Source organism: Spermophilus citellus (assembly GCF_964194105.1).
Source record: "Spermophilus citellus genome assembly, chromosome: 2".
NCBI classification, from domain to species: Eukaryota; Metazoa; Chordata; class Mammalia; order Rodentia; family Sciuridae; genus Spermophilus; species Spermophilus citellus.
In genome coordinates this window covers 133658233-133730321 of record NC_138183.1, presented here as the reverse complement: position 1 = coordinate 133730321, position 72089 = coordinate 133658233, and the positions used below count along the sequence as shown (strand labels likewise).

The following is a 72089-nucleotide window of genomic DNA, read 5'->3' as shown; positions in this document are numbered from 1 at the left end:
ATCTCTCTTTAGGGTTCTGTAGTTTTCATTGTATAAGTCTTTCACCTCTTTTGTTAGGTTGATTCCCAATATTTTATTTTTGGGGGGGATATTGTGAATGGAGTAGTTGTCCTCATTTCCGTTTCAGAGGATTTGTCGCTGATATACAGGAATGCATTTGATTTATGTGTGTTGGTCTTATATCCTGCCACTTTGCTGAATTCATTTATTAGCTCTAATAGTTTCTTTGTAGACCCTTTTGGGTCTGCTAGGTATAGAATCATGTCATCTGCAAATAGTGATAATTTAAGTTCTTCTTTTCCTATTTTTATGCCTTTAATTTCTTTCGTCTGTCTAATTGCTCTGGCCAGTGTTTCGAGGACTATGTTGAACAGAAGTGGTGAGAGAGGTCATCCCTGTCTTGTTCCAGATTTTAGAGGGAATGCCTTCAATTTTTCTCCATTCAGAATGATGCTGGCCTGTGGCTTATCATAGATTGCTTTTACAATGTTGAGGTATGATCCAGTTATCCCTAATTTTTCTAGAGTTTTGAACATAAAGGGATGCTGTACTTTGTCAAATGCTTTTTCTGCATCTATCGAGATGATCATATGGTTCTTATTTTAAAGTCTATTGATGTGGTGAATAACATTTATTGATTTCCGTATATTGAACCAGACTTGCATCCCAGGGATGAATCCTACTTGATCATTGTGTATAATTTTTTTGATATGTTTTTGAATCCGATTCACCAGAATTTTATTGAGGATTTTTGCACCTAGGTTCATTAGAGATATTGGTCTGTAGTTTTCTTTCTTTGAAGTGTCTTTGTCTGGTTTAGGCATCAGGGTGATGTTGGCCTCATAGAATGAATTTGGAAGTTCTCCCTCTTTTTCTATTTCCTGAAATAGCTTGGAAAGTATTGGTGTTAGTTCCTCTTTAAAGGTTTTGTAAAACTCTGCTGTATACCCATCTGGTCCTGGGCTTTTCTTAGTTGGTAGTCTTTTGATGGTTTCTTCTATTTCCTCTATTGTTATTGGTCTTTTTACGTTGTCTATATCCTCCTGACTCAATCTGGGCAGATCATATGACTTAAGAAATTTATCTATGCCTTCACTATCTTCTATTTTATTGGAGTGTAAGGATTCAAAATAATTTCTGATTATCTTCTGTATTTCTGAAGTGTCTATTGTGATGTTGCCTTTTTCATCCCGTATGCTAGTAATTTGAGTTCTCTCTCTTCTTCTCTTTGTTAGCATGGCTAAGGGTCTGTCAATTTTATTTATTTTTTCAAAGAACCAACTTTTAGTTTTGTCAATTTTTTCAATTGTTTCTTTTGTTTCAATTTCATTAATTTCAGCTCTGATTTTAATTATTTCTTGCCTTCTACTTCTTTTGCTGTTGTTTTGCTCTTCTTTTTCTAGGATTTTGAGATGAAGTATGAGATCATTTATTTGTTGGTTTTTTTCTTTTTTTAAGGAATGAACTCCAAGCAATGAATTTTCCTCTTAGAACTGCTTTCAATGTGTCCCATAGATTCCGATATGTTGTGTCTGTGTTTTCATTTAACTCTAAGAAGTTTTTAATTTCCTCCTTGATGTCTTCTAAAACCCATTGATCATTCAGTAACCTATTGTTCATTCTCCAAGTGATGCATGATTTTTCCTTCCTTCTTTTATCGTTGATTTTCAGTTTCATTCCATTATGATCAGATAAGATGCATGGTATTATCTCTACTCCTTTATATTGTCTAAGAGTTGCCCTGTGACATAATATATGATCTATTTTTGAGAAGGATCCATGTGCTGCTGAGAAAAAAGTGTAACTGCTTGATGTTGGGTGGTATATTCTATATATGTCAATTAAGTCTAGGTTATTAATTGTGTTATTGAGTTCTATAGTTTCCTTATTTAACTTTTGTTTGGAAGATCTGTCCAGTGGTGAGAGAGGTGTGTTGAAGTCTCCCATGATTATTGTATGGTGGTCTATTAGACTCTTGAACTTGAGAAGAGTTTGCTTGATGAACATAGCTGCACCGTTGTTTGGGGCATATATATTTATGATTGTTATGTCTTCTTGGTGTATGGTTCCCTTGAGCAGTATGTAGTGTCCCTCTTTATCCCTTTTGATTAACTTTGGCTTGAAATCTATTTTATTAGATATGAGTATGGACACTCCTGCTTGTTTCCGCAGTCCATATGAGTGATATGATTTTTCCCAACCTTTCACCTTCAGTCTATGTATATCTTTTCCTATCAAATGCGTCTCCTGTAGGCAGCATATTGTTGGGTCTTGTTTTGTGATCCATTCAACTAGCCTGTGTCTCTTAATTGGTGAGTTTAAGCCATTAACATTTAGGGTTATTATTGAGATATGGGTTGTTCTTCCAGCCATATTTGTTTATTAATGTTACTAAACCTGATTTGTTTTCCTCTTTGATTACTTTCCCCCCTTTACTGTCCTACCTCCCACTATTGGTTTTCATTGTTATTTTCCATTTCCTCTTCCTGTAATGTTTTGCCAAGGATGTTTTGAAGAGATGGTTTTCTAGCTGCAAATTCTTTTAACTTTCGTTTATCATGGAAGGTTTTAATTTCATCTTCCATCCTGAAGCTTAATTTCGCCAGATACACGATTCTTGGTTGGAACCCATTTTCTTTCAGTGTTTGAAATATGTTATTCCAGGATCTTCTAGCTTTCAGAGTCTGTGTTGAGAGATCAGCTGTTATCCTGATTGGTTTACCCCTAAATGTAATCTGCTTCCTGTCTCTTGTAGCTTTTAAAATTCTCTCCTTATTCTGTATGTTGGGCATCTTCATTATAATGTGTCTAGGTGTGGATCTCTTATGATTTTGCACATTCGACATCCTGTAGGCTTCTAGGATTTGGGATTCTGTCTCATTCTTCAAGTCTGGGAAGTTTTCTCGTATTATTTCATTGAATAGATTGTTTATTCCTTTGGTTTGGAGCTCTGTGCCTTCCTGTATCCAATGACTCTTAAGTTTGGTCTTTTAATGTTATCCCATATTTCTTGGATGTTCTGGTCATTGTTTCTTAGCAGTCTTGCTGAGCTGTCTATGTTCTTTTCAAGTTGAAATACTTTGTCTTCATTGTCTGATGTTCTATCTTCTACGTGATCTACTCTGCTGATAGTATTCTCAATTGAGTTTTTAAGTTGGTTTATTGCTTCCTGCATTTCTAGGATTTCTATTTGTTTGTTTTTTATTACCTCTATCTCCCTGTGTAATTGATCTTTTGCTTCCTGGATTTGTTTATGTAGTTCCTTGTCAAAGTGATCTTTCATTGTCTCATTTTGCTGTCTTATGTCTTCCTTGAGACTCCAGATCATCTGAAGCATGTATATCCTGAACTCTTTATCTGACATTCCATCTGTTGCAGCTATTACCTCTTCTAAAGTTGAGTTGACCTGCATTGCTTGTGGTCCTTTCTTTCGTTGTCTTTTCATACTGCTCGCGTTTCTTTCTGCTTGGTGCAACTGTTGTGTTTTTGAAATTTTCCCTCTATTTATTTATATTGCTTTTGTATAGTTGAAAAATCTCCCTTGCAGGGCAGGTAGTGGCTGTGATCCTCCTCCAATTGGGGTGATCTGTCTACCACATTGGCGGGCCGCTAGGTCGGTCACAGGTCCGCCTACCCTGCAGGCGGTGGGGCAGCTCTGTCACTCTGCAGGTTGCTGGGGCTGACCTGCCGGTGGGTCGCAGGTCCACCTACCTTGCAGGTGTGGGGGGAGGGGGCGGCTCTGCCCCTCAGCAGGCCGCTGGGCCTGGTCTGCCAGTGGTCACAGTTCCGCCTACCTTGCAGGCACTGGGGGAGGTGGCGGGCCTGCCCCTCAGCAGGCCGCTGGACCTGTTCTGTTGGTGGGTCACAGGTCCGCCTACCCTGCAGGAGCTTGGGGCAGCTCTGCCACTCCGCAGGTTGCTGGGCCTGACCTGCTGGTGCGTGGCAGGTCCGCCTACCTTGTAGGTGCAGCATAAGGGGGGCGGCTCTGCCCCTCAGCAGGCCGCTGGGCCTGATCTGCTGGTGGTCACAGTTCTGCCTACCTTGCAGGCACTGGGGGAGGGGGTGGGCCTGCCCCTCAGCAGGCCGCTGGACCTGTTCTGCTGGTGGGTCACAGGTCCACCTACCCTGCAGGCACGTGGGGCAGCTCTGTCATTCTGCAGGTTGCTGGGCCTGACCTGCTGGTGGGTGGCATGTCTGCCTACCTTGCAGGTGCAGGGGGAGGGGGAGGCTCCGCCCCTCAGCAGGCCGCTGGGCCTGATCTGCCGTTGGTCACAGTTCTGCCTACCTTGCAGGCACTGGGGGAGGGGGCGGGCCTGCCCCTCAGCAGGCCGCTGGACCTGTTCTGCTGGTGGGTCACAGATCCGCCTACCCTGCAGGCGCGTGGGGCAGCTCTGTCACTCGGCAGGTTGCTGGGTGTGACCTGCTGGTGGGTCTCAGGTCCGTCTACCTTGCAGGTGCAGGGGGAGGGGGAGGCTCCGCCCCTCAGCAGGCCGCTGGGCCTGATCTGCCGGTGGTCACAGTTTTGCCTACCTTGCAGGCACTGGGGGAGGGGGCGGGCCTGCCCCTCAGCAGGCCGCTGGACCTGTTCTGCTGGTGGGTCACAGGTCCGCCTACCCTGAAGGCGCGTGGGGCAGCTCTGTCACTCCGCAGGTTGCTGGGCCTGACCTCTCTCTTTTCTTTTGTATTATTCTCAGTGTGGACAAGAATAACCTCTATGTGTTCAGAACTATTGGGAGCTCTCAGACTTTATTTTCTTTGGTCTTCATTAGTAGAATTTGACACTGAATTTATTTAAATGAATTTTTAAAATTTTCATTTTTGCCATGCATTAATGCTTTTTTCAATCACTTCTTAAGCACCATGAGTATTACTGGTTCAAAGTCTGTGTCCTCTGGATTCAGTCAGAAGAGGGAAACTTGATCCTGTGCCCTCAGGAAGACTGATCTTGGAGGAGGGTGGAGCTTGGGATTATAAGAGATGACATGAAGCACTTAGGAGGTGTGCAGGAATGCTGTGGCTTGAGGAAACACAAGGGCCAGAGCAGACAACTTTTCTTTCTTCTCAATAGTAATGCACAAATGTACACATTTGTTCTCCAGCCTTACTAGCTCAAACAATCATATCAATTCAACTTAAAAAATGTATTGATAGTATATAGTTCTATGCAAGCCTGTTGATAACATTATTAATGTTTAATAATGTTTTTATTTCACTTTAACCCCTAAGAAAAATTTCTCTGAATTCAGAGAAAATGTTGGTGGTTATCTTCCCTTGGCATATTGAAAATATCATCACAGTAACATAGTTTCCTCCTAATTGATTATTCAGCTGTCTAAATATTCCTTCTGAAATGTCATTCTCATGCTTAGGATTTGGGGGCTTCTTGAATGTCTGGCTGGTGTTTTCCATGAGCACTAGAAAATTTTTAGCCATAATATTCATGTAATGTAACACTATATTGTAGACAATTAAAGCTTTATATAAATACATGAGTAATCCCTAGTACATAATTTGTACATAATTTCACTTATATCAATATTCAAAGCAGGCAAAATATAGAATAAAATAAATTATAAAATAAAATGATGGCTAGATTCCATAAATTCAAGGATAATGCTAAAAAAGGAAAAACAGAATGTGATTAGTAAGGAGCCCTTGGTGTGGGGTTTTCTGTGGCATGGACAAAATTTAATATTTTGAAATGGCTTAGGTAAGATTGTCAGGATAACTTCTCTGAACACAGATTATTTTTATAGTCTGGAGGGAAATATTATACAACTATGAAGTAAGAATAGCCATATGGGCAATTATGTGCCACCTGAGCAGACTGGAAGGTTACAAAGAGGCCTCGGGGCATGGACTCCATATTTTGGTGAATTTACCATTGTACATAACAGAGGAATCCCTAATTTCTCCCCAGCTGAGGTTACCTTTAGAAAGAGTTCTCAGGTGTAGCTAGGTTTGCTGATGCAGCATTAAAAATACGGGAAATTTTTTTTAATTTATGCTACTGTTGGAATAATGGATAAATTATTGACTATCTCTTCATTTTTGAATCCTAAATCTACCTCCCTAGTAACTCAATGTCTGTGAGATCTTCTTCAACTCTTGGAACAATAGGAAAAAACTCTCTATGAAATTGAAACATATTAGATTCCCAGAAAATCCTAGGGGATGGCAAATCTCATGGTAGAAAATAATACACACAAAGCTCCCCAGAGACAGTTTTTATATAGTCTTTCTCAGATTCACACATACTGTCTAGATATTTCCTCTGTCCTTCATGTCCCTCAAGAGGGGGTAGAACTCTGATTTCCTCTAATTCTAGTCACCCAGAGCTGTGCTGTTCACTTGCCTGAGGGGAAAGGGACAGGATGTTCTGATTTGACCATTGCCTGAACTTCTGAGAAAGACTAGGTAGTTAATTATGACCCTATATGTTGATCAGAAGATGTTCAGATTATAGGCAAAGATCTTTAGTTTGTATCTCCAGTGTTATCATGCCTGTCAATAAAAAGGGTATTTTGGGGATGGAAATTTACTTTATTTTAATAATAGATCTACTCTTCACAGGTAATACAGGAAAATACATGCTAAATTTCATTGGTATTTGAGATGTTTGTACATAATAACCTCTGTGAATAGGTTATGAAGCTGGTAATGAGCAGCAGGATTTGAGGAAGAAGGCCTCAGGAAAAAAAAAATTGTTCTTCTGACCAAGAAATTGTTCTTCCCTCACCCCCAGGATCATTAGTACAAGTCTTATGGGCCCCGGGGAAACTCCAGGAATATAAAGTCATCTATGCTGCATTGGAATAGCAACTGTGGTTCTTCCTCTAGTTTCTCTCCTTATCACATGGGGGATCTTTACTGAGGCCTCCTTCCTCAAATCCTGCTGCTCATTACCAGCTTCATCACCTATTCACGGAGGTAATTATGTAAAGACATCTCAAGGACCAATGAATTCCAGCATGTATTTTCCTATATTACCTGCAAACAGTAGATCTATTTTTTAAATAAGGTAAATTTCCATCCAAAAAAATATCCTTTTTATTGACATGCATAACACTGGAGATACAAACTAAAGATCTTTGCCCATAATTTGAACATCTTCTGATCAACACATAGGGTTAGGGTATAAATAAAATAAAGGTATTTAAAAAAATGGTGACACTTCAAAGCTTCACTAAGATACTAGGAGCCTCCAGGTAAGCAGTTACCTAGTGTGTACCTGTCTTCCTCTTTGTTTAGAAATGCCAGCTTACTCCTTTCACACATGGTAGCTTCCAAAACAACATGGATCCAAAAATCTCTTCTGCACATCCATTTTGTCATCCCCTTTCACTCCATCCAACATCTGGCATAGATCACTGTTCCACTTTTCTAAACACCATGTTATGCCCTATTTCTACCTGCTTTCCTCCCCTGTGTTGCTTTATTGCCCTAGGTATGGGCATGAACCCTTCCCTCAGTTTTCCACAATAATCACACAAACTAAACAAAGTTCATTACAATTTACTGTGGTAATTGAAGAAAACTAACAGAGAACTTAGAATGAGATATAGTTACATTTCTTTAAATATGCAATTTCTATCCCCTCCAGACTCCAGTAACTCCAGGTTACTTCAGCAAGCCCTCTGCTTAGTAACCTGGCCTGACACAATGTGAGAGGGACATGCTTATCTCCCTCCAGGAAAAAATTGATAAACCTCTCTCCTGACTAAAATCTAAGTCCTGACCACCATGAAACACCAAGAAAAGGAAGCATTTCCCTTCTCCTTATCTTTTACACTAGGATCTGCTTCCTTCTGAGTTGGTTGACAGTGGGAAAGCTTAGTCCCCTCATGAAAGTGCCCTGTCATGACCCATGAGCCTAACCTTTCCATCTCTTCTCTTCTCCGTTCCCTAGATATAATTTTTGAGTGTCTGTGCTCAGCCTCCTTTTTGCCTTTCCACATTCTAATTATTTATACTTATTTATTTCCTCAGGTTTAGTGGGTACTTGGTGTAAACCACTCTGAATCTCACACATCCAGCTCTGATTTATCCTGTGCCCTTTCACAATGCCAGAGACTGAAAAGAACATAAAACTTGGCATCAAAAATCCCGAGTGGTAAGACTGGAACAAATAGGATCCAGGACTTTTTTAGCCAGGTCTTCTTCCTTCAAGTTACCAAGAAGAGAAACTGCAGAGCTACTAGTTTCCTCAGGAGCAGAACATGCCCTCCAAGGACTTCCACAGTGTCCCCTCCCCCAATCCTTCCTGGGGAAGCTCAACTTGCAAGTGTATAAATAGGTCCTCACAAAAGCTTTAGGTCCTAACCTGGGCCTCTCTCCCTCAAAATGGACAAGCACCCCCTTCTGGGATTCCTCATCTTGCTCTGCTGGCTTAGGGGTGAGTCTCTAAGGCCAACTGCTGGTGAGAAGTGGGGATCAGGAGTGACCTCCCATGACAGAGATTCTCTAGGGTGACAAGCATGATGAGCTTCACTCTATGCCATGCCTATACCTACAGTGTGTTAATTCTCTGGGACGTTAACCAAAACCATAGCCTTCCATTTATAGAAGGAAATAGATGGATTACAGAGCAATAGAGAGGATTATCACAGGGCTAGGGATGTAGATTGCTTGCCTCACTTGCACAAGGCCCTGGGTTTAATTCCCAGCACCACAAAGAGAGAGAGAGAGAGAGAGAGAGAGAGAGAGAGAGAGAGAGAGAGAGAGAGAGGATTATCACAGAAACTGTGAGATGGGGTTTGGAAAATGAGATCTGCAGAGAATGCTTCTCTCTTTTTTATTTTCTTCAACAGTACTATCTGGGTCATTGTCATTTGGTAAAACCCCAGGTGAGTAGAAATGGATGAAAGGAGGAAGGCAGGAAGAGAGGGATGAGTGGGGCTGGGTGGGCACTGAAGGTTGAAAGGAAGCCACGAAAGACCTTGAGTTTCAATACCCAATCCCTTCTTTCAACAGGACAGAACTAGGATGGGAGATCATTTTAGAGTTGGAAAAACAACATTAGTAACCACCAACAAGGCTAAATGAAAGAGACAGGAGGGAGGGGAAGGTAGACTTTACAGACTTAGCTGTCCAAAGATAAAGTATAGCAACTTCATGAATTCAGATGCTTGTCCCCATTGTCACATTTGAGGCATGCATCTGTAAGAATGCCACACCGAGTTAATTGGAAAGAAGACAATGAAGTTTAAAAAAAAATGTGCATTTATCCTCACCTTTCTGGTCTGCATGTACCCTATAGGGATGAGTAGGAGAATCTGAGAAGCCCTAATGTGGTGAAGAGAACTGAAAGGACAGAAGAGGTGCAAGGTGCAAAGTGCTATGAGTAGGTGACTAAGCTTTGGAGGGACAGAGAGAGCCTAGCATGGCTCCAGGCTAAGAGTACAAAATGGGCCCCGAGGAGAGAGACTGCTAGGGCTATACTCAGGGGTAAATCTTAGACAAAAATCACAGATTTCTTTTATTTTTCTTTGCCAACACAGATGAAATAATTGTTAATGAAGATTATTCCAGTGAGTATGAAGAGGACCTAATCTGGTCATCTCAGTCTTGATGAGTTTCTCTTTTCCTTACCTTTCTCTCTTTGTTTCTGCATGTTTTTCAAGTCAAACTCCCAAGTCCATAAACTTCACTTACTCTCTTGTCTTAAACTATTTTAATAGAGGTAAGGGTTCATGCTTCACGGGGCTCTGGCAAAGCCCTCTGGCTCCAAGCAGACTTCAAACTTAAAAAGGGAGGTGGGTCCTTCCATGACAGCACCATCATCTCTCACTTCTGTTTCCCTATTCTCTTATGAAGCTATAGAAGTTATTCAATGTAGGATGTGTCACCTCCAGTTCCCTGGAGAAAACTGCTCTAGAGGAAGAGGAATATGTACGGCAACCACAGATGAGGCCTGCACAGTTGGGAGGATGTTCAAAAGTAAGTTGTGGATTGAGGAAAGAGAGATGTGATAGAGGAAATAGGACATGATGGCAACGAGGCAGTCTCCCGCTTGGAATAACTAAAACTTTACCTTTGTCATATCCTAATGAGAAACAGACGGAGGAGGCCACTGGGGGTGGCATGTGCAGATAATGAAAGAGTACTTATAGAAATCTGAAGATTATTGAGAATACTGAATGGAGACAAAAGGAAACACACAATATATATCCACTGGAGAATATCTAATTGTTATTGAAGAGGGAGGCTTTTTGACTTTATGCCTGAATGGAAACAACCTTCGAAAATAGAGAGTACAGTGTTAGCAATAGGCATTGGCTAACTGGCCCTTGATGGGTAAGTCTAGAGTCAGGATTTATTTAGTTTCCCACCTTCTGTGCTATGCAATCCCTTTGCTTTGGTAACTTGTTTCTACTGAGATTTTCAATAGAAACCTTCAGCTTTGGAAATCCCTGAATTGCTGTGCTATCTCCCCACCTCCAATACATTCTAAAAATTGCTCCATCATTGCTTTTCTTTTGGGGAAGCTCTCAACTTGCAACATCTTCTAATCCTTTGAATAAAACAGCCATGAATTCCACAAGCTTATTTTTAGATGCTGGTTATAAGGAAAATAACAGAGACAAGATGCAGAGGCAGGAAAGATGGCAGAATGGCAGAGAGGCCAAGCTGCCAAACTTTATTTATATCAATAGGTTACTTTAGGTCACTGGCAGCATAGTACATAGTGTTCATTGTATTACTAGGCAAGTTATAGACTCAGTAACATTATGCAGCTTATTCCTCAGTTACATACTAAATTGCAATGTTAGGAGTTTTGTGTAGCTCTCAAGAAAGTCCATTGTATAAAGTTACTGTTATGTGGACAGGTTTAGGCTCGGTGAAACTGTGGTTGTCTAACAAGAGAGTTATATTATTCCCAGGAGCTGTGTGTCTTAGATCAAGGTTGAGGCTTATCAGACTCTACCACAGAGCCTTTTCAAGCAGGGCATTGCCATAGCAGCTAGACATTGCACATGTATTTAGTTATTTTTACTAGTTCCTAGGAGAAACCGCAGGGTACCCTGAGGGTGGGAAACAGAGTGCATGTTCCCCCCCCACACCAGGAGTTTGCTCACCCAAGGGACACTTCTCTGTATATTTCCATGGTCAGAATCCCTACAGCTGGTATAGGGCTGGAGAGAAATATTTTTGAAGAAGCCTTAGAGTCAAACTTGCTGATCTGGTCCTCATCCCTTTTTCAGAGAATGGCAAACCCTGGTTAACGTTCATGGGCTGCCTAAAGAACTGTGCTAACGTGGAAAACATAAAGTGGAGCACCTATCTGGTGAACTTCAGGTGCTGCCGAAGCTACGACCTGTGCAATGAAAACATTTAGAAGGTGCAGGTCCTTCTGTGGCTCCAACAACTGGGTGTTATTGTTGTCTCAGCCTCTCCACAATGACTTCCTAAAAAGCCACGCTGCAGAGGAGGATTGCAAACACATGGCTTTGCCTTCTGCCTGTGAAAGAATAAACTCTCCTTTTCTCTAGAGTCTCTGCTCTGCTACCAGAAATTTTAAAAAATAAATGAATGAAAAAAAAACTTGAGAGTAAGATCAATATATCTTTCATGTTGCTACAAAACCTAGTACTTCCACTATATTACCAAGTGCTAGGAATAGTTAAATTTTAAAAGGCAATCTCTTATTCTTTTCTGTGCTTCTCTTCTTCCTTCTTTGGCAGGATATTTTAATTTTTTTTCCATTTTTCCCCTTGTATCATCTTTCTTTTTTTTGAAATGATCAATCATATAATCTCACTGACAGATTAATAAGATTATTTCAACATCTCAATTTCAGGCTGGATACATTGGTGCACACCTGTAATACCAGTGATTTGAGAGGCTGAGGCAGGAGGATTGCAAGTTCAAGGTCATCCTCAGCAATTTATTTTTTTTATTATTGGTTGTTCAAAACATTACATAGTTCTTGACATATCATATTTCATACATTTGATTCAAGTGGGTTATGAACTCCCATTTTTACCCCGTATACAGATTGCAGAATCACATCGGTTACACATCCACTGTTTTACATATTGCCATACTAGTGTCTGATGTGTTCTGCTGCCTTTCCTATCCTCTACTCTCCCCCCTTCCCTCCCCTCCCCTCTTCTCTCTCTACCCCATCTACTGTAATTCATTTCTCCCCCTTGTTTTTTTCCCTTTCCCCTCACAAACTCTTATATGTAATTTTGTATAACAATGAGGGTCTCCTTCCATTTCCATGCAATTTCCCTTCTCTCTCCCTTTCCCTCCCACCTCTCGTCCCTGTGTATCATCTTTCTTATCCCACCAAATTAAAGCATATAAAACTGGCTTCATCAGGAAGAATGTGGCAAAGTGAAGAGTTTGAGTGTTATTAGATTTTGTATATAAATGCTATTCCTACATCAAGAAGGTTAGACATAGAGAGGAACTTGTACAAGAGACACAAAGAGAAAAAAATCCTGCCTTCTAGAGTGATTGGGGAATGACTGGGCCATTCTTTCTGACTGGGGGCTGAAGATGCAAAAGAGAAAAGAAATCTGTGGCATTCTAGACAAAGTGCCTATACCAGCTTCCTTGGCAAACTCATGAAGAGCATCAAGCCCTAGACAGAGAAGAGCTACAGGAGGCTTCCAAGGAGATGAGACCACAAGCAGCAATGCAAATATTCACCTGCCTGAAGCATGGCACAGAAGAAGCTGAGAGCTGTGAAGTCAAGGATGCCATTTAGATCTGGCCATCAGACATTTCATCATAACGTTTATAGACAGATACACCATGAGTACATGCCTCTCCCACCCCACCTCCATCTCTCACACACTCCACAATGTGTAATTCTAGCACCCTGCTAGAAAAGAGGAGTTGGAGCATTGATATGATGAGTCTGGCTCCTAACCAACTGGTATAATGAAGTCTGCAAAAAATGATTAATTCCCATTGGGGTAAAAAAATCACATTTCTGCATACCCACATTGTTTACCTTCTTTCTCTCCTAAGCGAACTATTTTTCAATCACTTTAACAATATTTATTCAAAACATACCATGTTCCAGGCAATGCCAGGCTCTAGGATACCATAGCTATATCCCTATCCTCATGGAGCAGAGTCTAACAGGAGACTCAGACCTTGAATGAATAATAATAGCTAAGACTGTACATGGTAATTACTATGTGAGAGGCATGTCTATAAATCCTTTATTCCTTTTGGTTCATTTTCTCTTCCTACCAACCTGAAAGTCATACTACTGGTATCCTTATTTGGTTCACCCTCTATTTTCATTGAGACTTTAAAACAAAAAAAAATTGTTAACCAGGTATTTGAGGTTAGAAAAAGCCAAAGGGGGACATTTAGTCAACAGAGATAGAAATCTCAGGAAGCAGCTAAAATCCATAGGCTGAGGGTGTGATAGTCAAACAAAAGTGACTCCATTTTGTTTAGTAACTCCATTTTGTAAAACAACCATGCCAAGTAGAAGGGTCGTGACCAGGGCAAGTTGCTCTCTTCCTTTTGCTATAGAAACCTTTAAGAACATGTAACTACCTAATGGGGCATTGTTTCTGTAACTAAGGTAATGAGGCTCTGTTTTTGTAACTGGGGTGACTGGGCTAATTATGATTGGCTAAGCATCCCTCCACCTGACTGAACTCTCCCGCTTCTGTAAGTTGGCTTGCTTGCATTGGCTAGACCCCCAAACATCCCTTTTGCGATTTTCAAGCTTATAAGGAGTACCCTTGCAATTGTTCAGGGCTGATCAGGGGAACAGCTTTATGTTCTGGACAGTCACCACTGGTGTGCTTCAATAAAGGCTTAATTCGATTATACGTGAGTGGTCTGGAAGTCAGTTTATGAAACCCTGGGAAGATGCTTTAACTATAACAAGGGAACACAAGGAAAAGGTCAGGTTACTAGAAGGCTGGATGAGGGATTCCTTGGAACTGAGACCCAGATATCTGAGGAGGGATTGCTTAGTTATTGTTGGCCCTACAAGAGCTCCAAGGAGGGGTTCCAAGAAATTTAAGTTCATCCCTGGAGGGAAGGGACACTGTTCAGGTGATGTTGGTATCTCCATGGGAGCATCATGAGGCTGGTTCTGGAAGTGGGATTGGGGACCATAAAATGGAACCCACTGTAGCACTGAAATCTAATGAAGAACTGCAAGAGGCACAGGAGTTAGGAAGAAATGCGTTTCTTTCTCTTCCTCCAATCTTCCAGTGTCCCTGCTGTATTCCTTGTTGGCAGCTTAACAGGCAGCTACTTTGCAAAGGCAGAATCATAAAGCAGAGCAGATAACTGTGCATTTAAAGATGAGTGACAATCATTTAATAACCAGTGCAGCCTTGGCTTTGGCTGCTTGGCATCTGTGCACTAATTAATTAAACTATGATTTCAGCATACGCATCCTAAAAAGGTTAGGTTATCTTATAAGACACAACATATATATTTGGACTCTATTTAACAAGAAAGATAATTTTATGCTTTTGCTTAATAAGATGCATTTATCCTTAATACAAATAAAGACACCCTTACCCTTTCTCTGAGTAAGGAGGAGACAAATTCTTAAAACTTATCTCTATTTCTCTAATAGCCTATATACTCATTCCTGTCCAATGGTGAATATTTTTCAAATCCAATAAATTCCACCTGTCAATTGCCACCAATTATTATATAAAAAATAGAGGGAAGACTAAAGTTATGACAAGAAAGGAAAAGAGGCATAGTTGCCCAGTCTTTGCCTTTGTGACCAATAATGAAACTGTAAAAACTTCCTTTTTCTACTTACCAATTCTGTTTTTCTTTTCTCTCAATCAGAACCTCACCAGGTAAGGTTTATTGACCTGTTGGGATAATGCCAACTTTATTCTTGTGGGATTCAAATATTCAGCCATCCTCCTTCTGTTAGTTCCAGAGTTTTATATTTACTTTATTATTGCACAGAAAGAATTCAGTAGCCCTTCAGAGAATCTCATGTATTTCAGACATAGTCATTTCTACCTTATTGTGCAACCTCACCCCAATTCCCCTTCAGCAATCAGGATCAGTTTTCTCAGAGAGTAGAAAGACCTCCCTTCCTACCTATGGTTTCAGTGGCACAGGATCCTAAAATAGTCATACTGTATGAGCTTTGGAATCAACTGAATCAGTGTTATGTTTCTTAATGGAAACATTTCTTCCTCCACAACTAAGTCTTCCAATAAGCAAAAATGAAAATTTTAGGGGTGGAAAAATGTGTCCCCATTTCCACATTTTGATTCTTGGACCTATGTATTTGGACTATAGGAAAAAGCAAAACCATATATTAGTTACTTATGCCCACAATGCACCTCATAAGATGCACTCTAATCTATTTAAAGCATTTACACTGAAATCATAGTTTAGTTGAGGTTTCACTGGATATTTTCACTATTCCATCAGGCTAGTTGCTTCAGGTAATAAGGTACATGGTAAGATAAGCAATTTCCATGGATGTGAGGACATTCCTGTTCTTCCTTTAACTTGGCTTGCTTGCATTGGCTAGACCCCCAAAAGTCCCTTTTGCAGTTTTTAGGCTTATAAGGAGCACCCTTACAATTGTTCAGGGCTGATCAAGGGAACAGTGAATGAGTTAATTGCTTGGAAAAACAAATGCTATGTGAAATATCTTGATGGAGAGTAATTAATTCTGTAAGTTCACAATTAATGGTGATGGCAGAAACACTATTAGTAGAATTACATATTCAATTACATATTAGTAGAATATACATATCCAAAGTAGATGCTTATTCCACAATCTTTTCATGCTGGAATGGACTTAACACAGCCAAGCTGTTAGCAAATAGTCATGAATTAATATAAATCTGTCCAGATGAAATGGATAATCAAATGTTCTTACCATTGGAGAATTTTTCATTATTTTCTTTCAGGAACACCCTTGATTGAAGTTTAAGGATTAAGCTGTCAACTTTTTGTTGTTGACAGAATCTCCATTTAAAAATCTAGTCTCTCCCTTCTACAATTGTTAGTCATAAAAAGCAACAGAGAAACTATAGATGTGCAACAGAGGAAAGGTGGTAACCTAGCAGAACTACATGCTTCTGCATCTAAATCTGCCATCCTGATCTGCTTGAGTTTGTTCTCTTTTTGGCCATTTTTCCTTAAGCCAGATTGCTATTGTACATGCCCAATTTTGTGTCTCAATAACCCAGAAAATCCAGTAATGAGAATTTCAGGTGTCAGGATTGCTTGATGATCCATAGTTCAAGGAATTGAGACCTGAGGCAATTAAATTAGTTGTCAAAGTCATAGAAGTAGGAAACAACAGATATAAAAATTCAAACTTAGCAGTCTTCTAGAATATTTACTGATAATATTTGTTACAAACAACTAAGAAGATACATTGATAATAAAAGTAAGAAAAATACAGAAAATTACAAAAACCAGAAGACAATTCAAACTTTCCATTTAGAAAAGATCTTCATGATAAATACTTCCCAAGTACCCTTCATTTTGCAAAACTGAAACTCTGTATTCACAAAAACAGTATTCCCCATTCTTTCTACCTGATTTCTTGGCAACTACATTCTACTTTTTGTTTTCTGTGAATTCAATCATTCTGGGTACCTCAAATAAGTAGAATCATGCATGCATTATTTGATCTTTGGTGTCTGGATTATTTCACTTGGGCATTTATTTTCATGATTCATCCATGTTGTAACATGTGCCAGAATTTTCATCTTTTTAAAAGCTAAATAATATTCCATTGTAGGAGATACCACTTTTTGTTTATTCATTCATCTGTCAGTACACACTTCAGTTGCTTCCATCTTTTGCTTATGTGAATAATGCAACATAAATATGGATGTACAGATATCTGTTCAAGTCCTTGCTTTCAATTTTTCTTTTTTTTTACTTTAGTACTGAAAAACTTAAGTCTTTTTACTTATAAATAATAATTGTATATCTTTAAGGGGGTACAGAACAATGCTTTGGCACACTTATACTTTGTTAATTGATCAAGCCACGATATTTAGGTTATCCATCATCTCAAACATCTTTTGTTTATGATGATAACACTCAAATATCCACTCATCTAGGTATGGGGAAGTCAGAATGCATTGGGTAGGGGTTTTAAATTGTTCTTAAGAGGAACATCTCTGAAGAGAAAATGAGAAAATGAGTTTAGCTTTGTGAAGTAAATTTGTAGTTGACAAAACAAAGAGAACAAAAAGAAGAGAATTTTCTGAGGAAAAGAAGTGAGAAATTAAACATGTTTTTGAGCTGTGTAATACAAAGATGAAGCAATAGATTGTCATGAATTAAAAGTGGCTATGACAGCCTTGAAATTTTTTTAATTTTTTTTAAAGAGAGAGAGAGAGAGAATTTTAATATTTATTTTTTAGTTTTCGGCGGACACAACATCTTTGTTTGTATGTAGTGCTGAGGATCGAACCCAGGCCGCACGCATGCTAGGTGAGCCTGCTACTGCTTGAGCCACATCTCCAGGCCCGAGCCTTGAGATTTGATGTAAAAAAAACTGATATTGAAGATTCTTAAAGATTATGACAGAGAAGTCACAGGGAAAATCACTTTTGAAGATTTTAATGAAGTTGTAACAGACTGTATATTGGAAAGAGATCCACATGAAGAAAATACAGACAGCATTTAAACTGTTTGATGATAATGCTTCAGGTAAAATAAGCTTGAGGAATTTGCAACATGTTGTAAGAGAATTGGGTGAAAATTTGAGTGATAAAAAACTTCAGACTATGATAGAAATGTGATAAAGATTGTGGTGGAGAAATAAATCAAGAGGAGTTCATTGCTCTTATGACTGGTGACATTTAAAGAATTACAAGGATAAACACTAAGATTGTTGCAGTTACTACCTTCCATTCTATTTTTGCACCGAGAGCAATGTTAAAAAAGAAATCTATTCCATTTTTTCCCCAAAAGGGCCAAAATTAAGCATCTTCTATATTTATGTTTTACTATTAAATTTCTTTGTATAAGTAGTGCTGTTAGTACAGAAATAGTTTAGCATTGTATTCATAATATATATTTCTATAAAAAATTTTAAAAATTGTACAAGTGTACCCTTTTCTCCACATCCTCGCCAGCACTCATTGTTGTTTGACTTCATAGTGGCTGCCAATCTTACTGGAGTGAGATGGTATCTTAGGGTGGTTTTGATTTGCATTTCTCTGACTGCTAGCGATGGTGAGCATTTTTTCATGTACTTGTTGGTTGATTGTATATCCTCCTCTGAGAAGTGTCTGTTCAGGTTCTTGGCCCATTTGTTGATTGGGTTATTTGTTATCTTATTGTCTAATTTTTTGAGTTCTTTGTATACTCTGGATATTAGGGCTCTATCTGAAGTGTGAGGAGTAAAGATTTGTTCCCAGGATGTAGGCTCCCTATTTACCTCTCTTATTGTTTCTCTTGCTGAGAAAAAAATTTTTAGTTTAAGTAAGTCCCATTTGTTGATTCTTGTTATTAACTCTTGTGTTATGGGTGTCCTAGTAAGGAATTTGGAGCCTGGCCCCACAATATGTAGATCGGAGCCAACTTTTTCTTCTATCAGACGCAGAGTCTCTGATTTGATATCAAGCTCCTTGATCCATTTTGAGTTAACTTTTGTGCATGGCGAGAGAAAGGGATTCAGTTTCATTTTGTTGCATATGGATTTCCAGTTTTCCCAACACCATTTGTTGAAGATGCTATCCTTCCTCCATTGCATGCTTTTAGCCCCTTTATCATGATATATATTCTTTCAGGATTTTTATTTAACATTCATTATTACTTTTGGTGCATACTCTTTTAGACTTTCACTAATAAGTGTTTATTAGTATCTTAAAGTTGGGCATATTTTTTATTTTACTTTGCTTTCTAAAAACTGTTAACCTTTTTAATAGAATATTCTAAAATATTTTTACATTCTTACTAGTTTCTGAAGCAAAGATCAAAATATAAATAGTAATAGAATAATACATTTTTTTCCAATACTAAAATCTCATCAAATTTGACATTGTTTCAATATTACATGACTCAGCATAGGCCTCATTTCTTCTTAAAGAGTCATTTCTTTCAATTTGGAGGGCATAAGTATTGTGCACATGGGTCTGACCCACTTATCCTTCTGTTCTTGAACTCTTGGCATGTTAACATTAAGAATGAAAGTTAAATCTGAATATTTCTTCCTTAAATTAATTGAATGAATATAGTTTGAATTATCTGACTTCATGAAAAAAATAAAAGATTTAAATTTTGATCTTTTAGAATATATGAAAATATAAAATGGTAAGCCACAGAAATAAATATGGTTATGTTTTACCAATACTCTGGATCCAAGATGGCAGGCTAGAGTGAAGCTGCATTCTGTGTCACTCCAGGACATAGGATTTAAATAGTGGGAATACTGTTTCTCTGAAAGTGTTTAGAGGACCCCTCACAGCTGCTCCCACACAGGAATCATGGCTTTAATAAGACTCCTATAGCACAATAAATAAAATCAAGAATCAATAAATGGGATGCATTCAAACCAAAAAGCTTCTCAGCAAAAGAAGCAATCAGTGAGGTGAATTCAGAGCCTACATCTTGGAAGCAAATTTTTACCACATGCACATCAGATAGAGCACTAATCTCTAGAATATATAAAGAACTCAAAAATCTTAACACCAAAAAAATGAAATAAAAATAAACCAATGAATAAATGGGCCAAGGAACTGTACAGACACTTCTCAGAAGTGTTGGGCATATTTTCTACCAACAAACATGAAAAAGTGTTCAACATCTCTAGCAATTAGAGAAATGCAAATCAAAATTACTCTAACATTTCATCTCACTCCAGTCAGTATGGCAGCTATCAAGAATACAAACAATAAGTGTTGGCGAGGATCTGGGGGAAAAGGTACACTCATACATTGCTGGTGGGACTGCAAATTGGGGCAACCAATATGGAAAGCAGTATGGAGGTTCCTTAGAATGGAATGGAACTACCATTTGACCCAGCTATCCCCACTCCTCAGTCTATACCCAAAGGACTTAAAAGCAGCATACTATAGTGACACAGCCACATCAATGTTTATTGCAGCACAATTCACAATTTCTAAATTGTGGAAACAATCTAGATGCCCTTCAGTAGATGAACTGATAGAGAAACAGTGATATATATATATACACAATGGAATATTACTTATCATTAAGAGAGAATAAAATCATGGCATTTGCAGGCAAATAGATGGAGTTGGAGAATATTATGCTAAGTGAAGTAAGCCAATCCCAAAAAACCCAAATACTGAATACTTTCTCTGATATGAGGATGCTGATCCATAATGTGGATGCAGGAAAGAGCATGGGATGAATGGAGGAACTATAGATAGGGCAAAGGGGAGGGAAGGGTGGGGGCAGGGGGGTTGGGAATGAGATGGACATCATTACCCTAAGTACATGTATGAAGACATGAATGGTGTGACTCTACTTTGTGTACAACCATAGATATGAAAAATTGTGCTCTATTTGTGTACTATGAATTGAAATGCATTCTGCTGTCATATATAACAAACTAGAGTAAATAAATAAAGTTTTTAAAAAATTTTAAAAGTTCTTGTCATCCAAAAAAAAACAAACAACCATTCTGTGATTCTGTGATTCAACAGGAAACAGCAGATAGACTTTCCAGGTATTGGAGGGCTCTTCTGCCTTGTAAAATTTTGTTAAGGAGAAACAAATGATATGGTAGATAGGTCATAGAAAAGTAATGTCTATTCTAGGCCTTTACTAATATGGTTCCTGATTATATGAGTTCTCTTGGGAAGAAAGTTGGGTTGTCTATTTCAGTGACTTTTTAAAAAAAATTTTGTCTTAAATTTAATATAATTTGAGGCACTTTAAATGCTGTGAGCTTCCTAGAGGATTATATTAAGATTTATCCACTAGAAATTTAATAGAAAACTAGTAGGGATTACTAAACAGTTGTGATATTTCAAAGAATTCTCTGGAAAATAAGGTAATTTTTCACATTGAGTAGAACTTAATTTGAATGTGAAATCAATGTTACAATAGTAATCATATTCAAAGCAACACACAGAAATCAAAATTTAAAAATTTTATTACTTATACTGATGATTGCCTTCTGTGTCTTGATCATAAAATATATTGATTTCCAGGAAATTGAAGAATAAAACATTAAAGCAAATCTAGAAAAAAAATCCACCTTCTAGCTATTTGTATCATACAATGTTGTTAATTATTATCACCCCTGTATAATAGAACACCAACACTTATTCCTCCTACCTAGCCATGACTTTGTACCCTTTAAGCAATCTCTCCCCATCCTTTCTCTACCATTCTCTCCCTGGCCTCTAGTAACTAACCACTATAATTCTCACATTCTTTTACATATATTTCCAAAAATTGAATTGTGAGTCATCTTCTAATTCTATTTAATTTTTTGAGAATTTGCTACACTGTGTTTTACATAGGCTACTACAAAATTTTACATTCCAACAAAAAATGCATGAGTTTCAACTTTTCTACATACTTCTTAAGAGTTGCTATTTTCCATTTTGTGGGTTTTGTTTTGTTTTGTTTTTACAATAGCCATCCTAATGGATATGAAATGATAGCTCACTGTGGGTTTTTTGTTTGTTTTTAACTGAGGAGTCAAATTGTCCCTGGTGTTCCCAATAAAACCACAGATCTAGAGTATGAGCCACACAAAGGCCCACATTCTTGCTGTGTTTTTGATTTGCATTTTTCTAATGATTAGTGATATTAAGCATCTTTTCCTATGTTTATTCACCACACATATTTTCTTGAGAAGTATCTACTCAAGACCTTTGTACATTTTTGGTGGGGGCATGTTACTGGGAATTGAACTCAGGGGCACTTGACCACTGAGCCACATCCCCAGCCCTATTTTGTATTTTATTTAAAGACAGGGTCTCACTGAGTTGTTTTGTACCTCACTTTTGCTGAGACTGGCCTTCCAAGCCACTGGGATTATAGGCATATGCCACCCTACCCTGCTCCTTTATCCATTTTTAATCAGATTGTTTATTTTATTGTTGCTAAATTGTAGAAATTCTTTATATATTCAGGATATCACTCACATCACATACATGAGTTTCCATTCCATGAGTTGTCTTTTCTATTGATTCTGTTAAATTTGTCCTTTAAATGCAGTTTTTAATATTGATACAGTCCAATTTATCTACTATCCTATACTTTTGGCATCTTATTCAAATAAATCATTGACAAATACAATGTCATGAAGATTTTCTCTCATGTTTTCTTCTATGAGTTTTATATTTGATGTCTCTTATTTGAACCTTTAATCCATCTTGAGTTAGTTTTCACATATGGTATGAAATAAGAATTTAACTTCACTCTTGTGCATATGGATATCCAGTTTTCCCAACATTTATTGAAAAGATGACAATCATTTGAACATATATGCAAAGGCTTATTTATTGACTTCTATTCTATTACAGTGTTCTATATATTTATCTTATGCCAATACCATATTGTTTCAATTACTAGAGCTTTGTAATGAGTTTTAAAATCAGGAGCCATGAGATCCCAATTTTGTTCTACCTTTTCAAGGAAGTTTTGACTATTTGTGATCTCTTAAGAGTTCATATAAATTTTAATATTCTATTGATTCTACTAAAAAAAACTTGTATGTTTGAAGTTGGAGCCCTGGGATTACTGAAACCAAAGTTCAGCCATTCTTTAAAGATTTTTAACTTCTTGTTGATTCCATATATTAGAACTATTCCATATATTAGAACTGTTTTAAATTCAAATAAATTGTGAAGATAGTACAGGCAGTTCTGTTATACCTACACCAAGGTACCCATTGTTGTTAACATCCTGACTCACTGTGGTATGTTTGTTATGATTAATGAACCAATATTGATACATGATTTTAAACTTAGAAAATATTTTACTCATATTTTCTTAGTGTCACCTCATGTTCTTTTTCTGTCCAGAACACTGCATTACATTTAGTTGTTTTGTCTCCTTAGGCTCCTTGAGACATCATGTATTTTTAGATCATTTTTGTCTTTCATGACCTAAACAGTTTTGAAAAAAAATTGATCAGATATTGATCATGTTGTATTGGCGGTAAGTATTCTTGAGAAGAAGACTAAATGAACAAAACCATTTTCTTCCAACCATATGAAGGGAACTATTGACATAGCTTATTATATAATCTATCACTCAGTCTTGGTCATCTGGCTGAGAGAATTTGTCAGGTTTTTCTACTACGGTAGAGACCCCCTCCACACTTTTCACACTATGCTTTTTGGATGTCACTGTGCACAGCCCATGTTTAAGGGCTCAAGTTACATTTGGTTAAATATGGGTGTGTATCTACATAAATTATTTGAAATTTTTCTACATACAGATTTGTCCACTCTCCCCTAATTTCTTTCTTTTTGTTGTTTCTCAGTTACTTATTTTTATCATTTAAACTCACGGGTATTTATTGAATTCATATATTTAGGTTGTTGTTCAACTTATTTTACTTTTAGGCCATTGGGAGATCTCTCCATTTGTTCCCCTGTCCGTTTGATATATCTCCATCGTGTTTTCAGACTCATCATTTTAATTTGCTGCTCCATTCCTAGCAGCAACTATTTCTCCAAGAACCTCTGATTTTTTCTTTTGGAGAATGATATTAGAAACCAAGGTGTGAAGAAAACAAAACAAAAAAAGAAACCAAGATCTGAGGGTTAAGGGTGCTCATTACTCTTGATAGCACTATACCTAGACCCTTATTTGACATGCAAGGAGATAAACATTTGTATAACATATAAATGTACATATTTATAAATTTTTCTATATACATCCATCTGCGTCTATACTAAACTGATATAAGTTCATACTGATGTCTCCAATAGAAGTGATTTGTTCATTCCATCTACATTATTAAATTTGTGAGCATGGAGTCACTTGTGGTACTCCTTTATTACCCTCTTAAGGAAATTGGAATCAGCAATCAACCATCTTTTTATTTCTCATACTGTTACTTTATGTTCTCTCTCACTCTCCTCTTTTTCTTAATTAGCCTGGCTAGAGGTTTATCATTTTTAAAAATCTTTCCAAAGAAAAAGCTTTTGACTTGTTTTGTTTGATCTTCTCAGTTTTTCTATTCTTGATCCAGTTCATTGATTTCTTCTCTAAGTTTGTGCTTATGTTCTATTCTGCCTGTTTTAGGCTTACAATGCTCATTTTCTTATTTCCCAAAGTGGATGCATGAGAATTTCAACTTTTCTACATCCTTCCTAACAGTTGTTATTTTCTGTTTTATTGTTTTATTTTTGACAATAGCCATCCTAATGGATATGAAATGATAGCTCATTGCAGTTTTCTGTTTGCTTGGTTGGTGTTTGTTTGTTTGTTTGTTTTTAACTAAGGAGCCCAGTTTTGCTTTCTTGTCCTAGGTAGATGTCTTCCAGTACCATACCTTGAGAGAAGAAATCATTGTCTCTGATTACAAGTGTAAAGTACTTGCTCTTCTACCTTAACTGTGTTAACTATGTTTTTTTCATAAAAACCTTTGATTTAGTTGAAGACATCTTCTGTTCTTTCTAGTTTATTGAGTGTTTTGTTGTGAAAAAATAATATCCTTTTCCAGATGCTTTTTCTGCATCTGCTGATAAAGAGTTTCTAACCGCAACTCCTCTTCTAACAGTATCTTTGTTATACGTGAGACATGAGTAATGATTTTATTATATATCAAGCCTGGAAAATTACCAACAATATCCTAACTGCAAAAAAAGATAAGCATGTCTTCCACCTTGACAGGTCAGATTTGTTAATACAAAATTATGCTATTTAAATTACTGTGCCTTCTACTTAGTTTTTAGCCTATTTTCAAATGATTTTATATTCCCATTTAAAAATCAAAAAAGAAAAATGAACAAAAATGTGAATTATTCAAAACAAGACTATTACAGGAGATCTTTAGTAAATTTTTAAAAATATTTTTAGCTCTCTCTTGCGATTCCCTGTCTGTTCACTCATTTCCTTTCAGTCCTTGAAAATATTCATAAGATTTTTTTTTAATCTAGTCTGCTAATTCCAACATCTGTATTTTTGTAAGGTCTTTTTTCCTGGTTTCATTTCTAAACAAATAAATAAGCATATTCTAGAAAAGAGCATCCACCCCATTTTTAGGACTAGATAATATATCTAAAAGCCAGAATTCTCTACTGTTAAAATTTTGGTGAATAAAAAGTGTGGTTGACTGAGAGAAATGTGATAATAGGTAGGTAGATAGTAGAAATTTCACTGAATATATTTTAACATGAGTTTGTGTTGATAAATTTGCATTAAGGTTATCATCTCTTGTGGAGGCATGGTATTTCAATATATTTCGATACATGAATGTTATCACATTTGATTCAAACAATCTTGGTTGTTCCACTTTTATACTTTTATTACTGACAATTCTCTGAAGCTTGTTTCTTCACTTCTATTTATTTATTTATTTGTTTGTTTATTTATTTATTTTTCTTGCCTCATTCAAGTTGCCCATTAAGGCAACTCCTGTTTAGCAGAATGCAAGTCTCCAGAGAAGTAAATAACTATGAGTTACCATAAGCCAACACGTAATGGAGTTGGGTATACTAATCAAGAGAAAGAATTTCAGTAGACACTAAAATCAAATCAAAACTATCCACTACGTTGATTCAGAATTGTTGCTTTGTTTTGTTTTGTTCTGTTTGTAGTACTGAGAATTGAACCCAGTGATGCTTAACCACTGAGGTACATTCTGAACACTTTTAGTTTTTATTTTGAGAAAGGGTCTCATAAGTTACTGAGGCTGGCCAAGAACTTGCAATCTTCCTGCATCTGTCTTCCAAGTTACTGGAAGTTACTGGGATTATAGGCATGTGCTCCATGCCCAGCTGATTCAGAAGTAGTTTGAAAGTTTGAAACACAAAGTGAAACAATGTGTTTCCCCTTTTCCTTTCCCTTTCCCTTTTCTCCCCCATCTCCCTCTCTCTGGCTCCCTACACATTCTCTCTCCTCCCCTACCTCTTCTACCCCACTAGACTGACCTCTCCCATCCCCATGATTCAAAGGGTAAGAGAGCCCACATACATCAGGAGCCCATGCCTTAAACTCAAAATATTATGTTACATTGGCTTTTACAATCTGCTTGCCTATTTTGAAAAAGTTGTCTTCTGTCTTTTTTTATTCTGACCCTGTAAAATTCAAATTGAGAATTCTTTAGAAAAGATGCGTTCTCCAGCACAGATCAAAACAAAGGGTAAACATCTCTTCTCAAGTAGAGAGGCAGTTAGTTCACTTAAGAACTTCATGTGGCATAATAGAGAAAAGGCTCATGGGAATCCAGGATCAAGGACTACATTGAGCTTCCTAAAGAGAGAAATGCTAGGGTTATTTTGTATCCAAAGCTATTCCATCTTGCCCACAGCTGTGCTTCTCCCCACATAAGTGTTGCTTGGTTTCTATTTGTTTTGCTCAATGTTTGCCTGCTTCTCTTCCTTCCACTATCTTTCTGCTGTCTAACATCTTCAGCTTAGCTTACTCATGACTTCATCTTAAACATGGTGCTTTGTTACCCAAACACTTCTCCATGCTATCTCTCTGCATTCTATCATCTTTACCTACTGTTAAAGGCCATTTGTATGTTTTCCTTATTCCCATAAGAAGAAACTGAGTAGTCATCTTTGAACAAGGCCTCCATTCCCAGTCCAATCACCTAATTCAATAATGTCCCCAGGGTTACCTGGCCAGCAAAGGTCATGATAATCCAAGCCAATTCCACTCACATCAAATTATCTCTCAAATCTCAGTTTCCATAGACTGATGTCCCCCTAAAATTTTCCTTGATGCCTTATCCCTATGTCTGTCCATTTTTTTGTTTGCTTGTTTTTTGGCCTGAAATCATCCCAAAAGCTCTATCAGAGTAAGATTTGACTCATGTTGCCATCGAACCTTGGGAAGCTGGGGTTAGCTCTCCTGTACCTGCAGAACCCATGGTCAAAATGACTATGTCAAGAAGTTGTGAGGCTAATTCAAAGAGAGTTCCAACCCAGAGGAGTGGGTGTAGATGAGGATAGAGTATGATCTCAGAATTCTCAGGACAGTCTTGGAATAATTTTGGTTCATGAATTTGCATTTTCAAATAGGAGATAATAAATAAACAAGTCTGAACCTATTCACAGCAGCAGCAGCATGAAAAAAGTAAAACTCCTTGCATGCAGTGGTACAGCTGGCTTTCTCACTCCCTATTGACCAGGAGAGGAGAATAAAATACAAGTTTTGGGGAAGAGGTAAAATAGGTAGTGAGTTAAAGAAAGATCTCAAGTCCAGTAATGATGTAGAACTAGAGTCCCTCAGGGAGGTTGCAATAGTTACTGTGTTGGCAACAGATAAGCTCTGTCCTCTTATTAAAATTCATGAAGTTGATGTCCTCACAGAAGGTCATACAGGACAATCTTGAATAATGATACATACTCTTCCCTGAGAAGGTGAAAGAGGGGAAATACAACTGAAAATACAACTGAAATGACCCCTTTTTATCTAGATCCTCACTAACCTTCTCCAGGCCCAAATGAGTTACAAGACTAAGTCTACTAATTACTGACTTAGAGAATGGATTCTATTCCCTAACCGGTCAGGGATATCAGCCTCCCCTTCACCCAATTTTGTCTTAGGAAAAAGTTCATCATTTCCATCCCTCTACATTAGCACCCATCCTCATCCACCCCAGTCACCTAATCATTGTGACAGCCAAAGAGCACCACTGCTTCTAAGAGAAGAGTTAGTCATTTCCCTGCCCCTTTATACCCACATTACCATTTTCCATGAGTACATAAAAGTTCTCGGTAGCACAGAATTGCCTATGCTTCAGGTTGCAGGACTTCATGCTTCCATAGCAGAATCCAAGATGATATGTTTTACATTTATAGCATACTGTTGCAGTATCTGCCAGATACAGAAAGAGGTGCTTAGATGACCCAGTCTGGAGAAGTTTCTCTGGGCTTGAGATCTTCTTTGCAGGGACTCGCTATTGCCTAGGGCTTCCTAACTTTACTGGGTTAGGACTCCTTTGATAATCTTATGAGACATAATCTTTACAGACACAAACCAAATGTTTTATAACATTTCAGGAGGTGGGGGTTCCAGAAAAATGTATCCAAGGACCTCAAGTAATAAACTCTTTATCTAGACTGATGATTTTATTCAGTGATGGGTAAAAGGAAGAAAAGAAGGGTATTTAAGCCTCCTTTACTCCAAGAAATGGACAAAATATGATTGGGAGAAGATAAAACTCCAAAGATTCTATAGCAAGAATGGATTTTTGCCCTCTCTGAAGATGGAAGGGAGGTTTATACCTAAACGTGTCACAAATGACCTGTCTGCCGGGATTTTAAACCAGATGTGGACTTACCTTTTACAGAGTTTTGAAACTCAGCTGTAAAGAGAAGGAAAAAAATGAATCTCTCGTCATAATATCACAGACATCTATCAAAGCCCCACGAGCCAATTTTGGAGACTTCCCCTTCCCCAGGGTCTGTCCCTCTCTTAACCAACCATAAGCTACCATGTTAATCTTCAAGACTTACCCCTATAGGGGCAGAACAGGAAGGCTGTGCCCAGAAGAAACAGAAGAAACATTCTGGAACTTCTGTCATGTGCAGCTTCCTATGGAAGGTGCTGATTGTTCTCTCCTTTGATCTGTTCTTGGGCTGTTCATCTTAATGATAAAATCATAAAATTTCAGGGCCAGATGGTACTTTTATGTTCCCAAAACCAAGCCACTAAATATGGTTCCCTCATAGTAGTTCAAAGGATTCTCACTCTGATTTTGCACAAATCCTCCCATTAAAATAAAACTGTGTTCTTCCTGAGTCTCAAACAATCTTCCTGATGGCTCCTACTTCAGAGTTGTAGGTATTAATAAGGGAGGTGTTCTTTAGAGCTTCCTATGCCCCATCCTTGTAAGGTATTTGATAGCAAATCTCATCCATTCTCCTCACCTGGGTTCATTTTTTTCCATCTCCATTGCCATTATTATAATCTAATCCATTACTATTTCTTGCCTGGAACAAGAAATAGTCATATTTTTTTCTCCTTACTTTCTATTCTTGCCCCCTTGCAATTATTTCTCCACAAAGCACCCAGAGAACCCTTTATATATCATAGATGCCACACCCCTTCTCAAAGCCCTCCAATAGTTTCTCTTCATATTTATAAGAAAATTCAAAGCTCTAATAGCAAAAAAAAAAAAAAATCCTTCCCCAATCTGAGCAATGGTCACCTCTTTAATATCTTTACCTACCTTATTCCCCTTGTTCACTCAGATCCCTGCTCAAATAGAGCAGCATTTCCTCTATTCTCCACTCTTTTCCCTATTTTGTTTTTACAGCAATTCTCACTACCTCACTTCGTGTGTCTAACTGTTCACTTATTGACACCTCTACTAGAACAAAGCAAGTGCTTTGCTTTATTTACATGGCACACCCAGCAGCTAGATGCTTGGAACACACAAAATATCCAATAAAGATTTGTAAGGTTGGGCTGGGGCTGGGGCTCAGTGGTAGAGCAGTTGCCTCGCATGTGTGAAGCACTGGGTTTGATTCTCAGCACCACATACAAATAAATGAACAAAATAAAGGTCTGTCAACAATTAAAAAATATTTTTAAAAAAGTTTTGTAAGGTAAATTAATCATAGTCTTCCCACATCCACTCCTGATTTGGATAATGTACATTAAAATTAAACTCAGATACTATTTTTACTTAAGTCTCAATAATCTAAATTTGATAATACCACAGTGTTGGCAAGATTGAAATAAAACAAGCACTGTCATAAATTGTTGGTGAGGGTATAAGTTAATACATCAGTAAGCAGGAAAATGAGACAACAGTTCTCAAAATTACAAAGATAGGGTGATCTCAACCCAGTTGTTATATGGACTTGAGACTTGCACATTTGGCGGTTTCTAGTATTTTTAAGGTAAATAATAGATAAATGACTAATTCCTTAGGAGTCCTTCATATTTACAATTAAAATGCAAGACTACAGAGTTTTTACTCAATTTTATATTACAACTTTAATCTCCTTTGTTTTATATTGATTTTCAAGGACATAGAATCAGAATAAAATAAAATTAGAATGATATTTATCTACATGTCATATAACAATTATAACAAACAATTTTAGGTATATAAATTACCATATAGCATATATAAAATAATATAAAATTAGAAAAAAAAATAGAATAGCTGAAAATAGCTTGATCCCACATTAAACACCTCAGTCTCAGCATAATAATATTAAGATCATCACCAATTATGTTCTAAAATAGTTTCAAATTTCTGTTTATGCTCATCAGTGTATCATTTTTATGACTATTATTCTACCCCATCCAATCATATAGCTATTGAACACCTTGCCTTTTCATCTTTATTGAGTCTCTGTTTTTCTAGGTTTATATTTAAAATTCATCAACAGCCCAAAAGTTGAGATCTCTGTAGTATTTTGATCAGAAGCAGTTTCCCCCTAATAGATTCTTTAAGAAGGGCCTATGGGAATAAAATTTTTAAATGTAGTATGCCAAAACACTTTTTGTTCTTTACACTTGAACCTGAATTCTGCTAAATACAAAATCCTTGGTTTGTATTTTCTTTCTTTATGTATCATAAATACATTTCTCCATTTATAAGGGTCTAATGATTAACCAAATTCTTATCTATCACAAGCTGTTTGATCTCTTGGATTAAAAGTTCAAAGGACTTTTTTCTTTGAAGTTGAGTAACTTTATAGTACGTCTTGGTTTACTTCATTCTAAGTAAAAACAAAAGTGTCCTCAGGTAGACAACGTGCTCTTTCAATGTGAAGTTTCAGTTCTTTTAAAATAATAATAATAGAAAGTTTCTTGTTATAATTTCTAATTAGTATTTGCTCTGGGGTATTTTTTTCCTTGCTTTTTTCCCAGGAGGATCGTTATTTGTGTATTGTACTTTTTTAGTAAAAAGTCATTTTTTGAAGCACTAAATATTGTTCTTCCTTTATTTTAGATTTTAATTTTTTAGTCGGTTTCACTTCTTATTTTCCTTTAGTCAGCATGTCAGTATTTACTCTCTGCTCCTTACATTTTCATTGGGAGGGACATCAAGAAATATAGAATGAAGTAAACCATAAACTTACATAGCTTTTTAAATTCAGAATTTTGTTCTCATTTGTTTTCATATGTTTTTAAAATATAATGGTTCACCATGAGATTTCATGGCTCAATTCCTCCTGCTATTTTTATCTATGTATCCTCTTTCTTTCATCTCTATGTCCTCTTGTCCTATTTAATTTTTAAATGAGATATAATTTAAATATAATAAAATTCAGCCAAGTTTCATATAAAACTTAATGGATATTAATAATAGGTAACTTCCTCTGTTACCACAATCAAATCCAAAATACAAATATTTCTGTCACTACCAAAACTCTACTAGGATCTGTTTAAAATAAAAATTCATCTCATCCCTGGTCCTAGGTGATTATTGATCCATTTTCTGTCGACATAGATTTTATTTTTCAAGAAAAAGAGTTGATATGTAGATGAATGGATAAAGAAAATGTGGTATATATACACAATGGAATATTACTCAGCCATAAAAAAGAATAAAATTATGGCATTTGCTGGTAATGGATGGAATTGAAGACTATTATGCTAAGTGAAATAAGCCAATCCCAAAATCCAAAGACTGAATATTCTTTCTGATACACAGATGCTAACATACAGTAAGGGGTAGGGTGAGAAGAATAGAAGTTCATTGGATTAGACAAAGGGGAATGAAGGGAAGGGAGGGGGATAGAAATAGGAAAGATAGTAGAATGAATTGGACTTTCTTATGTTCATATATGAATCCACGACCAATGTAACTCTGCATCGTGTACAACCACAAGAATGGAATCCCAATTAGAATAAATTATATTTCATGTATGTATAATATGTCAAAATACACTCTACTGTGGTGTATATCTAAAAATAACCAATTTTAAAAGTGAAAAAGAGCTGCTATGAGGATTTGCATATGTATCTTTGTGTTAGTTTTTAATTATTCTTGTTTAATTAAATTCCTAAGAGTGGAATTTTGAAGTTATATGATGAATATATTTTAGATTTCATAAGAAACTGCCAAATAGTTTTTTAAATGCTTGTACCATTTAATATTCCTACCAGCAATATCTGATTGTTTCTGTTGCTTCCGCTTCTTACCAACACTCAATATTCTCATTTTAATTTTAGTTAGTCTAGTGGGTGTGCAGTGTTCTCTGTGGTTTTACTTGGCATTTCCATGATTAATGTGGGCCCTAAATTTACTCCCAATGGTTGGAGTCCTTGTGTAATCTTCTTCCTTTCATTGTAATTGGTAGAACCCAAGAATCATACTTTCAGACTCTTTATATTTTCTGTCTTCTGGTGAACAAAGAAGTTAATTTTAATGCAGTGCTATTTCCTTTAGTATCAGCATTTTGTATCTTGTTTAAGAAAACCTATGATGTCACAGACACAAAGATATTTATTTTTTTTTCTTCTGGACTGCTTTGTTTGCCATCTATTTGAAAATAATTTTGCATAGGATATGGAGTAAGGGTCAAGGTTTATGAATGTGCATATCAAAACATCATATTATAGAATACAAGTAACAATAAGTGTTGGCAAGAATGGGGGGAAAAGAGTACAGTCATACATTGTTTGTGGGACTGCAAATTGGTTGCAACCACTCTGGAAAGCAGTATTCTTAAAATACTAGGAATTAAAACACTATTTGACCCCACTATCCCACTCTTCGTTATATATCCAAAGGATTTAAAATCAGCATACTACAGTAACACCACCACATCAATGTTTACAGCAGTTCAATTCATATCAGCTAAGCTATAGAGCCAATTGAGGTACCTTCAACAGATGATGGATAAAGAAAATGTGATACACACACACACACACACACACACACACACACACATACAGTATTAATCAGCCCTTAAGAATTACTTTATGACATTTGCCAGTAAATGGATGAATCTAGAGACTATCATGCCAAATGAAATAAGCCAATCCTCAAAAAACAAAAGTTAAATGTTTTCTCTGATATGTGGAAGCTAATTCACAATAAGGTCAGGGAAGGGAAGAATAGAAGTTCTAACAGAGGTTCAGTGGATTAGACAAAGGGAAATAAAGGGAATGTAGGGCAGATAGGAAAAGGAAACACAATAGAATGAATCTGACATAAATTTCCAATATACATATATGAATACATTACAGTGAATCCTACTATCATGAACTTCCATAAGAATGGGGTCCTAATTAGAATACGATATATTCCATGCTTGTATAATTATATCAGAATGGATTCTACTATCATGTATAACTGAAAAGAACCAATTTTATGTACCATAAACATATATAATTTTTAAAATTTTTTTTTGGTTGTAGATGGATGCAATACTTTTATTTATTTTTTATGTGATGCTGAGGAGCGAACCTGGTGCCTCTCAGGTGGTAGGCAAGAGCGCTACCACTGAGCTACAACCCCAGCCCCATATACAATTTTTTAAATTTAAAAACATAATAAACAATTTAAAATAAGTAAAGACCAATGGACTTTTTTCTCATGTGAATTCTAATTAAGCTAATATTGCTTGTTTTTAAATCATTTTTGCTTATTATTATATCTATTGCTTTTCTGTCTACATATTTAATAAATAATAATGTATCTGAAAGTATGCCTCTCAGCTTTTGAATCTGTACTATTGTTCAAAACTTCTATGATCTAAAAATAAGCCACAATATCTAGTAGGGTCTTTCAGCTTTATTCATCTTCTTCAAGTTTATTTTATTTATTTATTTGTTTGTTTGTTTATTTGGTACCAAGGATTGAATTCAGAGTCACTCACCCATGGAGCCACATCCTCAGCCCTTTTTGTATTTTATTTAGAGACAGGATCTCACTGAGTTGCTTAGTGCCTCACTGTTGCTGAGGCTGGCTTTGAACTCCCCTTCCTCAGCCTCAAGAGACACTGGGTTTACAGGCATGTGCCACTGCACCAAACAAGGTTTTTAAATTATTCTTAGTACTTAACATTTGTAAATACATTTTAGGACAGTTTTATACTTTTAAATTTTAATTAACCTATAGCCCAATTGTGAAAGAACAGATTTATTAAAATATTGAATTTCCAATACATGATCATAGTTTGCTATTTATTAACATTTTAAAAATATTTGTTTCAGAAATATTCTGTAATTTTCAATTTAGAGGATTTTCAAATTTTCATTGGATTTATTCTCTGAAAAAAATTTTTAATGCTGGCATAAGATTTACTGAGATATAACAGAGATAGAAAATTGGTGAGGTGATACAACTGTAAATTTTGGGTTATTACTTCTGGGGGACAGAAATTATTTTATGCTTATGTAATTATGTCAACATGGATTCTATTGTCATGTATAACCAAAAAGAACCAATAAAAATAAATAATAAAAATAAATAGTTATTTCCTATATGGAAACCAGTTACTTCACAAGATTCATTTAATTTTTAATGATAACATAGTTTCTATTGTGTTGTTAATTTTGTGCTACATTGCTTTAATACATAAAGTATTTTTTTTGTTTTTGAATGTTTAATTTACACAGTGACTTCCTTAAAATCATTTATAAATTCTAATTATATGTTTCTACCTAATTTTGGAATTTCAATGCACAAAATCTGGAAATAATATTAGCTTTATTTCTTTATTTATTGCTTCTTGTTATGGTTTGGATGTGAAGTGTTCCCCAAAAGCTTACATGTGAGACAATGCAAGATGGTTCAGAGGAGAAATGATTAGGTTATGAGAATCAACCCAATCTGTGAATTAATCCCTGATGGGATTAACTGAGTGGTAACTGAAGTGGTAGGGTATGGCTGGAGGTGGGAACTGGGGTTGTGGCTTTGCACATATTATTTTGTATCTGGAGAGTGGAATCTCTCTCTACTTTATAATCTCATGTGAGCTCCTTCCCTCTGCCACACACTCCACCATAATGTTCAACCTCACCTCAAGCCCCCAAGGAATGGAGTCATTCTTCTATAGACTAAGACCTCTGAAATTGTGAGCCCTCAAATAAACTTTTCCTCCTCTAAAATTATTCTGGTCAGATCCTTTAGCTGACTAAAACACATCTCTTTTTCTTATCTTCCAGCCTATGGCTTTTCAAGAAATCATATATAAAACACATGGTAACCTCATTGTCTTGTTTCTTATTTTAGCAAACACTGGTTTAATAACTCACTATTAAGCAGGTTTTAGTAGGCTCCAGCCCATCTGTTATAGAGATGGTAAAAGGAAGTCACAAAGACATGGCAACTAAATGCAATGCCTGGTTCTTATACCCAAAATAGAAAAAAAATGTTATATAGGATATTATTAAGTCAGATGACAGAATATGAATGATAGATTTGATAAAAATATTGTATTAATGTTAAATGTACTGAGGTTTATAACTGAACTGTGCTTATATGAGAAAATCTCTATTTGTATGAAACAAATACCAAACATTTTTGAGAAGCCTAGTATCGTGATATTACTAAATCTTAATGGTTAAGAAAGTAGGAGAGATGAGAGAGAGGGGAATAGAGAAAGAGAAAATGCAAGTAGATGAAAAAGCAAGTGGTGTTAAATGTTGACAATAGGGGAATCTTAATACATTAGATTTATTTTTGCAATTTTTCTTAGGTGTGAAATAATTCCCAAATATAAACTAAAATTAAAAGAGCTTCGGTCTGGGGCTGTGGTTCAGTTGCAGAGTGCTTTCCTAGCATGTGGGAGGCACTGGGTTTGATCCTCAGCACCACATAAAAATAAAGAAATAAAAATAAATGTATTGTGTCCATCTACAACTAAAATATTTTTAAAAAGTTTCATTAGTAGCAAGTGTTTTCTTAAAATAAATGAATTCATATCTGACTGTCCACAACATTTTAGATCTAATTTATATCAGAAAATAAATATTAAAATAACTATTATAATCTTAATTCAAATTTAATGACATCAAAAGAGAAAAACTTTCAAATGATAGCGAGGATTAATCCAATCAAGAAAGTAAAATAGCTCTAAAATGAAAATTATAGAACACTGAAGAAAGAAATTGAAAAAGACTTTAGAAGGTAGAAAGATATCCTCTGTTCTTGGAGAGCCAGAATTAAAATTGTCAAAATGGCCATACTAACAAAAGCAATATGCACATTTAATGAAATCCCCATCGAAATTCCAATGACATTCTATCAAAAGTTAGAAAGAAACATTCTTAAATTCATTTGGAAGAATAAGAAAGACCCAGGATAACCAAAGCAAAACTAAGCAAGAAAAGTGAGGCAGAAAGCATCACAATACCTGATCTGAAATTACACTACAGAGCTGTAGTAACAAAACCAGAACGGTATTGACAAAAAAAAAATAATAGACAAAAAGACCAATGGTACAGAACAGAAAACACAGTGACAAATCCACATACCTACAGCTATCTGACTTTTGACCAAGTTGCCAAAAATATATCTTGGAGAAAAGATGGCCTTTTTAACAAATGATGCTGGGAAAACTGGATAGGTAAATGTAGAAAAATGAAATGAGTCTACTACCTCTCATCCTGCACAAAATGCAAATCAGCACGGATCAAAGACTTAGGAATTGGACCAGGAACTTTACAACTGCTAGAAGAAAACATACAGTCAGTACTCCATCATATAGGTGCTGGCACTGACTTCTTCAACACACCCCCCAAAGCAAAAGAAATAAAGCCAAGAATCAATAGAGGGATGTCATCAAACTAAAAATCTTCTGCACAGCAAAGGAAATGATTAAGAGCATGAAGAAAGATCCTACAAAATGGGAGAAAATCCTGGCCAGCTATCCCTCCAACAGGGAATTAATATCCAGATTATATAAAGAACTCAAAAAACACCAAAAAAACAAATAACCAAATTAATAAATGGGCAAAAGAACTAAACAGAAATTTCTCAAAAGAGAAAACACAAATGGCCAACAACAACAACAAATTAGAAAATTAGAGGGAGGGAAGAATAAGATAACATAAAGAACCAATCAAATAGATGAGTAAAAGAAAGTAGTAGAGTGGAGGAAGGAGAATGGTGATACTAGTTCATTGTAGATTGAGAATGGGTTCTTGTTCCATTAACACCTGAGGGACATTAAGGCAAGCCTAGAGAGCATGTTTTATTTAATAAAGTGATAGAGACAAATTTCTCCAAAGAGAAGTGGGGCCTCGGAGGCAAGAGCCCATGGGGGGGTTGCTTTTTATAGACCCCAGGACCCCTTTTTAATTATTGTCTTCTCTTTCTTCCCTATATATGTGACCAAGGGCAGGGGCACAGAGGTTAATTGTTAGCAACCCATTGATCTCTCCTTGATAACCCATCTTCATCCTCTTTTGACCCCCATCCTTCATTACACTGACTTCCTGACCTTTGCCCCTGCCTCAGTTTGCTGAATGTGACATACCCTGTCTACTTAGGCCTGGCAGGGCTGCAGGCAATTTGCTTCTTTAGCAAAGAAAACATGAGCTCAGCACAGTCAGCCCATTTTGTAGATTTATTCTCTTAATCTCATGTTCCCACCATCCTCATCTGTCTTTCCTCTAAAATTCCCCCTTCAAGGACTTTGGGCCCCTAAGTTTTTTAGGTTATTTGTGTGCCAACTCATCTGGCTACTTCCTGCTAAAAAGAGTGGTGTTTAGGAGAAGGAAACCTGAAGTTCTTGTTCTCCATCCCATGGTGCATAGAGAGTTAAGGTTTTTAGCATCAGAGCAGTCCAGAGATCCATGGTGGCAGTTGGTAGGTGACTAGAGGAGGTGTACAGAGGGCAGGGATCATGCTAAGACAACAATAAATAAGACAGCAAAGCCTTATTTTTTTGCCAACAATTAATATGAAAGCATTTGGTATTATTGGTTGGTCTCTGACAACCATGAAGGTGGTAACTCATTAAGGCTTTAGAAACATTAGTAGAGTTGTTAGAAACTTATAGACAACATTTAATTTTTTTAATGTCAGAGATGTCCTCATGATCTTTAGTTAAAGTATCTAATGTCATCTGGTTTTTGTAAAATACTTTTCAATTGGCATTACCTCTATGTTTAGTAGAGATCACTTTATCTCTGTCACTTAGGGCTTTCTTGGTAAAGTTAGAATTTTTATGTGTCACATTATATCTTTTAGACAAATATGAGAGATAAACATTGGGGATAGATAATCATACTAGCAAACACAGATCAAGCCTGCCCAGGTAGCAAGTTAGGAAAATTTGCTGATCTCAAATGGATTTATAAAAGCTTTTAACTCTGACAGTCTCTTGATAGTCATCAGGCACTTCTATTTAAAAATCCTTCCTTTATAGCCTCCAGCTTTATTTACTTTTGGTGGGGCTGACAAAAGTGTAATCTTAAATTACATTAAAGGTAAAATTGTGGATGTGTAACCGACGTGATTCTGCAATCTGCATTTGGGGTAAAATTGGGGGTTCATAACCCACTTCAATCTAATGTATGAAATATGATATGTCAAGAGCTTTGTAATGTTGTGAACAACCAATAAAAATATATATATATTTCTTCCTTTTAAAAAAAATAAGTTACATTAAAGGAATTACTGTCTTTCCTTTTTAAATGCCCACATATGGCTGTGCTTTGGTTATAATTCTCCTGCCAGGTGTTCAAGACCAAGCTGGTCAAAATTGACCTTGTTTCTATCTACTGTTAAGAGTCAGCTGAGATTCCTCAGGGGGTCACTCTTGGGAACTTGGAAGAAGCCTCTTAGCTTCTCTAGTGTCATCTGTCAGGATAAGTCAAAAGTCTTGCTGATACCACATGTGGCTTCCTTTGGAAGCATTAGGGAAATTTTCCTCTCCAATGTCTTATTTGTAGAATGTGCACTGGTTGGCTTTCTGTTCACTAGGGTCCCTTTGACCCCCATGATCAGAAGGTCATTTGGCCCAGAGTTGCAAAAGCCCTTAGAGAAGTCCCCTTGTTCCCTGGGTGCAGGCTGACCTCAGAGGACAAAAATTGGTTATTTTCTTTCTTGGCCCTTTTATTTTCTTAACTTTAGTCTCCAAGTTTTGGTTTTAAACATCTAGGAGGCCAGTTTCACCAGTCTTGAAGAAGGAGTACTGGGTTTTAACTTCAAAGTCTGTAAATTAAAGTAATTTACCCCATTCCATTTAATTAGGGTCAGAATTAGTGCTGAAAGTCAGCCTTATATTCTCTTTATCCTATAGGTATAGTTTATTATCTCAAATTAACTCAGGTTGTTATATTAGAAGTTATATTTCTGCATAACAATCAGACAACAATTATAAAGTTTTACAAGGAAAATACAAAATGTAATTGACAAGAGCAAAAACATATTTAGTTTGCATAATAGCTATGAATCAAGAAACATAATTTTTATAGTCCCAAACCTTTACTTAGCTACATATTATATTCACTGTTTGAGATCACAGTAATCTTTACAACAACAACAAAAAAATCTATCTTTCGAACTTAACTTTAAATGAACTCAAGTCTAAACTACTTTGGAACCATCCTAACATAAAGTAAGTTGGAACCATCCTAACATAGAGGCAGAGTCTTAACTGAGGTGAGGTGGCCTCTTGACAAATCTTAGGTAAAGTGTTTTATTTCTGAAGCTGATCTTTGTCTCTTTCTTAAACATTATTTTACAAAGTTCTCATACATTGTTTCCTGAGTCTATATGGATATCAGTTAACACAATACAACACTGCATTTGAAACATTAATCAAACAAGCTAAGAGAGCTTTTAACTCCTTTTTGTGGTAAAGTGGCAAAATGTTTTCATGTTTCACATTGTCAGCCTTTAAATAAATGAGGTTCTCCTTATTACCTTCCAAAACTACAGTGACATTTCCAACCTAGTGTGAAGAATGACACAAAATGTTAAACATAACTTATTGGTGACAGGTTATTAATTATTATTAATTACCCTAGTAAATGAGCACTCAGAACATCTTTATCGGACCACAATGCACTTTTGGATCAAGTTACAATCAGACCAGATATTTAAAGAATGTGAAAGCCCTGAAATCCTCAAGTAAGTGTACTCAAGGTAAAGGAGACTTGTACATGTAAAATAATTCCATTTTCTCCCTGTGCTCAAGCATTTAGGGGGAACTTATTAAGAGAACAGAGTCACAGAGTACAAAAGCAGACAAGAAAGCCATTTAAGTCCCACATCAGCTTGAATTTAAAAGTGACACTTTTTTCCCCTCTAGACCCAAACTAATTTTGAAAAATTGCCTATGCAGTTTACATTCCATGCAAGACTTGGATAGATACCTGGCAGAAAGTTTCTAAGAAGTAAGGAAAGCTACCTTTCCTTAGGTAAAATCTCATACATAGGGCACTTTTGATTATTTTTTTCTTTTACCTTTTGTAAAACCAGTCTCTTAAGTTGAAGTTTTATAGCCTATGTTTGCCCCTGGAAACCATTTTTAATTTTTACTTTCCCCAGCTGGTAATCAGGCCAAATTTGGATACAGAAAATTATAAGGCATCTCCTTTTTTTCAACTGTGATTATTATATCCCCTATTGTTACTTTTGAGGATGAAACTCCCCTCTGAACAAAAAAAAAGTGAAATGAATGAAAGAGAACAGAACATGGATGCTTTCACCCAGGAAACTGTCTCTTTGGCAAGGGGACATTTTCCCAATCTTGGAGCCTCTAGTGGTCAGCAGTCCCTTCTCCTTCCATGACCTCTGTATTTAACTGCTACCTTACCAGCATGGACATAACGTCTCTCCTCCTTTATGGGTAGGCATGAAAAAGATGCACAAGTTTCCAGATTATCTGCCCTTAACATATGACTTATTACCCTGGGAGACCATGAAACCCTTAGATGCCTTTCTTGGAATAAATCCTGGTCTGTCTGTGTTAAGCCTACCATTAGTTAATAAACACTTGTGGGAAAATTGGACCTCACTCAGAATGGAAGATACTAACTTCTTGATAACAATTTGATTGGGGGTGTGGGAGCATGTGGGCTGTTGACAAGTGATGAAAGGAAGCAGAGATTTGGGGGATTTTCTCCTTAGTATACCCCCTTTGATGGTCATGACTCTCCATCAGAGTTTGTATTGAGGCCATGTTTGGTAGCAGAAGAAAAAGAGGTACTTTTTCTTGAGTATCTGTGCATCAACCTTGCCCAAATTTTCCAGTATTCAGGCTAATGATGACCCTGGAATAATTATTGAGATTGAAGCTCCCATCTAATATAAGAAAACAGAATTCAGGCACCAGTGCCAGAGAAGTTGTTCACTTTGCTAGGGACATCTCCCTTATGAATTTCTGATGGTCAGCAAAACCCATCTCTCACTCCCATGTCCTGTAAGATTTATTGCTGCCTCATCAGCAAGAATGCAACAGTCTTTGTTTGCCACATTCCAAAGACCTGGGGAACACAGACTTAGTGGCTTTCCCCGTCACTATCAAATTTCCAAATGTGGTACCCAAGAACGGCAGCCTACAGTATTCCTCTGCTTTGTGTGCCTATGTATTTAGTGAGCCTAGCTAGTAAGAGTTATCCTTCTGTTAAGCAAGGTCCAAGAAGTCTGTGCAAGGCCAGGGTCATTAGAGGTGAATGCTGTAATAAATAATTTATGCAATGGAATCTCCAGAGGACAAGGAGGACATCTAGTGGTTGGAGATTGTAATTGGGAGGCCTTATCACCTTGAGGATGATGGGTTCAAATATGTTTCCCAAGATCTCTGAAAAATAGGAATGGATTGGTAAAAGTCTCCCTTCTGCAGCCAAGAAGCTAATAGGACACACAGGAGCATAGAAACAAGACCTATAGGCTTCTAAGGTTTCAATATGTGAACAAAAGGAATCCAGGCTTTTCCTTATTCCTGGTCAGAATCTCACAGTTGCTTCTTGCCTTTGGTCAACTCCCCTGCATCCAAAGAATGAACAGAATCAGGGGCCACTGTCTACTAGCACCAGAAATGCTCTGAACCAAGATAGGAAAGTAGAAAATAAACTTTGCTGAGCCAAACATGCCTGACCACAGAGCAGATGATTAGGAGTGACAACACATTATGAAGACTTTCATCCAAGATTTTAAGATTGGCAGCCAAACTGAAAACATTTAAGTGGCTGACAGGTATCCTGAGATGTAAGGTGCAGAGGAGCTTACCTTGGTGACAATCCCTGGAGAGTCCCCAGCTGATATCAGCCCTTTGAGAAAGGGTTCTTATTCCCTGGTGTTAAAGATTAAACACCCAAGAGCCACTGAGGCAAGCCTAGAGAGCAAGTTTTATTTAAGAAACTAATAGAGGCAAACTTCTCCAAAGAAAATTGGAGCCTCAGAGGCAAGAGCCCATGGGGGTGGAGTGCACTTGCTTTTTTATAGGGCCCAGGACCCCCTTTTAATTATTGTCTTCTCTTTCTTCCCCCATGTAAGTGACCAAGGGCAAGGGCATGGAGGTTAATTATTAGCAATCCACTGTTTTTTGATAAACAGTCTTCATCCTCCTTTGACTCCCCCATCCTTCATTACGTACATTGCCTGCCTGACCTTTGCCCCTGCCTCAGTTTGCATATCCTGACTACTTAGGCCTGGCAGGGTTGCAGTCAAATTGCTTTTTAGCAAAGAAAGCATGTGGAGTCAGCAGGGTGAATGCCCATTTTACAGAATTATTCTCTTAATCTTGTAAAGGTAAAATTTCTAAGCTGATTCTAAGCCGCAAAGCCTGAGTTAAAGTGTAAGAGACCGGGCATTGTAAAGTTTCCAAGCTGCAGGGCCTGGGTTAAAAAGTAAAAGACTAGGTATTGTTAAAATTCCTCTGCTACCCCCAAAACCTGTAATCCCTGTAGCTGTTAGGACAATACCCGAACTGCCCAGTAAATATTTCCACTGTTTCCACTGGTTGTTTAATAACCTGGGATTCTGTGTAGTATGTCATGTAGTCCTTTAGGCCCTAAGACCAATCAGTTTGAATATGTACCCCGCTTAGGAGTGACCAATCACCCCTGTCCAGCCTGTTCCCGCCAATGAATGTACTAATCATGTCTCAGAGTTGTTGTTCAATTTTCCCGCGCCTCATGATGATTTGTTCTGATGTATGCAAAGCCCCCCGCCCTCTCCAAAAAGTGTACTTAAGCTCTGCTTGACCACTGCTCTGGGCTCTGGGCTGCTCTATCTTCCTGAGTGAGCCTGGAACCTCAGCATGCTGAATCAATAAATCCCCTTTGCCAATTGCATGAAGTCAGTCTCTTGTGTGGTCTCTTCCTCCGACGCTTCGCCGGACCCTTACAATCTCACGTTCCCACCATCCTCATATGTCTTTCCCCTAACAATGGGAGCAGGGAGGGGAAAAGGGAAAATCATGAACTGAAATTGATTTCCATGAGATGAACACAACTACTATGTGTAACCATAAAGCTCTAATAATAATAAAAAATAAAAAAGACAGCTGAAGTATTTCTAGTGATCCTAGATTTCTCCTTGCAAGTAAATTGGCAGAGACATTTTTTTTTATTTCAATCCCATCCAGGAAGAATATTCCAAGGCACTTAAAAGTTTGCAAGGACATTGGATTTTGCCCTCTTTTTACATATCAGCAGGATAGCCAAGAAGAATTTTTTTTTCAGCAGCACTTGTTTAAGATCTTAGAATTGAAGCCTTTATCCATTAAACATTGTTCATTATTTTAACCATTCAGATTGTTAGAAAGTAGCTTTCAGGTAAACCCTATCATCAATGAAGTCATCTCTTTCAAATTGTTTCAAGAGTAGACTCTTGAAAAAGAAAGAAAGAAAGAAAGAAAGGGAGGGAGGGAGGGAGGGAGGGAGAAAAGGAAAGGAAAGGAAAGGAAAAAAAGGTGTGTGGGGGGTTGACTTATTAAAATAGGTTCTTTCAGTGGTGGTTTCTGCCTATGGCTATTGCAAATAATGCTGCTATGAATGGTATCCAATTTCCTTACTTCCTAAAAGTTCTATCCACTTTTTCTATTTCTTCTGCAGTCAGTTTGGAGATTTGCATCTTCCTAGGAATGTGCACATTTCATCAAGGTTGTCTAAGTTGAGGGTATAATTGTTCATAACCTTCTCATAAATCCCTTTTTGTTTCTTTAGGGTTTGTAGTGATGCCATTCTTTCATTCCTGGGTTTTGATAGTTCATGTCTTCTCTTATTTTGTCAGATTTGCTAACTACCTGTCGGTTTTGTTGATATTTTCAAAGAAACAACTTTTGGTTTCATTGATTGTTCTCTATGGGATAAGGAAGCTTGAGTCCATGGATTTCTGCTCTAAAGTTGATTATTTCCCGCCTTCTTCCAGGTACAGTTTCTCTCCTCCCCCATGACTAGGGATTAAGCCCAGGGGCCCTCTACCACTGAGTTACACTTCCAGGAAGCACATTGCTTTTTTGTTGTTGGTTTGAGGCACCCTCCATTTCTCAGTCTGGCTTCAAACTTACAACCCTGCCTCAGCCTCCCAAATAGATGGGATTACAGGCATGTGCCACCAAGTCCAGCTTGTTTATAGTTTCTTAAGGAAAAAATTATTGATTGTAGACCTTTTTTCTTTTCTGATATAGTTTTTCAAAGCAGAAAATACATACTTTTGTATCTTTATTTAATGCAACCTATGGATTTTGATATACTGTGTTTTCATTCCCATTCAGTTCCAAATATATTTTAATTCCCCTTGTGATTTCTTTTTTTGACTCATGGATTGTTTAGAAGTATGTTGTTTCATTTCCAAATGTTTGAGGTTTGTGCAAATTTTCTTGTGGATCCTTAATTTTGTTGTAGTAAGAAAACAAATGTTATCTGACTTCAGTCTTCTAAAATGTATTTGGATTTGTTTTTTAATTCACTCACTATGTGACCTCTCTTGGAGAATGTCCCACATGAACTTGAAAAGAATATGTATTCTTATTGTGTGCATGTATAAATACAGAACAACAAGTCCCCCATTATGTGCAACTATAATGCACCAATAAAAAATGTGGGGAAAAAATAAAATAGGTTCATTCAGGCTCCTGAAAGCCAGGAAACTTTCCATGTGATAGACAAGACTTCTTGTTCTCCATTAAAATTTTTAAATGTAATGATTTAGAAAACTACTTCTGATAGAACTGAGAGTTTTGTTTGTTTTTGGCCTGATGTCAAAATTTATTTTAGAGTTCTCTGAAGAGTCAATGTGTGCCTATCATCAAAGTAATGATTGGTCACAGTGTGAGGAGATTTCTTTTTATTACCAAAGTGGCAAAACTAGCTGGCTACCCAGCATTGTAGAGGCTCCAGCTGTGAAAAGAAGAAAGAAAGAAGCTTTTGTTCCCAGCCAACATTGTATATGATAAAAATATGTCATGTATAACTAATTAAAACAAATTTTAAAAAACTAACACAAGAATTCTTTGATGTTTTCAGTATGCTTAAAGCAAGCAAAATCAAAAGGATAAAGGCAAACTGGCTTTGTCTAAAAATACCTTCAGTTTTACCAAATTGTAAAACATAAAGGAGAATGGCAAAAGTGCCAGTTCCTTAATGACTGCTTCAAATTTTTAAAAGAATTATGAACTATGCCATTTGACAAGGAAACACATTATAGATTTCTTCTGTTTGCATCCCCAAACCAATTCTAACATGGCTTACTAAAGTTTGCCCGATAATATGGAGCTTCTTTTCATTTAGCCTGCTGGGAAGAGGTTTTATAAAAATAACCAAGCTACAGTTAGGAATGTGCCAACTTTCTGAAATTGAACATTCTTATCAGGAAAAAAAAATCCAATCCTGAAATACAGACACAGTGAGATGCTCTTTCATTTTGTCTATCTTTACACATTGGTTCATCAGAAAGTTTCCACACAAATAAAGCCAGAGTGGCCTTTGCGTCCCTGCAAGTTCAAAAATAAAAATGAAACTATTTAATTCCTAATCTTTCACTCATTTCTATTGGTAACCAAGTCTCAGGGACTGCTAATATTCTTGTGGTTTGTTGCCAACATTTGATACTCTAAGGCATTGTTTTTATCAGTTAGAAATTAATAAAACATAGAAATGTTTTTGTTAAGATTTACGAACCTGTGTATTAGTTTATTTTCAGTTACTCTAATGAAATTTTTGAGGCTGAACACTTCAGAAAGAGATTTCTTTAGTTCAGAGGTTTAGAGTTCAAACAGCATGGTGCTGGCTCTGGTGAGAACCTCTTTGACTACATCACATCGTGGCAAATGGTAGCATAGTAGAAAAGCATGTGAGAAACATCACATGGCAAGATAGGAAGCCAAAACAGGGAGAGGCCATTTTATAAAAACTTGTTCTCTGGAAAACTAACTAAGGATCTCTTGAGAAATACTTTAGTTTCTCCTGAGGACATGCCTCTAGTGATTTATGACCTCCCACTAAATCCCACATTTCAAAGGTCTCACCACCTCCAAACATTATCATATAGGAGACAAACCACATCTAAATCATAGCATCTCAAAACCAAGACACCAAATCCTTTATTAGTAAAACTTGCTCAAGAATGAAGGGAAGATACTAACAAATCAGCATGAAAAAAAAAAAGTTCCAAAAAGGGCTTTTTGCAGTTTTTGATTATCCATTGTAATTTTTCATTTGAAGTATCACATTGACAGCAATGTGGAGAAATCTGAATTTGAGTTACCCTAACCTACGCTTGGATCCCATCTTTGCTCCTTCCCAGTTATTTCACCACCATGTTGTTGTGAGGGATCCATGAGACAGTCTATGTGAAATCAGTTAGCTGCTTGTGTGGCACATAGTAAGCAGTCAACAAATGTTGGTGTCACTCTTTTTCCTTTACCTCTCTCCCCATAAGCAATTGGAGTTGGGAGGGAGTGCTGAGTATATACTCTACCAATTTTCCCTAGACCCTACAGCAGGTACCCACCCTCCAAGTGTCAGAGTTTTTTAAAAGGCCATTGTCTCTCACTCTAGTCTCCATTTACACTCCATAAATCCAGTGATGCCCTCTGGGAACCCAGGAAGAAAACAGCCCCATCCCTGACTCTGTGCCATTCCTTCAAAACATAGGAGAGCATTTACATAGCAAAGTACCAACAAAGACTGCTCATCCATGATGTCACCAATATCTCAGTCACCCACCCACAAGAAAGACCATGAGCACAAGGACACAGTGTTTCCTTTTATCTTCCTCAGAGCAGAGCAAACAGCTTCTATGTTGAAAGGAGGGCATTTGTGGCATGGGGATACATTAATTTGGATGTTGTGCCCCAGAACTCAGAGGCATCGTGGATAGTGGTACTCTGTCAATAAAGCACTTCAGAATAACAGAGCGTGGTATCCATTCTCATAATTGATGTCATGAACCATAGAATGATTTAGTTGTAAAGTGTTGTGAAAATGGTCAAAATCTAACATCACAGATAAATGGCTTGCTAAAGACAATGATGAGTTATATAGTGACCAACCACAGGACTCCAGACCTCCCCGGGGGGGGGGGGAACCACCTTATTTTTCAAGAGAAAATTTGATCTAAGAAGGTATTACAGAAGAATGGCATTTACCTCACAGTATCTCGATATCTGGGTAGAGTGACAAAATTCCACAATTTTAACTGGAAATAGTCTTATATACTGGAGATTCAAAATTCAAGGGGCATCTACCAAGGACAACCAGGAAGGAAGAAGAGTAAACATTGTGTAAACCCACTGCATTTTGATTACCATGGCTGCTTCCCTTGTTCTGATTCTGGTGTCTGTATCTTTAAATGGAGGAAAAAGCAGAGAAATCAAGGGACAAAAAATGGCTGAGGGAACTAAAGATCCAAAGGCTCAGGGGTTTGCCTTCTTGATAAAACCAGGAATGTGTGCTGGGATTGTGGCTCAGTGGTGGAGCACTTGCCTAGCATGTCTGAGGCACTGGGTTCAATTTTCAGTACCACATATAAATAAATGAATACAATAAAGGTCCATCAACAACTTGAAAATATATATGTATAAAACAAAAAACAGGAATGTTCTGAAAAATGCCATAGATTCTATTATCCTTTCCTGGAATCTGGAAGAATATGAAATGAGATTCAAAGATTTTACAACCTTACTCTCCATACAGAATCAATTGGAACTAATTCTTTCATGTCTAGGTCTTGAAGGCTCTGATTCTCTTCTTAAGCAAAGATGAGCTCCACACTGAGGAGTCACAGAAAGGAAACGTCGCAAACTTTATGACATTCCACTCAAGTCCTTATTCTATCCAATCTTCATCTGCTGTGTCAAAACATCAGACTCACCATCTTTTAATGAATATGTTTTTCTTACACCTAAAGAATATGTCATTAAATCAGTTCAGTAGAACAAAAAATGTTTCTGGTATTTCCAGCCAAGTTCCCATGAGCTGAGCAATAGGTTTAGGATACTTAAAATGCCAGTATTTTTCAGTTTCCAGTGCTTTACCCAGGGTGAACCTTAACTAAGTTAGCATTCATAGAGCTAGACACCTGAATCATGAACACAACTGGCCAGACTCAAAATATGAATATACTAAAGATAAATTTGTGGGTAATTCTAGGGAGGATTTCACAACCCCACAAAACAAACATTCTCTGGCTTTGCAGGACAGATTTCTGATAGAGTGAATGCGTTCTGGGTTAAGAATTAGAAGCTCTAGATGGGAGGCTCAGCTTGTCACTGGCTCTGCATCTTTTTGTCTCTTTCATGCTCCTGTTTCTCCCTTATAAAGTGAGGTGCTAGACAAGGTTGTCTACCTATTCATTGCTCTTCCCTCAGCACATTGAACTGTGTCTAACATCTAAAAGTTCTCCACGAATATTTGTTGAATATAAATCTCAAAAAAGGCATTGAATCACAGTGGCAAAAAGTGTGGACTCCAGAATTAGAAAATCTTACTATGAGTACTCACACTCTCTGTCACTAGGTGTGTTGCCATGAGTAAAATTCTGTTTCACCAAGCCTCACCAAGTCTCAGTTTCTTCCTCTGTGAAATAAGGATAATAATAATTAATAACAACAACAGAGTGGCCCTCAAAGCCACAACTTCTGCATCAACCACAGATCAAAAATACTAGGAAAAAATTAGTCACATCTGTAGTGAACATGTACTGACATTTTCCTTGTCATTATTCCCTCATCAGTACAATATACCATTTAGTTATCATTTACATTATATTAGGAACTACAAATAATCTAGAGATGATTTAAAATTTACCAGAGTATACGCATAAGTCATATGTGAATACACCATTTTATATATTGAATACCCGTGGATCTTGGTATCCCCAGAGATTCCTAGATCCATTTGCCTGTGGGAACTATGGTACAATTGTGATTACTACAATGAACCTTATTTTTTATTACTGTTATTTTCTGCTGTAGGGAGGCCAATCAATGCACTTGAGCTCCAGGAAGAAACCTTGTGTTACTGGCTCCCATTAAGCATGAATAATCACTAGCCTATGATAAAGGAGAAAGTCTCCTCCCTAGAGCCTAAAGATCTGTGCTTACAAGCCCCAGTTTCTTATTTCTTTTCCCCTGCACAAGAAACCTCTGGATCAGAATGAACAAACACTTCTTGTCACTCTTCTGCCTCACCTGCCTCATTGTGGGTGAGTCCCAGATCTGAGGAGTGGGGATCCAGCGACAGGATCCAGGGAGCTCCAGGAAATTCTACATGTGTAATTGTGTCCATGTGGGGATGAGCTTTGACCATATTCATAAAGTAGAAACCAGCCTTCCGAATGCCTCTCTGCTTTCCTTGCCAACTTTCTGTTCTTCTCAAAGTTCTGCCACTCTCCTGCAGGTGCACAAGCCTCTACATCACTGCACCTCCATCCTACTTATTTCCTTTGTCCCTACCAGTCCTCATGATTCAGAAAGATTTCCCTTAGGACATTCTTTCCACTTATAAATTTATGCCCATTTGCTGTGGTTGTACATGATATGGAGTTACACTGGTTGTGTATTCATATACGAACATTGGAATGTTATGTCTGATTCATTCTACTGACTTTTCTATTCTCATTCCCCCTCTTTTCTCTTCATTCCCATTTCTCTAATTCAATGAACTTCTATTCTTCCCCTACCCACCCTCCCTTGTTATGGGTTAGCATCCACATATCAGAACATTTGATCTTTGGTTCTTTGGGATTGGCTTATTTCACTTAGCATGATTGTGTCCAGTTCCATCCATTTACTGGCAAGTGCCATAATTTCATTCTTCTTTATGGCTGAATAGTATTCCATTATGTACATAGACCACATTTTCTTTACCCATTCATCTATTGAAGGGCACACCCAGGTTGGTTTCATAGTTTAACTATTGTGACTTGAGCTGCTATACACATTGATATGACTGTATCACTGTAGTATGCTGATTTTAAGTCCTTTGGGTATAAATCGAGGAGTGGGATAACTGGGTCAAATGGTGGTTCCATCCAAGTTTTCTAAGGAATCTCATACTGCTTTCCTAGAGTGGTTACACAAATTTGCTGTCCCACCAGCAATGTATGAGTGAGCCTTTCCCCCCATATCCTCACCAATATTGTCACTTGTATTCTTGATAATTGCCATTCTGACGTGGAGTGAGATGGAATCTCAGTGTCGTTTTAATTTGCATTTCTCTAATTGCTAGAGATGTTGATTTTTTTCTTATATTTGTTGACCATTTATATTTCTTCTTCTGTGAAGTGTCTGTTCAGGTCTTTTGCCAATTCATTGATTGGGTTAAAGTTAAAGGATTGTTTCAGTTGGAGTTCAAAAATTCTCAGCTTCCCTTCTAAGATGGATTAGGTGGGGATGCTGAAGTGTGATGGGAGATCCCTAGGCAGGACCCCTGGGGACAGAGTTTAGGTTCATTTAGGCTACAGGTTCTTCCTTTAATGGTGGATTGATCTGAAGATTTTCAATCAGTGCACCTCCCAGCAGGGCAGTTGCAGGACCATGCTAGGAGACTCCTCCAAGAAAAAACCCTGAGTTTCACTGGTGTAGTGGAGGGCCCAGTTTCTTCCTGTTTCTTCTTGTTCCCCTCAGATACTTGTGGACTTTTGGGTTTAGGCTCCCCTAGCCTTTTGAATTCTCACCAGGGTGCATCTCTCCCAGCCTGGCAGGACTCTCTAGCAACTCTCCTAGCTGAGCTATCAAACTGTTGTTCTGGAGGGGGTGGAGGAGGATGGTTCTGGTGTGTTTCCCCAACCAGTTCTCCCCTGTATAAACCCGTCTCCACATTTTATTTTCCTCTGGTCACTAGACACACATTATGCCATGTGGTGTGGGTTTGCCAAACCTGTTTTTCTGGTTAGGCACAGTTGTCAGGATTCAGATCCCACAGTGAACTGTAAAAATGCTTCCCTCCTCTGATTTCCCTGGTAGTCTGGAGCAGTTCAGCTTCTTTTCCCACACAAAGTTGTGCAGGACACCTTTCAGGTGAATAGGGCAGTGTGTTTGATCTCTGATTTCTCCATATTCAGACACACCAAAGACCTCCTAAAAATAGGGGTTCCTTTAATTGATGTATCCCTCCACTATTTTTAGTACAGAGAAGATAGCACCTGCAAGTGCCACTACCAGTAGCACTGGCCATTTTTTCTATAAGCTGACCATCTGAGTCCCTGATCTATTTTTGAATGTCTGGAGTTTATTCCCAGAAAAGTTCCCCTTTCTCATCTTGCTGAGAAGTTGTGTCTGAATTCTTGATTCAGCCACAGAGCAACCAGGAAAGTGAATTTCTCTAATCTGCCATTTTCATGAAGTTTGTTCTGACATAATCAAACATACATGGGATAATACTCCAATTGAGTCCCTAGTGCCACCTCTTTCCCTCCCCTCCTTCCTCCTCCTGTTTCCCTTTCTCTACTATACTTGTCTTCCTTATATTTATTTTTATATAATTAGTGCATTATAAAGATGGAATTAACTGTGGTATATTTATACATGTACATTGCATACTTTTATCAAATTAATCTGGAGAAATCAATCATATGAAGGCTAACCTTTTGCTTAAAGTCACCCAGATTAAAAGAGCTGAGTCCTTTTATTTGCATAATGGCATTTTCTTTTTATTCCTATGGATTGAGGAGTTGGTAAAAGGTCCAACGGTGTACTGCCTAAATACTCCACCACCGGCTCTTCATCCAGCCACCCACCCTCTAACCACCCCACTCCCTGCAGGTGTAATATTTCTAGCTCCATGAAAACTCTCTTCTTCTGCCCGATCTCACAACAAGCTCTGTGCTCTCCAGAAGCAACATCTACAAGATGCATAATCTGCCACCTTCGCACACCTTCAGATCGTTGTAGAAGAGGATTTGGTGTTTGTCATACCAAGAAAAATGAGTCATGCATGAGCCTAAAGATCTACCAGAGTAAGTAAGTAAGAGAATCAGGGAAATGCTGGGAGAACCTTATAAGTAGTAGGAGAGTATCTCAGCAATTTTATATTTTAGACTTGTGGCAAACTGAGGGGAAGAACCAAAACAGAGTGCTCCTGAGCATGAGGAGCACAGGTCCATGTGTATGCAGTCAGAAGAGGACTTTGGGAAATGGGACAGAATAGGTGGAGATTCTATATACCCAATAAAAAATGGGTCACCAGATTTTTACACAAGAAGACATAAGAGCACTATTTGCAAAGCAAGAAAAGGAATCAAGCTGGTGTGCAGAGTTTCCAGGAACACTGGCAAACAACCCAACCACTACTGGCCAGCAATTTCTACTTGGTGTTCTTTGGAAATATAAGCTGGGAGACCATCCCTATGTATCCCCAGCTGCCTGAGTGGTGCCAAGTTTGACCAGCCTTTAGATCTTAGATCACTGACTTTTTCTATGACTCTTTCCTATTGCAGATAACACTCTCCAGGTGTTATATACAGTGTGTCAGAAGTTCTGCAGAAACTTGACATATGACTTCAACAATCGGACTTATGTTCATGAATGCTGCGACTACAATTCTTGTAACTATAGATTCTAGGATTTTGCTCCCCTGAGATCACATTTGAAATGTCACAGATGTACCTCACCCTTCACACTCTTGTCTTCCCTGGCTTTCCTGGCCTGTTTGTCCTGATGGTACCCATGCTCCCTCCTTAACCCCACATCATCCTTCTGGTGCCTTCAGCGTGGCTCCCATGGTCAGTCAATGATGATTGTGAACAATGGATTCCCCCATGATAGAGAATGGCATTTCCTTTCTCCAAGAAGTCTGCCCTGTATAGTAAGATTTAAAACAGGACCATTCTAGAATATCTTTGTTAGCTTAGATAGGTGAGATGGACCAGAAAAGCTCCAATTAAAAATACACATGTATCTGTAATTAAATATCACATTTATCATTACCATGATTAAGCAAACATAAGAACGAATAGTATGGTGGACACTGAAGGTTTTGCTCCATGGACACAAAGTTATTTCCACCAGTTCATGATGCCATCTTCAGAAAATAAGTTATTCTTATTTTCCTGACATCAACATCAATATGTTATTTAAAATGTTATTTTTAAATATTTGACTTTTTATTACTTTACACATTTTTATAGTTATTGCAGTAGGATACATACTTTCCTAACATCTTTTTACATTGAAAGCAGAGGCTAGAAGTACAGTGTTCATGTCTGAAATGATTTATACAAGTCTTTTTTTTAAATTTTTTTTATATTTTATTTTTTTATTGGTTGTTCACAACATTACAAAGCTCTTGACATATCATATTTCATACATTAGATTGAAGTGGGTTATGAACCTCCAATTCTACCCCAAATGCAGATTGCAGAATCACGTCAGTTACACATCCACAATTTTACATAATGCCCTATTAGTAATTGTTGTATTCTGCTACCTTTCCTATCCCCTACTATCCCCCTTCCCCTCCCCTCCCATCTTCTCTCTCTACCCCATCTACTGTAATTCATTTCTCTCCTTGTTTATTTTCCCATTCCCCTCACAACCTCTTATATGTAATTTTGTATAGCAATGAGGGTCTCCCTTCATTTCCATGCAATTTCCCTTTTCTCTCCCTTTCCCTCCCATCTCATGTCTCTGTTTAATGTTAATCTTTTCTTCCTGCTCTTCCTCCCTGCTCTGTTCATAGTTGCTCTCATTATATCAAAGAAGACATTTGGTATTTGTTTTTTAGGGATTGGCTAGCTTCACTAAGCATAATCTGCTCTAGTGCCATCCATTTCCCTGCAAATTCTATGATTTTGTCATTTTTTATTGCTGCATAGTACTCCATTGTGTATAGATGCCACATTTTTTTTTTATCCATTCATCTATTGAAGGGCATCTGGGTTGGTTCCACAGTCTAGCAATTGTGAATTGTGCTGCTATGAACATCGATGTGGCAGTATCCCTGTAGCATGCTCTTTTAAGGTCTTCAGGGAATAGTCCGAGAAGGGCAATAGCAGGGTCAAATGGTGGTTCCATTCCCAACTTTCCCAGGAATCTCCAAACTGCTTTCCAAATTGGCCGCACCAATTTGCAGTCCCACCAGCAATGTACAAGTGTACCCTTTTCTCCACATCCTCGCCAGCACTTGTTGTTGTTTGACTTCATAGTGGCTGCCAATCTTACTGGAGTGAGATGGTATCTTAGGGTGGTTTTGATTTGCATTTCCTTGACTGCTAGAGATGGTGAGCATTTTTTCATGTACTTGTTGATTGATTGTATATCCTCCTCTGAGAAGTGTCTGTTCAGGTCCTTGGCCCATTTGTTGATTGGGTTATTTGTTATCTTATTGTCTAATTTTTTGAGTTCTTTGTATACTCTGGATATTAGGGCTCTATCTGAAGTGTGAGGAGTAAAAATTTGTTCCCAGGATGTAGGCTCCCTATTTACCTCTCTTATTGTTTCTCTTGCTGAGAAAAAACTTTTTAGTTTAAGTAAGTCCCATTTGTTGATTCTTGTTATTAACTCTTGTGCTATGGGTGTCCTATTAAGGAATTTGGAGCCCGACCCCACAATATGTAGATTGGAGCCAACTTTTTCTTCTATCAGACGCAGAGTCTCTGATTTGATATCAAGCTCCTTGATCCATTTTGAGTTAACTTTTGTGCATGGCGAGAGGAGGGGATTCAGTTTCATTTTGTTGCATATGGATTTCCAGTTTTCCCAACACCATTTGTTGAAGACGCTATCCTTCCTCCATTGCATGCTTTTAGCCCCTTTATCAAATATAAGATAGTTGTAGCTTTGTGGATTAGTCTCTGTGTCCTCTATTCTATATCATTGGTCCACCCGCCTGTTTTGGTACCAGTACCATGCTGTTTTTGTCACTATTGCTCTGTAATATAGTTTGAAATCTGGTATCGCTATACCACCTGATTCACACTTCCTGCTTAGAATTGCTTTTGCTATTCTGGGTCTTTTATTTTTCCATATGAATTTCATGATTGCTTTATCTATTTCTACAAGAAATGCCATTGGGATTTTGATTGGCATTGCATTAAACCTATAGAGAACTTTTGGTAATATCGCCATTTTGATGATGTTAGTTCTGCCTATCCATGAACAGGGTATATTTTTCCATCTTCTAAGATCTTCTTCTACTTCTCTCTTTAGGGTTCTGTAGTTTTCATTGTATAAATCTTTCACCTCTTTTGTTAGGTTGATTCCCAAGTATTTTATTTTTTTGGAGGATATTGTGAATGGAGTGTTTTTCCTCATTTCCGTTTCAGAAGTTTTGTCACTGATATACAGAAATGCCTTTGATTTATGCGTGTTGATTTTATATCCTGCCACTTTGCTGAATTCATTTATTAGTTCTAGTAGTTTTTTTGTAGACCCTTTTGGGTCTTCTAGGTATAGAATCATGTCCTCTGCAAATAGTGATAATTTAAGTTCTTCTTTTCCTATTTTTATGCCTTTAATTTCTATTGTCTAATTGCTCTGGCCAGTGTTTCGAGAACTATATTGAATAGAAGTGGTGATAGAGGGCATCCCTGTCTTGTTCCAGATTTTAGAGGGAATGCCTTCAATTTTTCTCCATTCAGAATGATGGTAGCCTGAGGCTTAGCATAGATAGCTTTTACAATGTCGAGGTAATTTCCTGTTATTCCTAGTTTTTCTAATGTTTTGAACATAAAGGGATGCTGTACTTTGTCGAATGCTTTTTCTGCATCTATCGAGATGATCATATGGTTCTTATCTTTAAGTCTATTGATGTGGTGAATAACATTTATTGATTTCCATATATTGAACCATCCTTGCATCCCAGGGATGAATCCTACTTGATCATGGTGCACAATTTTTTTGATATGTTTTTGTATCCAATTTGCCAGAATTTTATTGAGGATTTTTGCATCTAGGTTCATTAGAGATATTGGTCTGTAGTTTTCTTTTTTTGAGGTGTCTTTGTCTGGTTTCGGAATCAGGGTAATGTTGGCCTCATAGAATGAATTTGGAAGAGCTCCCTCTTTTTCTATTTCCTGAAATAATTTGAAAAGTATTGGTATTAATTCTTCTTTGAAGGTTTTGTAAAACTCCGCTGTATACCCATCCGGTCCTGGGCTTTTCTTGGTTGGTAGTCTTTTAATTGCTTCTTCTATTTCATCTATTGATATTGGTTGGTTCAAATTGTGTGTATCCTCCTGACTCAGTCTGGGCAAATCATATGACTTAAGAAATTTATCGATGTCTTCACTATCTTCTATTTTATTGGAATATAGGTTTTCAAAATAATTTCTAAATGTCTTCTGTATTTCTGTAGCATCTGTTGTGATATTGCCTTTTTCATCCCGTATGTTAGTAATTTGAGTTCTCTCTCTTCTTCTCTTCGTTAGCATGGCTAAGGGGTCTGTCAATCTTATTTGTTTTTTCAAAGAACCAACTTTTAGTTTTGTTAATTTTTTCAATAGTTCCTTTTGTTTCAATTTTGTTGATTTCCGCTCTGATTTTAATTATTTCTTGCCTTCTGCTACATTTGCTGTTGTTTTGCTCTTCCTTTTCTAGGGCTTTGAGATGAAGTGTGAGCTCATTTATTTGTTGGTTTTTTCTTTTTTTGAGGAATGACCACCAGGCGATGAATTTTCCTCTTAAAACTGCTTTCATTGTGTCCCATAGATTCCGATATGTTGTGTCTGTATTTTCATTTATATCTAAGAATTTTTTTATTTCCTCCTTTATGTCTTCTTTAACCCATTGATCATTCAGTAACATACTGTTCATTTTCCATGTGATGTAGGATTTTTCTTTCCTTCTTTTATCATTGATTTCCAGTTTCATTCCATTATGATCAGATAAAATGCATGGTATTATCTCCAACCCTTTATATTTACTGAGGGTTGCCCTATGGCATAATATATGGTCTATTTTTGAGAAGGATCCATGTGCTGCTGAGAAAAAAGTATATCCACTTGATGATGGTTGATATATTCTATATATGTCAGTTAAGTCTAGGTTATTGATTGTTTTGTATATTTGGTAGTATAGTACATCATGACAGAAATACATAGCAGAGGAGGCCTATGTACCTCATGTGGGCAGAAAACAAAGACAGAAGAAGGAGTGCAGATCCCAATGTTCCCATTAAGGTTGTGCCTTTCTTCCACTAGACCCCCACCTCTTAAAAGTTCCCCCACCTTGCAATAGCACCACAAGCTAGCTACCAGGTCTTTGACATATGGATCTGTAGGGACGTTCAAGACACAAACTATAGAACTTCACAAACATTTCATTATCTTTCAACTTTCATCAACTAGTTTTAATATGCATTAGTGATTTTCAACTGAATTAATTACTATCATGATTATTAATAGTAATTTTTCAATTCCAATATTTCTTTTGTACTTATTAGTTGGCATTCTTCTATAAGAAAAAGGCTCAGGCTGGGTTTGTGGCTCAGCGGTAGAGTGCTCACCTAGCATGCCTGAGGCACTGGGGTTCAATCCTCAGCACCACATAAAATTTAAAGATATTGTGTCAACCTAAAGCTAAAAAATAAATTTTTTAAAAAGAGAATTTTCTTCTCTTATTTTTTGATTATACACATTAATTCATAATTACTGTTTTGTTCAAATAATTATTTTTTTACTACTTTTGTTTGTTGTGCACCGGGGCTTGAACCCAAAGTGTTCTACCACTGAGCTACATCCTTTTTTCTTTTGTTTGATACACAGTCTCACTCAATAAGATGCCCAGGCTGGCCTCAAACTTGTGATCTTCCTGCTTCAGCCACCTGAGTAGCTGGCATTACAGGCATGCACCACCAGGCCTTGGCTATTTTGATGTTCAAATTTGGCCTGTGAGAGTTATTTCAAATTTAATTTTGTGTCCTTCCAGCATTCCCCAACATTCTTTGAACACATTCTTATTTTGCCCAAGGCAAATATTCCAGTCTAATTTTATACTTTCCCTATGAAGGTCTCTAGTTCTGTTTAGTGGGAAAGGACATCTAGAAAGCAAAATATGAGTGATAGGCAAGATTATTGTTATTGAAGTGTCTCTGTACTAGGTCTATCCACAGTCACCTCTAGAGAACATACAAATGTGTACATAAACACACACATTTACATCTAGGATTCGTTCTGGTTTTATTTCCCCCTCATTCTATATTTATAATTTATAATTTATATGCTAGTGAGAAATTGAATTTCTATCATTCTCTATACATTGCTTATTTGATCAACCCCCTTTGTATATAATCAAATTTCCATTGTCACTATCCTACCCTTTTGGGGCTTCATAGCCCTACTCCAGGCCACTGTCACTGTCCCCTTGTACAGATACCTTTCTCAACTCAGTTTCCACATCCTTTTCTGGGTCACCACTCATGTCACTTGAGTTACAATATTCCTCACCAAGCCACTGCTACTATCTTCTATATTAGTGGTCCTCTTCACACTGCTTGAATTCTATCAAGATTCATGTGATACCCTTTTCAGTATACTCAGACTCCAGCAACATTTTGAGGTTGATCCTTTTCCACTACTCTCTCACTCTGCATAAAGCCCTGTTCAGAATAATCATGCTCTGGCAATCTAATCCAAAGTGAATGGATGCTGTCTATACTCACTCAGATGTTGCCATATAATGCCATATAATCAATGCTGCCAACACCCTATGCTTGGCCTCTATCCACGTGTCTCCTTCACTGGAGCCTACCTTGCTCAGCCCAAATGGTTTTAGAATGAAGCCTTAAGGAAGCAAGGAGAAAGTTGAGCACTTATTCTGATTGATGTTGATTTCTCATGGTTTCTATCCTTCCACCTAGTTGTTTTCAATTTTGAAAAGTCACATTGAGTTTTTGTCTTTCAGAAATATGTTTTTCTGATGTTTTTTAAAATTTTTTCTATAAGTGTGTTATTCAGTGAACTTTTTTTCACAACATTATTATGTGAGGTTCATTTGCAGACTTTTCTTTCACATGTTTTTAATTAAATTGGTTTTTCCAACATTTCAGGACATTTCTATGCAGGGAATAGGAATGAGCAAGTGGAACTTCCCTAGCTTCATCTCTGGAGCCTTAAATGGAAGTAGAAAAAAAAATAACCTTCCCACATAGCAGCCTTCTACAGTGACTTCCAAGATTTGCTACCCATTATCCCCTCCCTTATCAATTTCTGCATTTTTTGTGACAACTTTAGTCTTTGTATCCTGCCCAACTTTGTTCATTCTAACAATTCTTCATTCCACAAGATAGAGCTCTATTTTTGTGAATAAAATTTTAATACATAGTTTTACATCTCTGAGCTCTTTGAAGGTTTAGGTCACACTAGACTTTGATTTTGTCTTAACACCTTTCTTTTGTGGTCCTAGTTGTTCTATATTTTTTTGTTTGTTTTTGTTTTTTGTAAGGGTTCTAGTTGTGGAAGTATATAAGACAGTGAATTTCCTCTGATGAACAAACTCCCAAGGAATAATAGGCATTTTTTCACAGCTGAAACATTCTGTAGTTTCTCCCAAGAACTAGTAAGATAACTAATAGGTGCTCAATGCCTAGGAAAGTTTCTGTGTAAAGGTGCAGGAAGCCTACCTCCTGTGGTAATGCCCTCCATGAGAAGGCTCTGTGCTAGAGTCTTAACAGCCTCCACCTTGATCTCAGACACTCAGTTCCTGGGAATAAAGGTTGTTAACCACAATGTTTCACCAAGTTCCTGCTGCTCCTGAACCTGTCCACATAACAGTAACTTTATACAATGAACTTTCTTGAGAACTACACAAAGCTCCTAACATTGCACATTACAACTTAGTATGTAACTGAGGAATAAGCTGCATAATGTTGCTGAGTATGTAACCTGCCTAATGATACAATGAACAATAATGTACTACTGATGCCAGTGACCAAATGTAACCTATTGGTATGAATAAAGTTGGCAGCTCCAATAAGCAGTCATTTTGCCATTTAGCCATTTCGCCTCTGCACCTTGCTTCTGTCTATTTTTTCATTCTTTTTTTAATATTTATTTTTTGGTGTAGATGGACACAACACAATGCCTTTATTTTTATGTGGTGCTGAGGATCGAACCCGGGTCCTGCCCGTGCTAGGCGAGCGCTCTATCACTGAGCCACAATTCCCAGCCCCTCCTTTTTCATTCTTTACAATTTTTATTTTATTTTATTTTATTTCTTTATATTTTGGGTACTGGGGATTGAACTCACTGAGTCACATACCCAGCCTTATTTTATATTTTACTTAGATACCAGGTCTCACTGAGTTGCTTAGTGCCTGACTTTTCTGAGGCCAGCTTTGAACTTGCAATCCTCCTGTCTCAGCCTCCCAAGCCACTGGGATTACAGGTGTGCACCACCACATCCTGCAAGGACTTAAATTTATACTAGTGCATGATTACATTAGGATTCTATGTGACACTGGGTTTTTAAGAGGAAAATCTTTTTTAATTTGTTATAGTTATACATGACAGTAGAATGCATTTTGATACACTATACACAAATGGAGCACAACTTCTCATTCTTCTGGCTGTACATGGTGCTGAGTCACACCAGTAGTGTAATCATATATGTCTCTGCTCCCCTCACTCCTCTCTGCACAATCCAAAGTTCCTTCATTCTTCCCTACCACCCTCTTCATTATGAATCAGCATCTGCTGATCAGAGAAAATATTGGGCCTTTGGTTTGGGGGAATTGGCTTATTTCACTTAGCATGATAGTGTCCAGTTCCATCCATTTACAGGCAAGTAATTTATAGTGCCATAAGTTCATTCTTCTTTATGGCTGAGTAGTATTCCATTGTGTATATGTACCACATTTCTTCACTGAGGTTGGTTCCATAGTTTAGCTATAGTGAAATGAGCTGCTATAAACATTGATGTGGCTGTGTTACTGTAGTATACTGATTTTAAGTCCTTTGGGTATGAACCAAAGAGTGAGATAGATGGATCAAATGGTGGTTCCATTCTAAGTTTTCTAAGGAATCTCCATACTTGCTTCCCAGAGTGGTTGCACCAATTTTCAATCCCACCAGCAATGAATGAATGTACCTTTTTCCCCACATCCTCGCCATGACTTATATTTGCTTGTATTCTTGATCAATGCCATTCTGACTGGAGATAAAATCTAGAGTAGTTTTGATTTGCATTTCTCTAATTGCTGGAGATGATGAATATTTTTTCATATGTTTGTTGAGACCTCCACAATGAAAACTACAGAACACCAAAGAAAGAAATTGAAGAAGACCTTAGAAGATGGGAAGATCTCCATAGTATTGCAGTTAAGAAGGCCTGATTCACAAGATCAACTTACTTCATTCTAGATCAATATTAGATCTGCCCTTCCTTCTTGGGACTTCTCATTGAATATTAATAATTTCAGGACAGGGACTTTGCTACTAAGTGAAAAAAAGTAATTAAGTATTCTGATATAAAGATAGATTTTTTAGGTCCCTTTCAGCTCCTGGGGGCTAATAGCTAAAGTTATAGAAAATGAAATTAATTTAAACATACTTGATCCCCACTATATACTCAGCAATATTTGGTGTTGTAAAGAACAATAAATATAAGACATGTGCTACCCTCAAAGAGCTTAATAGTCTTGAGAAGGCACGTGCACTTGAAAAGCAGTGACACTAAATAGAAATACAGTGTTTAGTATGTAAATAAGAATGACTGGGAATAACATACTTGAGTTGGTCCTTAAACAACTGATTAAAAACTGAATGGATTTTAGAGCTGAAAGTAATTAACAACATTTCATTAAATCTTTATTTTACAGGTAAAGTAACTGAAACACAGAGACCAACTGTTCAAATTAGGATAGCAAATTTCTGAGACAAGAGCTGTAGTCTCCTGATGCCTGACCCTTTGCTACTGCCCTCACAACACACTGCCTTTGTGGTTGCTGGGAAAGAAGAAAAAGGTAGAGAAGGCTATGACTCTCATCGGAAATGTACATCACCATCACATCATCACTATGGACATTTGTTGGGTAAGTAAACCAGGATGGGCTCATGTTATGAAGCATCATAAAGGAATGAGCATCTTGGGATGAAAATATAAGGCTAAACAGTCTCAATCTAAGTGTTCTAAATGTTAAATGAGAAATAAAGGAAATAATATAGTAATTTCAAAGATAATCCAATTCCAGAGGCTGAAGGAAGAAAATATTTATCACCTGCAACTCAGAGCATTAATATACAGGATATACAAAGAACTCAAAAAATGTAATGCCAAAAAAAATTAACACAATTAATAAATGGGCTAAGGAACTAAACAGGCAATTCACAGAAGAAGAAATACAACAAATATAGGAAAAACTGTTCAACATGTCTAGCAATTGGAGAAATACAAATCAAAACTACACTGAGATTCCATCTCACTCCAGTCAGAATGGCAATCATTAAGAATATAGCAACAGTAAATGTTGGCAAGGATGTGGAGGGAAAGGTATATACTCATACATTGCTGGTGGGACTGAAAATTGATGAAACCACTCTGGGAAGCAGAATGGAGATTCCTAGGAAAACTTGGAATGGAACCACCATTTTACCCAGTTATCCCACACCCCTCTGTATATACCCAAAGGACTTAAAATCACAATACAGTGATGCAGCCACATTAATGTGTATAGCAGCTCAATTCACAACAGCCTATATATATATATATATATATATATATATATATATATATATATGTGTGTGTATGTATTATTATATATGTATGTATATACATATAATATGTATATTATATATATTATATTATATATATGTATGTGTACATATATATACACATATATGTATGTATATATATATACACACACACACACAATACAATGGAGTATTACTCAGCCATTAAAAAGAATGAAATTATAGCATTTGTTGGTAAATGCATAGAACTGGACACTGTCATATTAAGTGAAATTAGCCAATTCCACAAAACCAAAGGCCAAATGTTCTCTCTGTTTGTGGATGCTAACACATAATAAGGGGATTGGGGAGAATAGAAGTTCATTGGATTAGACAAAAAAAAGTGAGGGTGGGAATAAGAAAGACAGTAGAATGAATTGGACATAACCTTCTTATATTCATATATGAATACATGACCAGTGAAACTCCACATCATGTACAAGCACAAGAATGGGATCCTAATTAGAATAATTTATACTCCATGTATATATATCAAAATACACTCTACTGTCATGTATATCTAAAAAGATAACAGTCTCAAATAAATAATAAAATAACAGTCTCAGTCTACATGTTGTAGAGGTTAAATGAGAAATAAAGGAAGTAATACAGGAATTTCAGAGGGGATCAGATTCCAGAGGCTGAAGGATAGTTAGAAACAGCTTGGTGGAAGAGGTAGATTGTAGCTGAGTATTCATTCAAAAGGCATATGATTTGGGAGGACATAATAGAACAATCTAGACAGATAAGGCAGTATGGGACCCAGAGTTAAATAAGCCAAGTGACTTTGAAGACCACGAAGAACAAAGCTAACTGGAGTAGAACACTGGAGTCCAGAGAACTGAGAAATAAGGCTGAAAAGGCAGGATTCGGTCCAGATTGTGCAGGGACCCAAGAGCATTGAATTTACTTTTGCAAAGAGAATTCACTGCAGGGGCTTAAGCAGAAAAACTTGATTAATGTCTTAGAAAGATTCATCTGGTAATAATGTAGATGATGGACTGAACCAGGAGAGATAAAAAGACAAGGAGCCATTCATCTAATAACAACAAAAATGGAGAATAACAATACTATATAATACCTATAATGTATGGAGTTATTACTTGGTTTACATTTAGCTACTCATTTGTTTCAGTCACTCCCCATCAGTCTGTGACTCAGGGTTTATCTCTTACTCTTCCTGCTGCTAGTTCCCTTTTTCACCATCTACTCTTAATTTCCTCTCTAATTTGAACCTTCTAATTTCTGCTTCAACAAGATTTTGCCTTGCTTGGGACCATTCCAGGCACTAATCACACATCCAAGCAATTTCCTAAGGAATCATTTCATTTTTAAAACCTACTGCCTCCGTCTCCATTCTGTCCATATGAAAGAATTAACCAATGCTGAATGGCAGAATCTACCATATTTTTCCACTTTATAAGAGATTAAGACATAGTATTAATTCTAACATTATACAATTTGGAGAAAATTCCATCATACATATATTGCATATGTTTTCAATTTAGTTTGGAGATTTAAATATTTTTATACTTTTGTACATATGACATATTAGAAACAAATAAGCAATCATAATCCTTACTATCAAGAGACATACTGTTAAACCTGTGATACTATTATATATATATATAATAGCTAAAAAGTAAATATAATTGTGCCTATAAATTCTTATACATGGGAAGGTCTTGGTCATGGCCTGCAGGGGGAGGGAATAGGTAACCCTCATAGTTGCGAGCCAGATGGAAATAAAAGCTGGAAAAGCAATATTAAGAGATACACACAAAAGATAAGAAATATATTTTTAAAGCGGGGCATTGACCCGTGGAAGAGACCTGATGGGTCTGATCCTAACAAAGGGAAAAGCCATTGAATGCTTTATTTATAGTGGAACACATCAAAGGGTTTCAGTGCAATAGGCTTCTGAGGAAAACAGGAAAAAGATGGGGAAAACAAGTTGTTTAGAGCTTGGCAGGTTACACCAATCTCCAGGAGACTGCATTTGAACCTAGGACTATGAGCTAAGACAGGGCATCAGCATGATATGAGTTTTCTAGAACCGGGGAATTTCACCTAGGGAGTTCCCAGAAAAGCAACCTCCCTGCCTTGTAATGTTCAAACAAACCCATAATTCATGCACGGCTTCCAAAAGGAAGGTTAACAAGGGAAAAAAGTCCAAAGTGAGTGAATAATAATTCAGAGATTACTCTTCCATGGCTTTTAATTTTGTTTTAAAAAAAACTACAGGAGACATCTGTAACTCTTATCATTCTTTAATAAGTCTGTGTCAATAGATGAAAAATACTCAGTTTTGATCAATAGATGCATCGGCAAATACAAGATAATATTTGGATATTTTTGAAAACTAATATCCCTTGCCTGCCAAGAGAAAGAGTTACTGGTCAACACTCAAATAAGTGCTCACCATGATATACTTTGACTTTGGTCATGAGAGCAAAATAAGATTACTAGAAACAAGTGGCCTGGGACTATGCAGTCAGGAACAGCTCTGGCCAGTACAGCTTCCAAAAAATGGTAACCTTCATGTCATGTACACTGACTATTCTTTGCACATAAGTTAGATAATGCTTTCTGCTGCTTAATACAAGTTCTTTCTATACCCGCTTCAAAAACCTCTTTCACTCTCCTCCTAGATATTTCTCCTGAAATCTCAATTTCTTGTTCATACTTCTATGCAATCTGCTCGCTCCTGATCTCTCCCCAGAAGCTTGATCAGGAAAATACTTCTTTTGCAATAGACTATATAATTTTGTCTTTAGCCCGGTTCAGCATCAGAACACAAGGTCAAGTAGAGACTTCTAGGAGGTATCACATAGCAAAAATACAGAAATTCAACCAGAAGACAAAGTTGAAGTTTTTGTGACCTATGGCTTTCCTCTTTCCAAGCAAAGGAAGTATGGATGCTTGAAAGACCAAGTTTCCAAAGTATATATCCTGGACTAGAGAAGAGAGTGTGGTCTTGGTTTGGGGAAAATGCAAGACATAAAATGTAAGATGATGTAGCCATTGGGTAAGGAAATATTCAAGAATACAAGGAGATATGGTTTACAGTCTTAAATATTTTAATGATCTTAACGAGTTGGACGGCGAAGTAAACGATAAGTATCTAAATTTGCTGAGCCATCGTTACATCTGCTTTTATCAGTGCAGCAAAATGTTTCTGCCAGGATGTCATGCAATGGCTGGGTCATTCCCGCCTCACAGGGCTCACATGAGAGTTTTGCATAATTAAAGAGGTATCTGTCTGAAGAGAAGAAAAGCAAATGTGATTGCCTTGCCTCAATTCATCATCTTCCTGCAGTGGCTTCACTCTGGAACCTAAACAACTTTCTGAAGACTAGAATGAGTCATCAGTCCTCAGTCCTCATGTCTCTGGGGCCATGACCAAGCAAAAGTCACCTAATTACTTCCCACAGAGGCCCCATGTCCAGGTGTGTATCTGGAGAACCCATTTTCCTATACTTTTCCAGGATCCCAGATTCTAAAACTTAACTCCAGGGATGGTGGACAACACCGGTAATATTTTGTGTCTCTGAATTTCACTTACCTGAAGTGCGATCATGATAGTAATAGTTAGTTGTTCGACAACTCCTATTTCCTGACTCATAATTAAACTTCCAGCAGCTTTTCATGCCAGTACGGCAACCCATTACAGTATAGTGTTCACAAAAATGGCAAATTCGAATAACTACAGAAGGAAAGGAAAGCTTTAAAGAAATGCTCGAAAAAAATGTAATTCTGCTTCCAAACACTGAGGCAGTTCAAACCTCACAAGAAGAAAATGACACTGTCCCCAGCCTCTCTCAGAGGTCCTTACTCCCTCCAATAGTAGTAACTATGAGACCACCAAGAATTAAGGATCTGTGTCCCAAGTCTGAAGGTAGAAAGACGACACTGGAGTAGAGAAGAGTGGAAGGACAATGCTAACTCAAGAATATCCCCCTATTACTTATCCAAGAACTGCAAACCAAATACACCGTACGGTTCAGTCCTTCTCCTCTGCTTCCTGTGAATATACAAAAAAACAAAAGTATATATATATATATATATATATATATATATATATATATATATATATATATCTTAAGTCATCTCATAGCATCCTCCAAAGCCATCCCTTTCACCACCCATCTTTGCCTCCCTCTTCAGAACTTACCCTTATCCTTGAAGAGTACTATGAATACACCCAGCAGAAGCAATTGGAACATCCTGGGACCCATCCTTGGGAAGATCTCAGTGGGAAGTTCCAGCTTTATTTATTTCCATCAATTACCCTCAGGCATCCCACTTCAATCATGAAACCATAAATTTCAGATCAAACCACCTGAGCCTTCTGTTATGTTCCCAGGAGAAGGTACATCCCGTCTGTGTTTGCAATCCCCCAGCTGCTTAGATCTCAGCCTACATAGACACCTACTTCATTTGATCAGATATATCATAAGGTACTAATTCATATGATTGCAGGGCCTCTCTCCTTTTCACTGTGTTTGTGTTTCTGCTAGTCTACAGGAAATGTTTCTAACATCACATCCACATGACATGCTTTCAAATAGGATGAAGCTGGGTCACAAAGCATCTGTGAGTGAGCTCTTCAGTCCCTCCAATGAGACCATGTGTTTCTCCTCACAGAGTGTGGCAACAGGACCAAACCCCAGTACTCCAGCTATGGTCTGATTGCTAAGACCCTCTCTGAGGATATACAGCAGCCTAGGACAAGGGGAAAAGGAGAGGAGGTAGAGATCACATCAGCTTCTCCTGAATTTAATTCATTAACATTTTTTCAAAAGAGAAAAAGACCATAAATGACACCAATGGGAGAGACAAATGCTGTTGTCATGGGGACAAACAGGGAGAGATGTATTTGGACTTGTTATGGGGAAGAATTTGTGGGGGTCTGGAAGTGAGTCTTCACATTGGTTCCTGGCCTCAATCTTACATTCACCAGAAGATGCTATTCTTTTTGAAAGTTTCTCCTTCTTCTGTCAGCTGCCAGCTCCTCAGTGAGGTATTTCTGTTGAGAGCCACAGCCCAAGGGGCCCCAGCAAACTTCCAGCTGCCAGCAAACTTCCAGCTGCCGGCTGATGATTGGCTCACAGCAGCCCCAGCAACATCTAGCTGATTAGCTCCTCTGTGGTGATGCTCATTGGAGATGCTCATTGAGCTGTTTCCCCACCCTTTCAGACTGCCAGTTGATGATTGGCTCACAGTGGCTCCAGCAACATCTAGCTGATTGGCTCCTCTGCGGTGATGCTCATTGGGCTGTTTCCCTGCCCTTTCAGACCACTGAGCTGCTCATTGTGGGACTTCTTTGGCTCCGCCCACATGACCCAGCCAATCGGCCTCAAGAGCAGGAGGATTGTGGGAGTGGGGGAGGCTGGGGTTTTGTGTGTGTGAGAGGCTTGTGGGAAGCCGGTGGTGGCAGTTGGGCTCTGAGGGTTTTTCCTGAGGAGCTGTTTTGTTTGGCCTGTGTGGTTCTAAAAATAAAGATAGTTTCTTTTGACAAGTGGCTCCTGAATTGTGCCCAGCCAGATTGCGGCATATTTCCTAACCAGTATATAGATAAAAGAACAAGACCTACACACACCTTCCTTGTGCCTGACCTGAACTCAGTATTTCTCAAGAGTATTGAACACAGTTTGTGATCCCATGGCTTCTCTTCATTTGTGTGCATTTTTGTCTCTCCCATTATGATACTCTCTGGATGCCAGGGTTTCCATTGCATTCACTGCAATCTCCTCAGGGCCTAGAACCAAGTCCTGCACATATCAGATCATCAGAAATAATGATGAAAAGATGAATGGAATGGTTGGATATGGGCAGCCTGGGAGACCCAAGGGAATGATTCCCTAATTCCAAGCTTATAGGATGAAATTCTTGGCTTTAAGTTTGCAGTATTCACTATAGAACAGACAAGCAATGGAAATGACAGCTTTCCCTGTGGTGGACAGAGAATGAGTGTGGAACATATTTATCTAAGCAGAGTCATTCAAGAGTCTGACACATCAGAGCAAAGCACAATTCCTAACTTTTACTGTGAAGGTACCCCTTCACACACCTGCCATGTGGCCCTGAACAAATACTGAGTCTCTTTGTGCCTGTTACTTAATATATGAAAAACAAGAACTGTCACAGGTATATTTGAGGTAGTTAGGACTTACAAGGATACACATGGAATTGAGGAAGAAAGGGCACAAACATTTAATAAGGTCCTACTTAATTTGAGGTATTCTCTTAGGCATGTCTATGAATTCTCTGAACAACCTTGTGGGTTAGGAATAATTGACTTCATCTTATTGATGAACCAGGGGTTGTTAGAATTAAAGTATTTTGGCTAGGGTAACAAGAATGCACATCATCTGACTCAATAGGATATTATCTTTTCCATACACTAGGAGTTCTGCAGTCTGGAGAAGTATTCCCAGGATTGGAGCTTCTGTCCTAGTATTATCAATGACAAAAGTGGGAGAATGCATGAGACTTTTCACCAAATGACAATGGGCCTCTCTGCCTGGCAGAGACAAGTTCACTCAAATTAGAGGGTCCCAGGAGCCCTGGGGATCTAGGATTGACATGCCTTCATCAGGAAAGGGTCTTACACTTGGAAAATGGGAGACACTGGCAGCAATCCACAGGGTTAGAGCTAAGAACATCAAGCTTAGCCTTCCTGCAAAGGACTCCTTGCCCAAATCCAGGAAGATGCTCCTGTACCACAACCTAGGCACCAGTGATTAAATGTGAGTAGAATTTCAAACTCCTCACCCACATCCTTCTCTTACAAGGAGAAGGATGTGTCCAAGCAAATTTGAACATTTTGCTCAGAATAAGTAACAAGAATTATAGAAATATACTGAACTTGATAAGAAGGAAATTTAAAAAAATATATTATATCCCGAATTCTGAAGAAAAATAGTATGAATATTTAGCCACATTTCCATCCATTAATATTTCTCCAAAATATATCACAAATTCATATTAACAAGCACAATTGTTTTTTGCATCATATATGTGTTGTTCTGAGTTTTGCCCATAATATATTATTGTGGCATTTGTACCCTTAAACCACTGGAACATAAGGCCTAGAGTTGGGCAGCAAATGTTAAGAGCTGGTCACCAAAGATGAGAGGCTGATGATTAGACCTGCCTTCTGGACTCAGCCATAGCTTTAGTCTCTACCTTTCAATGCCTCTCACTCTAGCAGCTTCCTGTGGGCTTTCCAGGAATACTTCTCCCTCCCAGAGAAAGGAACACTTGCTGACCCATCTGCTCTTTCCTCTCCACTTCTGGTGTCTGAGCCTCCAGAACTTTCTTGGCTCTCTCCTTTGTCCTCTCTTTGGCCCACAGCCTGTAACCTTCTCCCCTCCAACCATTGCTCCTACCCAACGCCTGTCATTTCTCAAACTTGATACTTAGACCTACCTCAGATCTGAGCTTCCTGCAACATCCTGGATCTACCCCAGAACATGGGTCTGCCAGCTAAGATCTCACCCTGGGAACCCTTGACCTTCCATCTCCCCTTGCACAGCCAGCCAACCCAAATAAGCTTCCTGACAAGCCCCACTTACACTCCTATTATTTGCCTTCCTAAGTTTCTACCTTGGACAGCCTTGGACAGAAAGTATCATTTTAACATATATGTTAAATTAAGGAGTTGAGCATGGAAGACATGTGGTTCAATGTCAATTTTACATTCAAGAAATGGGACTCAAGCTGGCTGTGGTAGAACATGCTTAAAATCCAGTGGCTCTGGAGGCCAGGAGGATCATGAATTCTAAGTCAGCCTCAGCCAAAGCAAGGTGCTAAGCAACTCAGTGAGACCCTGTTTCTAAATAAAATATAATATAGGGCTGGAGATGTGGCTTAGTGGTTGAGTGCCTGAGTTCAATCCTTGGTACCCCATACTCCGCAAAAAGAGAGAGAGAGAGAGAGAGAGAGAGAGAGACAGACAGACAAAAGAAACAGGACTCAGCTAAAATGTCACAAGAATATAAAGACAGGGAGATCCTCACTCATATCCTTTCAAAATCATTCCAGAGACCATGTCAGCCAGGTGAGGGAAGCATGGAATACAAATTTGGTATCAGCTATGAATTCCAAGTCACTTCCTTTCACAGGTCATCTCCTACCAAATACCCAGCATAGTAGCTTAACTTGTTGAACTTAATGAAGGCCCAAAATAGCAATGACTAGCTTCTTCAGAAGGACTCTAAAGAGTTTCTCCATGACGTCTCACCTGCATCTTTGCCTTAGCCGAGTTACCAAGGTCCCAGTATCTGAGGGTGAGAGGCTTCATTCTGGGTCCATTCTTTCAAACTATTCCAGCTACCAGTCTTCTGAATCCCAGGCCCTCTGTCTATCAGAAGCCATCACATTTGGGAGGTATGAGTTTGGGGATAGGGAGTTCCTATAGACTACCCTCAGAATGCAGTTCTCTAGCTACTGTCCACAACCTCAGTTATAGCAAACGCTCTTCATGTCTGAAGACATGGCAGGATTGACAGATAAGGCTGGAGAATAGGGACTAGATGTTCCAGCTCTGTGTTAGTTTCCATTGCTATAACAAAATACCTGAGAAAATCACCATGGAGGATGAAAGATTTATTTTGGCTCACAGTTTCAGAGGTTCACTCCATGCTTAGATGACCCCCAGGCAGAAACATCACACTGTATAAGTGTTATAGAGGAAAGCTACTCTCCTAGTGGCTGCCAGGAAGCAAGGAGAAAGAGGAAGGAGTTGGGGACAAGGTATAGTCTCCAGGAGCATGCCCCCAGAGACCCACTCACTTCATCTAGGTCCCACTTTCCAGAGTCTCTATCACCCTCCAGTGGTCCAGTCAGCTATGAATTCTCCAATGAGTAATCCACTGATGAGATCAAAGTTCTCACAATCTAATCACTTCCCCAAACCTTTGAACATAACAGCATTGAGGACCAAATCTTCAATCGTTGAGCCTTTAGGAGTACTATATAT

At 37.6% G+C, this 72089-nt stretch overlaps 1 protein-coding gene and 1 pseudogene across 2 annotated transcripts; one reads left to right on the top strand and one right to left on the bottom strand.

The window, feature by feature from the left end:
• Positions 1-17114: 17114 nt before the first annotated feature.
• LOC308642668 (centrin-3-like) lies at positions 17115-17808 on the top strand (annotated as a pseudogene). Its single transcript has 2 exons — positions 17115-17285; positions 17467-17808. The product of its transcript is annotated as a centrin-3-like (transcript).
• A 9523-nt stretch (positions 17809-27331) lies between these two features.
• Positions 27332-67341, bottom strand: PATE2 (prostate and testis expressed 2; the record flags this gene model as incomplete). Its single annotated transcript, XM_081280256.1, has 4 exons — positions 27332-27468; positions 27805-27933; positions 66669-66809; positions 67278-67341. The coding sequence occupies 4 exons, from the start codon at positions 67339-67341 to the stop codon at positions 27332-27334; spliced, it is 471 nt and encodes a 156-aa protein (XP_081136382.1).
• Between the last annotated feature and the right edge of the window lie 4748 nt (positions 67342-72089).